The 50,553-nt window shown below is 36.7% G+C and overlaps 1 protein-coding gene across 4 annotated transcripts; it reads right to left on the bottom strand.

Annotated features, from left to right (window-relative positions):
- Positions 1–9,787: 9,787 nt before the first annotated feature.
- On the bottom strand, positions 9,788–46,174 carry VRK1 (VRK serine/threonine kinase 1). Of its 4 annotated transcripts, none has more exons than XM_061348916.1 (13): positions 46,018–46,174; positions 38,945–39,106; positions 37,411–37,466; positions 33,111–33,180; positions 32,626–32,713; positions 31,135–31,243; positions 30,902–30,994; positions 29,787–29,919; positions 28,376–28,496; positions 27,268–27,323; positions 25,876–26,075; positions 21,535–21,643; positions 9,788–11,069 (listed from the first exon to the last, which is right to left on the bottom strand). In XM_061348916.1, exons 2-13 carry the CDS (start codon positions 39,099–39,101, stop codon positions 10,987–10,989), a joined length of 1,275 nt encoding a protein of 424 aa, XP_061204900.1. In that variant the 5' UTR covers positions 39,102–39,106; positions 46,018–46,174; the 3' UTR covers positions 9,788–10,986. The 4 variants fall into 4 exon arrangements, with proteins under 4 accessions (XP_061204900.1, XP_061204901.1, XP_061204898.1 ...); XM_061348917.1 differs by having other exon boundaries at positions 25,897–26,075; XM_061348914.1 differs by lacking the exon at positions 9,788–11,069 and having other exon boundaries at positions 21,119–21,643; positions 25,897–26,075.
- Positions 46,175–50,553: the final 4,379 nt, after the last annotated feature.

The raw sequence follows: 50,553 nt of genomic DNA, 5'->3' as shown, positions 1-50,553 counted from the left end.
AGACTGTTTTCCATAATTGATTTTCACATGCAACTTGTTATGTGTACCTGTCTTTCAACAGGAAAATATCAATGATGAGGCACAATGATGCAGCTTGATCAGACACTTGGCTAATTCTCTACTGTTTGAATACAGAAGGGAATTTCTGAGTAAGGAGCATAGGACTCTGATCTTATGTCAGGACAGGTGTTCAGAGCTGCCCAACAACTACTTTTGCTTAGTACCTGAATTATTTACACCCAGCTCAGTAACAGATGATTATTAATGTATTACGGGCCATGAAAAAAAAAAAACTATTTCTTAGATAAAAATGAAATTTAAAATTTCCTTCTGAAAGCAAAGAAAAAAACCCTACTCTTGTTTTAACAAAAGGGTTGTACACTCTGCACGTTTAGTTAGCTTGTATCAGGCTCAAATGAGCGAAAATACTGGCACAGCAAAGTGGGTAGGAACACATAACTAAGGAGCAGCAAAAGGAAACAGGACTGTGCTACTGACCCCTTGTACCTATTAGATTGGCTTAGTTGTAATGTGAATCTACTATCTTGAGTGATATCTAGCCTATCTGTAGAAACGTGTGAGACAGGAATCAACTGAATGAATCTCATTCTCCAAGTATAAGACTTGACAGGTCTGAATGTGGGATTTAAATGCCTGAACAAGGAAGGAAAGAGATTTTAGTGATTAAAACTTTCTGCAGAACAAAAAAATTCCAACCTGAATCCACAGAGTGTAAAACATTAAGGACATCTTTTTATCTTTGGAAATTATTTTACAGTTAACTGAATAACAACTCTGAAAATAAAGCCTCTTTTTATTCTCTCTCCTTGATTTGCAATGGGAAGGATTTAAAGAACTATATTTGATCCATTAGGTTGAGGAACTCACAGTACTGTACATTGGTTTAGTGTACTAAATTTAGTTGACTCCTGTCACTTTCAATTACCCTTCTAAAAAGGACAGATAAAAAATAATGTCTCTCTTTATATCATTTGGTTTGCTGTTGATTAATTCTTCTCTTCTAGTGCTTGCTTATGTTTTGTGGGGTAGGGACAACAGAACAGCTTAAGGGGAGGAAAAGCCTTAATAAAAAGCTCTTTTTCTGAGTTTGAGATTGTAGAGTCTTCCCTTTTGTATTTATATCTCATCAATAAAATGTCAGGATTGTTGATAAGGACACAAAAGTCAGATAGAGAATGGACTGAATCTTAACGTTGGTCAAATATGCCAACTGTAAGAAATCCTGAATGTAAAAATAAGTTTCTACACATGCTAACCTCATCATTAACATGAAGCAGAACTAAATACAAGTTTTACATAATTAATCCCCTGATTTGTCCATTTTTGCCACAGCAAAGAACTGTAGAAGAATAGCATGCCCTAATTCTTAAAAGAACTGTGCTCCACATCAGGGGTACTCTCAGACATTTCAGAAATAGCTCAATTCCATTTGGTATCACTTATGTGTATGCCCTCTGTAAGCTATGTACAACTCTTAGCACCCCTCAGCCATTCAAAAGGAGGCATGAATTCTGGGGCGGGTCTTGAACTCAGCTGCTTCTTTGCAAAGGATATATAGTGAGAGGCAAAGGGTTCTTACTGTGATGTCTTCCAGCCATCAAATGGTAATCAAATACTTTGATGAGGACGAAGTGAAAAGATGAATGCATTTTAGTGATCTGTTTAAATTTCCAAAATAGCAATTGCTGAACTTGACTGCTCTCAAAAACCTTCCTCTGAAAACAGAAAGAAGCAGCAATGATTTACCCTGAGTTTCTGCTGAGTCTGAATGATCAAAGATATATCAAAGTTTTATTCCTCCATCTTTTTTTTTCTTTCAGTTTTTTGACTTGGCTGATACTCCACAAAGACAAAAAAAAAAAAATCCAACCAAAACAAAACAACCACCCCCCCAAAAAAAAACAAACAAACAAAAAACCCCCCCCAAACAACAAACAAACAAACAAAAAAAGCCCCCACACCCCCCAAAATATACCCAAAACACCAAAGCCAAAAACCCAGCACAGGCTTTTGGAGAGGAAGGAAGTGCTGCATTCAGAAATTCACTAATTCTTTCCAACCTTCCTGTTGGAAAAGCTAGAAAATTCTCCCTTGTTGGTGCTTCATTGTCAGGATTAATCTACCACTAAAATCTAATGTAAAAACTCAGCAGTGGTCATGTATGTTTCATTGATTTCTCCAGAGAAACACAAAGCATGAAATCCAAATTCTGTAATAAGACCTGGAAGAACTTCTGACAGGACTGAAAAAGTTTCTCTTGTATCCTACAATAGCGCTGGTGACAGTAAACTGGGTAGTAAAGTAGTATCAAAGTTGATGATTAGCAAGCATATATGAAATTGCCGGAGGTTGTGACTTCCTGGAGACAAGTGTCTGTGGAGCAGATATCCTGAAATCCCTCTTCCCCATCCATCCATCAGATGTTCCCTATCCTTTATCTTGCTGAATGTCTTCTTCAGACACTGGGATACCACCTGGAACTGGAGGAGAACATATCACTTCTGCACAATAGCTGGTACAAGCATAACTAAATGGCAATGCCTGTAAATTCTGCTATCAGGCATGTAGACATGCAAGTCTGATAGTTTCTTGTGGCTTAAGTAACTTGCCAGCAGATCATATACTAGAAACATGTCACTGCTTGTGATACAATGGCAGGTGTGTTCTTGCCCATAACTGGAATGCACTTAGTAAGGCAGAGTTTGAAATTTACCAGTTCAGACAAAGATACCTTCTTCAGGTTGTGACAAAGGCAACAAAAGAATGGAAATATCGTAGTAGACATTCACTATTTTCTTTATGAACAGTCTATTTGATTAATGCAGTTTCACAGTTAAAGCCCCACTTTATGAACAGGAGTCATTCTTACAGCAGAAAATGATGCAAGTCCCTTTGCCACCAGAGATTCAGATCCCTGTTTGGCTGCTGTTCTACTAGATGGATCAACTGTTGGGCAGATAATATCCCCTGGTACTGTTCTAAAGAACTCTTTGCAGTTAGACATAAAACTTTCAGTCTTAAGAAGTTAGCCACTTCCCATTGCTTGCTGCTGACCTACATGGGCTATCCATGCATTCAGGCAGGTTTCCACAGTAAAAAAGCTCCCAGTGGAATGCAACATGATCTACAAAAATCTTTGTCTGTCTTCTAACCTAGGTACTTGAGAACTCATGAGATAATAAGGGGTTTAGAATCTATGCTGTTTCTCCTTTGGGGATCATTAATACATTAAGAAACACAGAAACTCCTGAGAAACCATACCAAGACAATATGTATACATGAAAATTATTATGCACTACAAAGTAAAGGAATACTCTGGTGGTTGAACATCATTCATCTGGATGGAATCATTTTCTAGAAAAGTCACTTCTTTGGTACATTTTTTTTCATTCCTACCTTTCAGAAAAGCTAATAGGATTTTTGAAGGCAACACGATACTGTGGAAACACAGTGAACCATAGGCTTCTCTAATGAGTCTCATGCAGATGTGTCTGTAGGGGAGAAGTAGAGGGAAAATGGATGGAAGGGGGAGAAAAATGTCTATACATCTTGTAATCTGAGGAGATGCTATGGTGGAAAAGAGGAATAAAAGGAGAGAATTTAGAGGAGAGCAGAGAGCAAAGCCTCCTCCACTATTCGTGTCCCTTTTAAAGCTCCCTGTAATATCACAGCCCCTGCCAAGCTGTGAAACCCAGCTAGTGGATCCCCTAGTACCCATGTAGGACTCACATTTCTGGTCCCAGGGTTTTGAACATTGCAAGCACAGCTCTGATCACAACAGTGCATCAAATAGCAATTAACACTGCCTGCACTTAAAGGGGGAAGAAATCAGATTCAATAGGACTGAAAGAGACAGATGAAGGAAATACCTGAGATGGATGGCTCTGTTTTGTTTTTGCCACGCAGATATGATGAAGAGGAAGCAGCAAGCCAACTGCTGGTGTAGGAAAGGACCACACCTTGAATCTTCCACCCTAAGCAAGAAGCAGAGAGCCTGTCCAGAACAACAATGCATTTCCTTAGCTGTAAGCACAATGGTCTGCTGTACCCTGGCCTGCTCCAACGCCTGCCAGTGTTTCAGGTCTGCTATTACTCCCCTCATTTTCAGTGCTTTTCAGGGCAACGTAAATTTCAGTAAGGCTAATAATTAGCCTAATAAGGCTAAACAATTAGTCTAATAAACCTAATGTACTCACTGGAATAACCCAAGAATTCACTTGGAAGGCAGAAGGAAGAAGCATATTGACATGAAGTAAAGCAAAGTAGCTAATAAAATAATTCATTTTACCATAGGTACTCAACGACTCCCATTCTAGGGCAGTGGGTACTATGCAGATGGGTAAGAAAACAACCACCTCTTGAAAAAGCTTAAAACAAAGTTAACATGCAAAAACTGTGAAGAACATAGCAAAACCAGAATACATTTCAAAACATTTGTTTCTCCTGGAGTTCCTCATTACCCCCGTCACTGTACTCTTGGTTAATCAAGGAATGTCAAGTTCAGGCATAAGTTCTGTGGGATAGCTTAACAGTTACTGTGTTGCAGTGTGTAATTTCAGTCAAGAAGTACTCATTCCTCTTCTGCAATTTTGCTTCCATCAGTACTCTTAAAGGGTAATTCAGCAGTGTGCTAAATAGCCAGAAACACTGTCTTCACTGTGGGCAAGGGCTACATTTTTAGAGGAACATAAACTTGATTTTCAGATACTGGATACCTGCAGCTCTTACTGGCTTCAAACAGTATTTTGAGCACTACCATCTTAGAAAAGTCAGTCTATAAATTACTGATGAACAGCTGTCAATGATAGAAGGAAATAATTGTTAGACCACATCCAGATATTTTCAGCTGTTTTCTAAATATGACACTGTTTACTGTACACCTTCCACTATGGCCATCGCCAAGCATTATGAGAAGTGAGACAGGGATTACACGCTTGCTAGCACAGATCCACCCCTCACCATTCCAAAGGAAACAGCTCCATAATGAGGGATTAGTGAGGATGCAAGAATAAAGGCTCTTTTTTTATATATATATATAGATGTATCTGTTTTCAGAAAGGAATTCGGTTTATTAGTAAAACTGGTTTTGTTCTGGTTTAGCAGCAGATAGATAAAAATAGCTGGAGGGTTACTTACTTTCAAGTAGATCCAGTTTTCTACTCTTCTCCTGGCAGAAAAGGAAAGTACCTTCAGGTTTTCAAGGCACAGATCGTGTATTTCTTGTGGTATGAAGCAATTTCTTTTAACATTCAGCTGTGCAATTCACCAATTCCCAGAACTGCATGTTATAGTTTGCATTCTGAACAAAGCTAAGTACCTTCCCTTCCAGGGCTCTTTTGTCTTCTAAATGCACCCTCCTTGGTTGTATTTCATGTTATTGTGTTCTCGCTGCTTCTGTATAAATGAACATATTAATCCTTAATTTTCTAGGTTTCTTGCTCCATTTGCCAAGGAAGCATTCTTCTTCTCCAGAAGCTGCAGATGCAGGTTATGACTGTGCCAGCTTCCTCCTGTTTGGAGCCGTCTGGCAAAAGGAATTAGTTCAGGAAAGTTCATGAAAATGTATGTTTTGTTTTCACTTCTACTGTACTTCACAGCTGTCTCACTGTGTTCTCATCACTTTTCTTTCAAGTATACTGATGAAAACCCATCACAGCAGCTAAGGTCTGAAGGGTTGGAAAGGTGACCTTCCAAGACAAGGGGTAGAAATATGGGAGGTAACCTTTCATTAAATGACAGTTTCTCCACAACACTTTTACCCTTTGGGGTATCCCTGAGAAAATGCAAAACCTCAATTTTGGCTTGTTGCAGCACTCACAGTGGTGAAGAAAAAGCTGTCAGGATTCACCTGTCAGCAGCTTAGGCAGTTAGAGAACTTGAGGTCCATTTAAAATACATCAGGTATTTGTAAGTGGTATACCTAAATGCAAAGGCATTAAAATCTGGCATAGAAGCCTACATGGGCAGGATATGGTCCAGCCTGAAAGAAGGCAGGTTTTGGCTGGGATGAAACAGACAACAAGAAAGAACTACAAGTGCAATACTGCTGGTGATTCCGTATTTAAAAATATGGCTCATTCTGCATCCAGGCAAAACTCAGATCACAGAAACAGTATATTCCCTGCCACAAGGATGGAGCCAGGCTCTTCTCAGTGGCAAACAATGATAGGACAAGGGGCAATGGGTACAAACTGGAACACAAGAAGCTCCACTTAAACTTGAGAAGAAACTTCTTCTCAGTGAGGGTGACAGAACACTGGAGCAGGCTGCCCAGGGAGGTTGTGGAGTCTCCTTCTCTGGAGACATTCAAAACCCGCCTGGACACGTTCCTGTGTAACCTTATCTGGGTGTTCCTGCTCCGGCAGGGGGATTGGACTAGATGATCTTTTGAGGTCCCTTCCAATCTCTAACGTACTGTGATATATCCCTTTGGGAGAAAAGGAAAAATAAAAAAGAAATAGTAACACACACACACACACACACAAAACCCCCACCAAACCAAGCAACCAACCAACCAACAAACCCAGAAAAAAACCCACAAAAACTGAGCATCTCCCTCCACAAAAACAAAAAAAAAAAAAAATCACACACAACTCACAACTGTTGCTATAAAGGTATCACCCACAGAGAAAAAGAAAGCCTAAAATGAAGCAGCAAAGAATTCATGGAATCATGCTTTGAAATCTTCAGCTTCTGAATCTTGAAAATACAAGGGAAGAAAACTGAAATGCATGTGAGTTAGCACACAGCTGCATAAGGCTATCACTAAGATCCCAACTGGAACTGTAAGAATTTCCAAAGATGTTGATCTTACCACACCTCCTTTCTCCCTGCCTATAAGAAAAGGACATCATGAAACTATGTCCTCAGAGAACAAAAAGTTTCCTTCTCTCTTTGAGTACTGCATCATTGCAAAGAGCCCAGCACCCCACAATAGGACAAGAGGTGAAGGGACTGGCACTAACCACCACAGAGCTTTTACAATCAGTTTGAAATTGCAGTGCAGCTACAAGCAGTGGGATCTGACTCATGTTCAGTAAGTACCAGCTCTATGTTTTGTTTAACAATGGAACTGGTCCACTGTGAAAACTCTTAGATGTCCCAGTATATACAATGTTAAAAGCATACATACACAGGTTATTCAGACATAATCTGGGGTTCGTATGTCCTATAATGAAGCTACTGATACTAAGCTATCATCACCCACAAAGGGCACTGCAAACCATCAGCAACTGGTAGGCTATTAAAACTGCAGCAATATTAGAATTTGAAGTCTTCACAACAGTAAAGATTTTTTTTTTCTTTAAAGCAGAAAAGTCTGAGAAAGCCATTATTTGTCACAGGATTGTCCAAAGGCTGTTAATCTCCTGTCTACACCTTAAGAAAGAAAAGAGAAAAAAAATATCTAATTTTAACAAATACTACCAGGGATAAAAAATTCAGACTGATGCTATGTTAAAGTACTCGGGAGGCTGAAGTATCCAGCCGTGGTCTTCAGTAAAAAAGAAAATTATAGGGTCTATCAATTACAGAAGCGGTGTTCTGAGCCTATGTGCTGGCACGCTTACAGTTTTTTTAATGTCTGGCAGGATGTTTTACAAACTAAACTCAGCAAGATGACAATTCTACCAGAAGGTGCTTCAGATGGTTTTGCTAATAATTTTGATCAGCTGAAATGGAGAAAAACATCACTTCATTTATTTGGCTTTTCCAGAACCTGTCAAATCTGTGAACTATTAACTGCCCCCTTCTGCACCCCCCATCTCTCCCACCTTCTTCCAGAAAATACACTTCACTTTTTGGTTTTGTAGTGGGTTGTTGTTTTTTTCCTGCAAGTATACTGCATAATCTGCCTTTGTTCCCCAAACAAACTTTGGTCATTCTTTGTGTATTTCCTTTGCTAGAAGGAAGTGCCATTTCTAGAGAATATTCATTGGAGGCTGGTACTGCTACTGCTGCAAACATCTAAGTGCTAACCACCATATATTGGCTTTTGTTTTAATAGGCTTTTAACCAACTTTGTTAATGGACTGAATGCAATTTAGATATGGAACTTGGCTAAAATGTAGCTTCAATTGGCTATTAAAATTTAAGAGCCAACTAAGATAGCTAATTACAAAAAAGCTCCAGTGATAATGCTAAGCAGAATTAGTAATAGCAAATGACAGTCTGTCTAGTCTTATTCCCAAAGGGAAAGAAACTCTTAACTGAGAAGTCAACCAGACAACGTACAGAAAACCTAATTGCATTACTGGTATTATGGCATCCCAAATCTGGCAGCTCACTGGGACAAAACAGTGAGAAAAGTCTGTCAAACTATTCAAGAAAGCAACTGACCCCTTTCCTAATGCTAACTGCAACAGATAGCAGGAATTATATTATTTTACATTAAGTGACTGGGAAATATTATTGCTAAAAATATCAAATCAGCACCATTTAAAAAATATCTTCTACCCATCCTGAATTTGATTCTCTCTCTAGATATTTTAGATTAGGGGGAAAAATTATAAATAATCTGTCTACAAAATGTTCAAGTACTAAAGAAGCATTCTGTGCTTCATTATCAATATCCTCATTACACCATCAGCTGAAGTGCCGACTACCTCTCCTGTGAAGATTTATCATGTATGGTGGCCACTTTGAAACATAGGTAGCAGAATCTTTAACATTCCCTACTCAAGTGTTTCCCTGCTGTGCCTGTAAATGTCAGTCCAGTTTTTTCACGGCTGTGCGCACAGATTAGAAACAGCAGGAGAGCTTGGGAGTATGACTACAATACCAGTAAGGACACTTGTCTTCATGGCACTGCTCAAGTGATTCTTGGAATGCAGGATCCTGCTGTTTTCTAATATTTACACACAACTGGAGTCATCAAGAGCAGTAAATGCAGTCTAAAGGCAGCTTGCTTCTTTTGTGTTAGGGGCTTTACTTTCAAACAGGGATGTCAACAAAATTCTACTACACCCTCTGCCTCTTAGAAAGTGGTGCATTTCCCCATCACTGTTTTGCAAAATAGCAAACACATATGCATGTGCAAGCACAGACTGTGTTACACATACAGCAGTACTGCAGGTATTATCACAGCCATCCACTTGGATCATCCTGATTGTCCCAAAATTCAAACATCACTGCAGTCCGCAGCGAGCCAAAGGCATTCTTGCCCATGAAAACTGTAGCTTTGCAGAGTCTCCTGTGTGCAGTAACAAGACCCAAAACAACATTCAGTTAGAATGGAAAGCACCTTTTTTCTTCACAGAACCCCGTCAGTACAAAGGATAGTTCTGGGGTAGGAAGAGGTAGGAGTGGCTTAAGAAATCTGCACCTTAAAACATTCTTTTTAAATACATGGAAATGCCTGTTTGTTGCCTTTGGCTTTGGTAGTGTCAAAAGAAAGAAGAGTCCTTGAAAACTTGGAAAGTAAAGAAAGTAAGCAAGTTACTAAAAAAATTAAAATGTCCAACAATTGAAGTACAAAAGAACGACATTAATTTTGAGTATGCAAGACAAGCAAGAGAATACAGTATGCTTTCCTGACAACAGTTCTTCCGAATAGTGCCACATACTGTTTGAACAGAATGATTAAATGAAATCATTAAAATGATAGTTTGATTTGAGGAGTCTTAAATATAACAGAGGCTTTAGCAGTCCTATTTTTACATCTGAAACAAAGGGAATGCCAAGCTTACAGTCATCAGCCACACTTTGCAAATACCCAGGAAAATGAGTCTGCACAGCAGTCAGAATAGAAAGGAGGAGGCATGACACCTTTTAAGTATGTTATTCCAGTTTTATTTCAAAACAACCGATTCCCTTGTTTTCAAAACATGGCCTCATCATTCATTCAACATTTTATGCTACAACATACTTATTTCAGTCAGTAGCTACTCAGACCTTATACAATCAAGCAAGCAGAGCACTTGACATCCACACAAATACACCACCCATTGGCTCATATGGATTTCTTTCAGTTTGCTAAACTTCATAAAACACTCTTCCTGACAACAATGATGTTCATGTCCTAATTATGCATATTTTTGCAGTATTTAAATGAAAAGAAATGGTATCCCATTGATATTAAACACTGCATTTTTTGACTCAAGTCTGAAGACTCAAAACTGAGCAAAAGTACTTTTAAGAAAGGTTTTGGAAGATGACGTGCTTCTCAACTATTAAAGGTAAATCATTATTTTGTTATGAGAAGCACAAGTCAAGCTTTTATTGGAACTAGATACTCTACAAAGTTATTAATAATTATAACTCTTCTAGCCTTTTCACTAATATAAAAAGAAAACTTGAGAGGGGCATTGAGAATGGGCACTGGTTTCTGATGGTTCTTCTCCTCGCCCTGGGCCCTGCCTAAAATCCTGGTCTCTCCAGAGAAACTCTGAATAACTGGAAAGTTATATAAACAGAAATACCTTGCAAAAAAATTCATTACCTGTCCTCCAAAGAACTGTTTAAATGCATAACAAGCTAAAATGGAATGATGAGATTTTCGTCTTATGTTTTCATTTTTTAGTCAAATTCAAGACAGACTTAAGAAATGTCTCTACAATTTTGGACTTCATCTCAGTGTACATCTAAGTAACCTCCAATAAGACTTTATTCAAAATCAGAAGAAATCAGATGCAATACTGCTGTTCCTTCTAAAATACCTGTAAGGAAACTAAGTAAGGCTTTATTTCTACATTATAAAGCAGAAAAAAAAGCACTTTTAGTTTGCCTTTAAGATACTCTCATATATAAAAAACAAAAATGCATCCTCACTTCAAAGTTGGAAAATTTTGCATTAGTATTTAACTATACATAAATTATGTACATATTTTAATAAAATATTTATTCTTCAAAACCAGGTACAAACAGTAGTCGTGTTTTTCCAGGACTCATCACTTAAAAAGGAAAAAGTCTCCAGTGCTATCGTAGCTGACAAAAGCCCAGAAGTGATTAACTTATTATTCCATCTGTTTACTTCTGGACTCTCTTTCTGGTTGCTGTACCTTTCTTGGATTTTGGTGAGGTCATATTCCGGGTTCGGGTACCTACCGCATCTGGAATTCAAACAAAAAAAAGGCAAGCCTTTCTATAAAAGTATCAGAAATGGATCACAGGAAATGCTTGTAGACTTTAAGAGGATAGATCAACTCATTTAGTTTTGATTGGGGGCATAGGGGACACATCACATGGACTCACAAAAATCTGCCATAAAATCATTTGCCATGACACTAATTTCCCCAGAAAAACATATTGTACAATTTCACTTGTCAACCACTACATTACATACAGTTGATCCAATTTAATAGCCCACCTCCACCAAGAGATGAAGAATCTGATACTCTTCAAAACCTAAGCTCCTCCTTCCTTCCCACGCACCAAGTATGATCCCTCCCAGTATGAAGCCATTTTTGGTATTCATTGGACCTTTTCCTAAACTGATCCAGATCCATAACCTGGCAAAGAACTTCTTCCGGTCTAGTATTCTCATAGTGTTAGTGGGTTGCAGCATCTTAAGGGCATTCTGAATGTAGCCGATACAAGAGGAGGTGGAAGGAACACAGATGTCAAGCTGTTAAATCAGCTCACCTATCAGCACAACTTTATCTACAGATTTGAAGCTATTATTTGACTAGTTTATTAACAAAGGTAATGAACAGTACATGTAAATAAGATTCCTAACAAACCTGGAAGACAGGTTATTCAAACAGACCGTACTTAAATGCATTAATAAGAACCTCCCCTGCACTTTGATGCTTCCCTGCCCATTAGCAGGGAAGAGTAAACAAAAAACAACAAAGCAATCCACAACAGCTCATTTCTGTAACTCACATTCAACTGTAGTAACTTTAAGAAAAAAGTATCACATATAACAAAAAAAATCTACCATTTTCATAAATGCAGTAACAATTAAATGTTTTTCATTTCCTACTCGTGGTATTTTTTTTTAATTATTGATATTTAATCCTAACTTCCTTCTCAAAGTCAGTATGCCTAACTACTTAAGTTATTGATTGTAAAACTATATGTGACTGCACAGTTCCTGTCAACTTTGTAATGTATATTACTGACAAAGAAAAAGAGGTAAAACCGAGTTTCATGGAAGTCTATAAAAAAGCTGCTTGCACAAGACAACATTCTTTGAGCAGTGTAACCGATTGTTCAAGCACAATGAGTGAGTTTTGGAGAAAACAAGGAGGCAGAGAAGACTGCAAAAAAAAACAAATAGTCTCGAGTCTACTCAACAGCTAAACCACATCAAGAAAAACAACAAAGTATTGCAAACAGTTTTGCTTTCATGTTTGTTTAATTTTACATAAGTTAATTTGCTCAAAAACTGTTGTTTTGAAATTAAAAATATCAAAATTTACCTTGAAGAATTTTTCTATTCTTGAAAATGAAATGGAGAGTGAAAAAATACTCATTCCTTTTTTATCCCAAAGCACTTGCTGCTTTCAACATAAAAACATAAATGGATTTTGTTGGACAATATATCTTTAATAACGCACTTTAGGACAGCTTTGGTGTTAGTCTCTCATTGAGCACAGTAGCTTTATCAATGGAAGATCTGTTCTTGCAAAACACACACACCCCAACACTTTCCATCAGCACCACACCCCCCACACCCCCCCACAACTGCTTTTTAAAAACCAAATCCACTCTGGTACCCTTACAAGTACTGGAAGCTAAAAGCTATACAAGCAGTTACCATAAAATAAAGTAGTAACTTAACTATGTAAATCATTCCTTCTTTCAGCTAAAATCTGGTTTATGTTAAAGAATTAGTGTCTAATTTTCAAAGTCATGAAGTATTTCAGCTACTGTAATTGTGGAATCGAGCAAAAGGCAAGTCATCTGAATTTTCAAATTGGACAGCCACAGTGGTATGTAAGCCAAGTTATTCTATAAACTGCATGAACTGTACCAGTTTACCCCTCTCCATCCCTTCTAAGATTTTCCCCTGGAATTTTTTGATTGCAACTGAAACCAGAAAATTAGCAGTTTTCTCTTAAAAAAAAAAAAGCAATAACCTGATCTTTTTCCCTTTCATTAATCTTCACAGGTTTTGAATGAGGTAACTGATTTTTTTCTTCTCCAATCATATACTGTATAATCAAATGCTGCGATGACAGGCAAAATTCATGCGTTATTATCAGAAATTGTCAATATGAAAATGATCACGTTCAGTAGGAAACTACTACAGGTATTTGGTTAGGAAAAAAAAAAAAAAAACTGAGTCACCAGATTTGCATGTCTGTATTTCAGGAATCTAGTATTTTATAGTCATCATGGCCAATACAAGAAATTAAAGCTTACTATTTCCTAGTTCAGCGAGAGTTTACCCATTTCTTGTTGCCTATGCTGGAAAGCCAAAAAGGAGAAGAAATCTACACTGCCTCTGATTTTTCCTTTATCTTTATTGCATCAATGAGTTCCTTTTTAAGGTTTTTCTAAACAAACCATCATCATGAAGAATCTGTGATTCATAACAAAAAAAGGAAAAAAATCCTTGTCATGGTTTTTTATTCCTCATTTCAAACTTAAGCAGCAGAAATAGTCTCTTAAACTATCTAAGTTAATTATGTGAAACTCAGAATAACTGCTCTCAACCCATGTTTAGTTTCAAAGTTTGCAGCTATTTCAGAACTGAAGGTCTTTCAGCTTTTTCAAAATTAGTTAGCCTGGTAACATATAACCCATGAACTTTTCTTGTGGGAGAAATGTCAATTCCATTTCTGAAAACAGGAGAAGTCCTGTGTGGGCAACACCAAATGAAGACACAAAGCAAGCTATTACAAGCAAAGGAGAGGGTTTTTATAAAGCAGACTAAACCGAATTAGGTTGCAACAGCAATTTAAATGAGGAAGAATTATATAGGCAAAAATAAACCAGATGGTGTCACTGCACAACTTGTTTCGAGACTGGGACAAAGTTCAGCAAAGGCATAAAGAGTCCTACAGGCTCTAGAGAAATTATAAGTTAATTGTGATATCTCATCCCCTTCATTTTATCCCCATATTATAAAGCAATTTTACAAACCCAGCAGCACTGTGTATAGTTTTGGGCTCTATGCTTCAAGAAAGTTTTGAGAAAAATGGCGTGGTAATCATGATCATTTAATTTTAGCTTAACTGAAGAAAGGTAAAAATGATGAGAAATGTGATGTGCAAAAATATATGTATCTGCAAAAAGTTGCTGCACAAAATGAAAGCAATATTCATGTCTGCAGTAGACAGGACAACTAATAAAGTTAAGGGAAATTCGTATTAGCTACTAAAAATATTCCTTTATCAAGTCCTTTTTAGTAGCAATGATAGTTAAATATTATAAGTGGTATTGACCAGGGATGTTTTAGAAGCTTAATCATCAAGATTTTAAGAGAAAATACGGTATGTATCAAGATGAACATTGATGTCCATAGACTGGTGTATAGTTTCCCTTCTCACCTTGTTTTCCAATTCTACACATACCATTTGAGAAACATGCATATGTCTTGTAAGAGAATATCATAGGCTAGAATATTTGAAAACAGAACCACATACAGATTTTAGACTGTAGGCAAGCATCAGGTCAGTGAAAAACATCTAGCAGCAGGCATGCTGGATGTTAGCAACTGCATCACTTGCATATATTATATTTCCGCCTGGCAAAGACTGGGTATATGCCAGCCTCTGTATAATGGCTGAAGAGTATTTGCAATTCTAGTCTATGCAAGCTCGTAAACTAGACCTCTAGTAATCATCATTAAAAAACACAGCTAGCATTTCACCCTCAAAAGCAGCACATGTAGTTGAGTAAGCTGATCAGACTTTGAAAGGTTTCCTTTCTTAACAAAAAAAAAAAAATCAAATGTGTGTAGACAACATGTGCATAATCTCTCACACACACACTGCTGTATGTTTATCTCTTTAAGAAGCAAAGGTCCTTAAAACTGGAGTGCTGGACCACATGGTGGAGAGTTCTCAAGGGGTTTCCGAAAAAGATGTTCTCAGATTGGTCTCCACATAGATGGAACTTAATCATCATTTCTGTGTAGACACCTGTGCCACAGCAGGTTATGACAGAACTGACACTTCTTTGACACTGGCAACTTCATTCCACATATACTGAATTGCCAAAGTTAAGCCAAGAATTGATGAAGTAGGAATGAGAGGGCTACTGACTTAGCACAACTCTCCCTAGTCAACCAGATACAATCTTCCACATGCCACTATGGCAGACCTCAGTGCATTAAAGTAATCCAAGAATAAGTTTTGTTACTAACTTAAGTAAGTAACTGTTGGCTTGTCATTTCCAAAGCAGACAAGTTTAGGTCTGTCAGTTCTTCAAAATTCTTTCACTGACCATAGTATGACTTTTGTCTTGCAAAATGTGCTTCAGTCATATTTCATCTGTCTTTGACTGTATCACATAACCACATCATTTGTTGGATGGATCCCCAGGAAACATTATTGCTTCAACTGCACCTTTAAAGGGTTCCACAATAATCAAAGTGGTAAAGAAAAGCAAGAGAACAGAACTGATATAATTGCTATTTACATATGGTGAATAAGGAAAAAAAAACCCACCAACATTGGAAGCAAAAAGACTGCACTCTGTGTCCAGCAGCAAGCATAAAATGGGATCTGAAGCCAGGCTGTGCAGCATTTAATGAGAGTTAAGCATCACACTTACCTACAGTCCTCAAATCAGTTTGGGCAGTTTGAATATGGTGCAAAGGAAGAACTACTTTTCCTTTAAGATGGTGGAATAAGGAAGAGTATGCAGTGCTCTGACAAGCCCTTTCTCAACTCAGCCAGGGAACACTGTACGGCTGACAAAATCTTGTAGTGCAATGCCTCTCAAACAACAATTTTCCAGTACTTTAAAGGCTGCTGAAGCAACCACAAGGCAACAAAACAGTAGTTTTTGTTAGTTGTCTTGTTCTCTTTTCTGTATAAAAAGAAGTATGATTCAGAAAAAAAGAACAGAGAGACCAGAAGAATGCAAACTGGGGACAGACTTTTTAGCAGGGCCCGTTCCAATATGAGGGATAACGGTTTTATACTAAAAGAGGGGAGATTCAGGCTGGACATAAGTTAAAAATTCTTTACAATGAGAGTGGTAAAATACTGGAACAAGTTGCCCAGAGAGGTAGTGGGTGCGCCATCCTTGGAGACATTCAAGGCCAGGCTGGATGTGGTTCTGGGCAACCTTATCTAGCTCAAGATGCCCCTACACATTGCAGGGGACTTGGAACAGATGACTGCTGTGATTTAAGCCCCTTTGGATAGTTTGGGTCAGGTGTCCCATTTCTGCTTCCTCACAGGTTCTTGTGCCCCTCCTCACTGGCAAAGCATGAGACTGGGAAGTCCTTGATCAAAGTAGGCACTGCTTAGCAACAACTAAAACATTGGTGTGTTACCAGCACTGTTCTCAGACTAAAGCTGAAACACAGCACTGCATCACCTACTAGGAATGAGGAAAGTAACTGGTACAGCTGAACCGATGATAATGACCTTTGAAGGTCCCTTCCAACACGAACTATTCTATGATTAAATATGGACTTGAATTCCAGGAAATACATGTTTGTGAGGTGGGGATGAGAGAGAAGAAAGTTAGTTTGTAGAGTTATGGGATGGGGGTTTTCTTTAAGTACTCTGTTCTTCCAAGTTGTCTGCTTCCTGCAACAAATAAAGCTGATACATTTCCATATTATCATATGGAAAAACATCAGGATACAGGAAGGTACTATTTGATGATTTTACGCCTGTGTATTTCCCCAAGATAACATCAAATCTGTGAATGTGCCTTTAAAAATTTTAATATAAAATTGTTCCAGATAAAACTAACAGATTTATTTCTATTTGTAAAAATTGCTTTACTGAAGACATTCCAAAACACAGTTGCACATACACATATAAATCAGCAGTCACATGCAGCATGTGCTTAAAAATAGCCCTCCTTTCAACCACACAGTGATTTGCAGGAGCAACAAAGTTTAACTCAAATATATTACTTGCAATCTTGAAAAAGGTTAGTTCCCTGTAAAAATTTGAGTCACTGCAGTAACAATTTTTCTTTATTTCCCGTAGAAAAATTTCACTTGCAAATTTTATGAGTTTGAATTGCAACACTTGTTCAGAAAACTGCAATACATCTTCAGGTCACAGGGAAAAAAAAATTAACAAAAAAACCCCAACCAAACCAAGAAAAAAGCAGACATCACTTTTATGCTTAAGTGATTTAGTTCTACATATGAAGTCATTATACAAAAGCTTACCACATGGAAAACTGTCTTCAGAAGGTTTTTTGTTTTAAATTAATACTTTTTATAAGTTAATAAAAAGTAGCAGTAATAACAACAAGAAGTGTAATGAGGAATTTAAATGTATTTACATTTTAAGTGTGTAAGTGCTAGAAGGGGTCTGAAGAGGTTGTACAGAATAAGCTTAAAATATAAGGGGAAAATACATAGGAAACAGTGTCCAAGCAGATACAGGAGTAAACAGGAACACTCCCATACTTTACATTTTGGACATTAATTTTGTGTTTTTATTGTTACAAGAGGTACATGTTCAAGGTGCCTCTTAGTGAATGACACTTGCAAATTGTCAAGGAAAACCACTATTCAGGAAGAACCACAAAGATAGATTTGTTTTATATCCAATTTATTTTTAACATTTTTACCCATAATTTAAAGATCCTTCTACTTAAAAATCACTTCCTGCCACACCTCTTCTAACTTAAATAGCTTTTGAAGGTCCTCAAACAATTTTGGGGCCAGACATAAAAAGACAGTTCACTTTATATTGTGTTTGAATAAACACAATGCAAACCACAGAAGTGAGTTTGTCAACATTTCTGACAATTGAACATTTCTCTGCTCTAAAACCTGAATCTTTGTGTTAGTTTCTACATAAAACATACAAGTATATGATTTTAACTTCTAAACCCAGATAATGTACTCTTATACTAGAACATTTAATTTGCAGCATTCCCAAGACAAGTAAGGGAAGACTAGGAATGGCAGAGAAAGGGACAGACCTTTTCACAACGAGTCACAGACAGATACACCATTTTAAGACAAATATCCACTTACTCCTGGAGTCTGTTACAGATACTAGTCATTACCAAATCCTTCACAAGAAGGAACACATGAATAACAGTCAGCTGGAACTATTGTAAGGTACAGGTTTTGCTGAAAATACATGTTTGTATTGGGATGTAAAATTAAGAGGTAAAAATCTACCTATAATGTGGGCATTAGTGTGGAGTAGCAAGACAAGTAACAAGTGGCAGCATAAAGAAGGTCAAAAAAAAAAAAAGTATTATCTGCTTTCTCCTAAAGCTTGATGACAAGGCCAATAATTCTCTAAATATAAAAATGAGCCTAAGTGTAGATTTAATCCAACATTAAGTAATAAATCTTGCCTGAATAACGAAAAAAAAGATTTCTAATACAATAACCCAGATACTGATTTATGCAAAGCCATGCAATGTAAATAAACATAAAGCTAATTACCTATTAATTGAGAAATGTATTAAACCTCCATTTTGGAAGCCTTCTAACCAATCAATCAGTATGACTGTTTTAATATCAGAGATGTTCACACAAGTTTTTATACTGCAAGAGTACCTGAAGACCCCAGTTAAGGCCTTACCATGCTAGATGCTATCCAGCAATAGACATGCACAATTCCTACCCCTACCAGAACAGTCTATTAAAAAAATATATTAAAAAAAAAATACAGTGCTTTCATTGCCATGTCTTTTCTCTTTATACTGTCCCAATTAATAAAACTGTTTAAAAAAATTCACAACAGAAAATAAAAAGGGCTGGTAAAAAAAAAAAAAAAAAGAAACAAAATCTGTTGTACAAAAAATTCTGTATTTCTAGAACCCAATCTTCATCAACCCCAAGATTTGAGGAATTTGCCAGTGGTATGGGTTTTATCTCTACTGGTAGCTTTGCACTTAGGGTTATTTACAAATTCTATAAAACTCTTATTTTTCCAGCATTTATGCCATTTCCACCAAAGTTCCCTATACTGGCTGCCTAGTCCATGCAAACCGATTAAAACCAAGCATATTACTCCTATTAATATTATGCAGTACACCCCTGCAGAAGCGTTGGTGGATACGTAAAGTATATGCCAAAATTTGGTATTATGTTTTAACAGCATCATCACGTATAAGCCTGTATTATTTTACTATCATACATGAAGGCACATAATACTGAAAATGGAGCTGTAAGAGAGTGTGAAAAAAAATCTTTCATTTAAAATAGAAATTGTCACTTTTCCCTTGGTGGAGAGACACCACCATCCATATTACCTTAAAAAGGATACCTCTTAAATGTCCACCTTTCAGGAAAGCATATGGGTTTCAGTTATCACGGGTGAAAAAAAAAAATAAAAGAGGAAACTGGTAACAAGCTAATTTAAATAAAAAACAGTTTAAGAATTGCACACAATTTTGTGCATCTTATTTTGGAAGTACAACACAGCTTGTTTCTTGAGGGCTTTCTGAAATCCTGTTTCTAAAAAGAAGAGTCTAACACTCTTGCTTGACAGCTCCAGAAGCACTGATGTCTGACATGACTGAAAGAGATGGCCTTTAATGAACTCATCTGAAGTGGCTGCTCTATGCTGAGAACAACCAGGGGAAGCAGCAAGAATTTCAAGATTCCCACCCTTTCTCAGCACTATTCTTTATTCCTCCTCCCCTAAGCCTGGGGGCTCCAAAACCTCTGCAGCAGTAGATTTAACTACTGGTGGAGTCCCTGTAGCCACTGTGCATCCTGCTATACTCAAAGTGCTGCACAGAGGATCAGGAACTTTTTGGGACAACTAATTTTTTAGGCAAGACTAAAACTGCATAGTCAGATGTGGTTAATGATGTTCAAGTGAACAGGAAGAGGTAAACACGATTCTTCATGTCACTGCTTTAAGTCCAAATACTCATGAGATGTTGTTTAAACACCTGAAGAGTAAACCATCCAGACATATTTCTCCCCTTTAGAAACCAATAAAATAGCACTTCGGGAACTATTAAAATGTTCCTGTATGCCAAAATTTTGATTTCTACAATTAACAGGTATCAAGAAAAATACCCATTTTACTGGACAGTATACTTCAGGATATAGTTTTAGTCACAGGACTAATCATATATGAAGAAACAAGTCTACAGTAAATAGAATTAGTCAGAACTGGAAATGCAGTTTTAAGTGTTTCTAAATATTAAGCTTTTCTCAGTTGATCAAAAACATCAAAAATCACAAGATTATGAAACAGTCACCCTTTCCTTCAACACAGGTTCATGAATCATGTAATAAGTGGTAAAGTTTTTAACTCCAAATTTGAAGAGAACCAAATTAGTACGAACATGTATCACTTTTCACCTGAAATCAGTTGATAACACTCCCCTCACTTAGTCTTCATTAAAACGGATAGTATGAAAAGGTGAAATTAGAACCATTTTGCCTGAAACTCTATAGAATTTACAAGAGAAGGCTTAAATTCATGTGTCTCACTCATTTTAACCACTGGCTGTTGAATATACATATAGCCTCCCAGATACCTTTACTTAGTCTGAAAAACCTTAGCATTTAGAAAAAAATGATGCTACCACTTGGATTGCAATTCCTTGATTCATTTTTCATCTCCATCTATGAGAATTTTAATTTAGAATCCCAGGAAAAAAGAACTATAATATGTAATATAAAATTAAAGTACATTCTGCTCAAGTGTATCAAATCACAATCACAAAATACTCAGCTGTATCAATTTTTTTTGTTATAAGGTCTTAAATGAAATCTGAAATGCTAAAACTATGAATAAACATCAGCATCATATCAAGTAATTTTATTTCCTTGAAAGAAAGTATAATCTAATTAACCCTTTTACAGACAAAAACAGACCAGAAAATTCATGAGTTTAAGTCAACAACTCAAATGGCATTCCAGTAAGACAAATAATCACCGATTTTAATGATCAGAATTCCGTGACTTAAACAGCTGCAAATGAACATAGCAGTGTTACCTCCTGGAATAACATTAGCTTAGTTACTTGGACTTCATACCACCCTGTTTGAGTAAATATAATAGCATAAATCTATAACTTACCGGTAATATCACTGTCTTTGAAATGTTATATTTTCCCATTCTGCCATACTCCATCAAACCTTTTTTAAAAAAGCAGGTTTACTTCGAGGTAGATTCCAGTGATACCGCTTTATTATTTTTAGGCTACTTGAACAAAGACAACATCTGGTCTTTTACTGAAAAGTCTGAATTAAAAGTTCCGTAGAAAAAATATCTTTGTAATTACTTGAATCTGTTCTGCACACAACAGTAAATGGTAAACAATCTCCCCATAAGATCCTCTATTTCCCCAGAACATACCATTAGTTTGCTCATCCTATTTCCTCCTTCTCTTCCACTAGGAAGGGGAGTGAGTGGCTGCGTGGGAGTTTGGTCCTTACCCAGGGTTAACCTGCCACACCAGTACATGTGACTGAGGAAACAACCTTTTGACTTACTAGAAGAAGTAGGTTTCTTTTTTTCTGGGCTGCCTGTAACTTCCGTATCTGCTTCAGTGTCCTCACTGGCTGAAGCTGCTGTCTTTTTTTCTGCTGCTTTTCTCTTTTTCTAAAGAAAAAAAACAAGGAAAAAAAAAAAAACGAAGAAAAAAAAAACTGAACTCAAGAGCAGAAAAGACCACACAAAGTAGAAAGTATCTCACCCTCGCAAGGTATTCCCTAATTTTAAGCATTAATTCTTCACATGATAAAATGTCTTCAGTTGTAAGAAAATGTATTCATATATTAATGCAATACTAGTACTAGGCAACAGAATATTTAAAAGTTCAGTTCCCCATCTGCAGATCACATTAGGAGTTGAAATCTGAATGTATGAAAACACAAGTTTTTATGATCAAAACCTATTCTTTTTATTTACACCGAACAACTGTCACAGACGGAGCAGTCTGAAAAATCAACATAAAAACCATTTTACCCAAAGTTGATGTTAATTGCTTTTTTTAAAGCATTTTTTAAAAGCTTTTTTTAAAAAGCAATTACACCTCATTAAATTCAAGTTTATCTGATCCTTGCTTCATAAGGCTTTGCACACCTTAAAAGTAGCTAACACCAACTGACAGTACATTATTTTTTTCTGATAGCAGCTATGGGTTCTCTTCCAAAGAGAGGTATTTGGGAAATCTGAACTCTATTCAAGGTACATTATCTCCAAACCTCTAAATGGACAGAACTGTTATTATCTGTGTATTACAATTAATCTCACTATTGCAAAATATTCTTAAGGTAGTTATGGAAACATTATTTTTTTAAAGCCACATAATTTTTTTGCAAAGGATGAGTTGACCTGTATCTGTATCCAACATAGATGAATGCTGGAAGAGTTTACCCTTACTATTTTCTTTCTTTTTTTTTTTTTTTTTAATTGTGTAAGACTAGAGCTTTACTAATACAGCTTTAAAAGTGGCTACAACTTCACATAGCTCATGAGAGAAGGGGAGAGTGCATTACATCCTTCCTTTCCAAAGTGTTGCTTCATGATTACCATCTAAACCCTGCTGGGCTGAACAGATTGGTTCGATAATTACATACAATAACTGCAGTGGGCAGGTAACCCTCAGCTGGCACAGGGCAGCTCCCCTGTGAGAACTTCCATATGCAAACTGCACTGATGGAGTGCATTAGGTACATCTTTCCTGCCGGTGCACAGGCCTGATTACCGCCAGCCAAGACTCCAAGGTTAGCATGTCAGCAGATTTGTGATGCATTAGGCAGGAATAAACACAGACACTTTTGTTCATTCTGACCAAAATTAAGGAGGACTATTTCAGCACTGTACTGCTTTTATAATCAGAGATAATGCATTGTCCCAATTGTACTAAAAAACATTTTAAATGCTCATCAAAAACAGATATCCAATACTTGCTGCACAAAAGCAAAATACATTTATCTTGCTTCCAAGATTATTTAATAAAAAGTAGTTTCTTAATCTTGATGCACATGAATTACACAGAAGCAGAAATCAGGCAGCATTCACCTGACAAAAGCAACACCTGCACATCTGAAGCTGAACATTAGAAGGGTCCACAAATCACTACGATCCATACTTTTCCAATTTAGTTTGCTCCTAATATTTCCCAGGAACTCTTCAGGACTAAAGGAAAGATGTGGTCCTTGTCCTGAATAATTTCATCAAGAGCTGCAAATATTTCCTTCAACACATGGTAAGGCTATCTTCTTGTTTTGCTAGAACTATTATAAAAAAAAACACACACATAAACCATGCGTGTACCATACGGGCTGGGGGTGAAGGGAGAGGGAAGAAAAAAAACCCACAATCTCCAGCAGAACTGTGGACTGTGTTTCATTTACTTATATGTCTGGGGAAACTTGAGTCATGACACAGGAAACAAAATGCTAACTTTCAATATAGCAGACATCTATGCTATTAGCCAGATACCAATAGCAGAAAATGACTGAGACTCCAGAACAACCATGCCTATGTTCAACATATAATACACATCATGGCTCAATTAGCTATATACAAGCTGAAAGCGCAGGAGACTCCTGAATTTTAAGAGTTTATTTACGCAGAAGCTACAAATACTGTCTCCTAGCTATGAAATAGCATAACTTCAGAACACCAAACAACACTGTTTTAAGAAAGTATTATGGTGGCTCACCCCAAAGGAACTGAAGAGTAGGTGTTTTAAGATATTAGAAGATCAGTATAGCCAAAATGCCATACTCTATAGAGGTCACTGTCTTCTCAAGGGTGGATGCCAGACTGCATTTTTCTTTTCCAAATTGGACATTAAGCATGCCAAAAAGAAATTCATCATATGCTAGAAGATACTGGCTTTCAGAGGCAAGATGCTACTGATCAATGGTAATTTATCTTTACAGAAAGCATTTTCTAGCAGTTTGGAATTTGGACCTTATTTTCAAAACAGTCATCACATTGAGCTTCCCATCACAGCTGAAAATACATAAAATTTTAACTAGCATTCTATGTTCTTCCTTTCTCCCTCTGTGTCCAGCCATTCTTAACTAGCGTAAATCATCGTCTCTCTGGGAAAAAAAACTAGTATCATGTGTTCCCAAGCATGTAGTCTGGGGAGGGAGACATCCTGTTTAAGAAAGACCCTCATTCCAGTCATTCTTGATGTGCAAAATACACCCATGGAAGGACTGACACCATATATTCTTCTACCCTAGACTATACCACAAATGTTACAAGGCTTAGAAAATCCATTGTGGATTGAAGAGTCATCTGTCCTGTATCTGGTCAAAATCAAGCAGGTTATGTCAACCTGATTTCAAGGAAAAAAAAACTTATTCTGTTCAGACACTCTAGCAGTATCTGGCATGAAGTAGTTAGCATGGTTCCTCAGAGGGTGAGGGGGTTTTCTGGTGTTTTTTTTGTTGGTGATGGTTTTGGTTTTTTATTTTAAAGAAAAGAAAGAAATCCCATGTTAAAAAAACTAAGTCATAATTGATGCTGGTAAGCAAGAACCTACACAAAAACTATTATCTCACCTTTTGGGAATGGTCTTGACTAATACTGGCTATCGAAATTAGATTTTTGAAATTTTATTCCACTGGAAATGTGCACCAGCAATCTCTGCTGGACAAGGACATTAAAGGTCACAGATGTTGGCTCTGCAGCAGGCCAACTTGTTCAGCAAAGAGACCAGTCAACCATTAAAAACAGATTGGGTTTTTTTCTCTTAATATACAGGTCGATCCACAGGAGTAACAGAAGAATTTATAGAATCATAGAATCGTTAGGGTTGGAAAGGACCTTAAAATCATCTAGTTCATTATGCTAATGAACCCTCCTTTTGGACAGATCTTTAGATCCAGTTCATCAAAAAATACTAGTATAGAGACAATGGCTGTATGCTTTTAGCCAAAGTATTATTTAATAGGAAAAAAAAAAAAAAAGCTGGACATGTATCCTCAGAAGACTTTAAAATCCTACAGCTTTTTTTCTCTTGTGCTTTTTCCTCATCTTTAACACACTGCTGATCAAGTCAGTAAACAGGCAGAATTGCCATACTATTGTCCTATATTACAATTTTCAGTTCTCTGGTTCATGCTAAAGGAACCAACAAACTGTTATTAACAGTTATTAACAAATGTAAATAAACATGCTAAAGGAACCAACAAACTGTTATTAACAAATGTAAATAAACAAGTAATAAATACATTTTTGTGTACAGGATAATATTTATGGTTCCATTATTTGACCATTTGTGTTATTATTAAACTGTTTTAAAACACACTTTCCTTAAGGCTTAAAAAAGTTCTTACACTGTACTCAAATGGAAGTCCAAACCTAGAGTTTAAGGCTTCTTAAATACAAGGAATAAAATACCCCCAGACTACCAGTATAGTTAAGACTCATAAATAACGTATTAGACTACGGTGAATTCAATATGTGAATTCCACTTGGCATAAAGATGCATACTTAAAACTAAACTTTGAACTAGTTATGAAAATATGAAATGAAACCTAAACTTATTTTACCTTACATGCATTTTGATCCACCTGGAGTTTTAGCAGTTTAAGGAAAATATGTAAATTAACAGAATGGTAATCTGATCAAATGTCATTACAACTGTGCATCCTGCTATCCAAGGTATATTATGAAAGTACGCCTACAAATATCATTCTATATTAAGTTTTAATAACAATTAGTGAAGTTGAATTAGAGAAATTATGTATTAAGAGTTGAACTTAAACATTTCAATACATGCCTGTTCTCTACTTGACGCAGTTATTACCCTTACTTCCAATACTACTATAACTATTTGGGTCAAAAATGCATTAAAAGCAGACATAATTTTTTAAAGTAATAACCTTTTGCGTGGGTTTTGTTTGCAATTCTCCATTCTCTGACAAGCCAAAGTCAAGTACTCCATCATCTTTTTGCCCAATGGCCTTAAGCCCTTGCAGAAGTATTTCTCGGAATTGCTGATAAACAGGTTTCTCTTCATAGCTCAGTAGTTTCACCTTTTCCATGTATTTGGCTATTTCATCTAAAGAAATGGTACCTCCAATTAATCTCTATTTGAAAACATCATAATTATTCACTTTTACCACAAAAGAGTCAGAAATTATGCATGCACTACTTATGCTATTTTTTGAAATGGCTATTTAAAACTCATAATTATGACTTACTACAACATATTTCAGAAAAAAATTATACCAAGGTTCATTACTCAGTGATGACAGCATCACTGTTTTCTTACATGTTCATTGCAATGAAGAAAAGTCAGTTGTAAAAAATGTAACAGGCCAATCTTCACCAAGGAATGATTTTTTGCATGGTATTTCTTATATCTGTATTTATAAATGTTGAAAAGGAAACTCAGTGTTACCTCAGAACTTCATCAGTTCAAGACTGAAACACACATTAAAAAAAAAAATAAAAAAGAAACATTTGACCCCTGCAAGAAAAAAAAAGAGTGAAAACTCTTATGATCTTCTGATCACCAGGGGTAGCTGCAAGTAACTAAATATTTAAGATCCCAAGAAAGTGTATTTCTAATAGTCAAGCTTAAAAAAAAAAAAAAGACAAAACAAAAACTACTCAGCAAATTGACAGTGAAAAATAGAAACAATCTATACTATATTTCAAGTTTGCTTTACTTCATATTTTGAATCTCAAATGCTATTGTGAAAAATAAATTTACACATCTCATGTTTGCAAATACTTAACATTGTCTTTAGTCAGAAGAAACACAGTGTCTGCAGTTTATGTAACTACAGCCAAGAGGAAGAGCCTAAACTTCTCTTAATCAGCAATCTAATTCCTGACACACTGTTGCTTTGATAAAAGCAGGAAGAAAAATAGGTACAAACTTAAGTAAACACGGAGGACTTAATAAAGCAACAGATTAGAGTACAATGCCCAAGACAACCCTCTCAGGAGGTGACATACTGATGACAGTATGACAACTCCTCACCTTCTGCAGCAAATGAATCGATCTGGTTTTATTTGAATGCAGAATAGCATGGCCTTCCCTTGTATGCATCGAACATGCCCCACCGTAATACAAATTTCAGAGCTTCCAGCCACTGTCTGAAGTTGTCTACAATTTGGTGATGGGACCCAAACCAATTGATGGATTTTATTATTTTAAAGAAAAAGGACACTATACCATATTATTAGAGAATGTTTACCATGCTACATAACAAAGTATTTTAATTAAAAATAGCTCTTCTTACTTGGTTTGTTTTTGCCAGGAAAGCATTTGTCCATCAAAACTGAGATATCTCTACAGCTGAAAAACAAAATTATTCAAAATCAGGGTTTCTTTCAAAGTTTGGATCTTGCCATGTTCTGATCAACTTCCCAGGTACCTAGCTTGGGCCACTATCAAAGACGGAAAACACTAATAGACAAACCTTTGGTATGACTTAGTACAGCCATTTATAGGGCTGCAGTATATTTTGAGATGCTGATGAATGCCAGGCAGGCTATGTGAAATATGGTCAAGTTCTGCTCAACAGCTTTTGATTCTTATAAAAGGATGCAAGTAGAAGACTGAAGGAAAAGAACTGGTCCGGTTTAAAACCTCACATACCAATGCTCTCACCTTTTCCTGCTAGAAGACTCTTTCTCTAACTGATATTATTCACAGCAGATCGCCTGCCAAAATAAAAACTAGGGGGAAGGGGAGGGAGCAGAGCTGCACTAACATTGATGGAGGCCAAAGTGTTACAAGTAGAGATAAGGAAGCCAGATACAAACACTTCTTAGAGACAAATACTGCTTTGCTGGGACAGCTTTCTTCATATTAAATATCTGACAAAGAGTTGAGTGGGGTTGGGGGGGAAGATGAAGAAATGTAACAGCAAGGGAAAAGGACAAAAAAAAAAATTAAAATTCCCACATTAATAGCCATTTAGATGAAAAGATGTTCAAAGACACTGAAGATGCACCTTTAGCTCGCATGTCTGCCACTGACTTCAGAGTGTGGCGTTACAAATGCTACTCATATCCCAAGCTTCTCTTTCTGTAAATTGGGACTAATGGTTACCAGCATATTTCTAAGAGTGCTTTTTGCCTTAACCATAGCAGTATTCTAAAGCAACAATACTGTGGTGGACAAATAAGTATCCTGCATGCAAAAGAAGACAGTGGAACAGTGCAAGTAAAGTATAATTATAAGCCAAGGATCCATGAGACATGATGAAGGGAAACTGAGGCTATACAAAGCAACAGCCTACTCACAAAAAAGGAATATACTGCAAATACAAAGCATTTCTACAATAAGACATTTTTATTCCTGTTTTTAATTTCAAGTGAGAAAGAAAACTAGTAGCTTCTCACCCAATTTTTGAGTCTCTGACAAAATCCGGATCTTTCAAATTATCCTCCCATGGTAAATGGCCACTAATCCAATGAATCATACAGTAACCCAAGATCTCCAGATCACCACGTCTTGATGGTGCTAAGGAACCATAAGAACAGCTAATAAAGCATACACAGTTTAACAGTAGTTAAAATTTGTAAATACGTTAAGACAACAGAAAGCCGGTGCTAACAGTGCAACAGGACTGCATCCATTACTTCGTTATTCATTTTAGCATGAAAACAAGGAAGGAAAAAAATATTGTTCCTGCATCTGGAAGGATACCTTCAAGTCTTTTATCAATCTCTATCTTCTGTTCAAGATATGACATGCTGCAGTTATCCCAATTTGGCAAGCTCTTTAAGTACTCAGATTGTGGAAAAAAGAGAGTGAGTCAGTGAAGTGACTGACTTTCTGTTCAGAACAGTTTTTACTTTCCTTCTTCTGCAAAAAAAGTAATAGTGCTGAAATGCCACCTCCTGAAAAAAGCATTCCACAATGCAGAAATATTTTATGTGGCTTGAAAACTGAATAGAAGACAATATCCCTAAGCCTTACAAAAAAAAAAAAAAAAAAAAAAACAACACCCCAACCAAACAACAAAACCAAAACGACCCACATGTACATTGACTACAGACTATACCAGAAGTCCAAATAAGCAAATCAGGTCATCATTGTTTATCTTCAGGTTTAAACATAGGTGCAAGTTTTCATCCTGAAGTAAATAATAATTTTCAAAGACTATTATTTTTGCAGGACACGCTTTTATGTTAATAAAACAAAATTTAAGAATGAAGAAAATAGAATTGGTGTTCACTACAAATCCTCAATGTTTAAATCAGACATAGGCCTGTCCTTTCCATGTTCAACCTTTTCTCAAATCTTGGCTTTTGATGTTCAGTGACTACAGGCATAATTTTGAAATAATATTCCGTAATTAAATGAATTTTTTTTTAAAAATCTAAATATTAAGCTATCAACAAAATAAAGAATATTGTGTATCTTTGCCAAATATGAAGAAACAGTGTTCACTTTGACAACAAACTATTATCTCCTGAAAACAGGGCTGGTTTTTCTACCTGGATCTTGTAGGCACTATTCCATTCCTACTTAGTTTATAAAAAGCAATATACTAAACTTCTTAACAGTCTTGAGAAATTAAGGAACTCCATTTAAGAAAGTTACATTAAAAATACAGTAGATACCAAAGTAAAAGCCAGTAAATGCAAAAAAGAGAAAATGCCAGCATCATCCATAGAAAAGAAAAAAATATTTTTATAGATTCAGAAACCTGGGTGTTTACAAAACCCAATGAAGCGCATAGAGTCTTCTGTATTTATAAAAAGTATGCACAAGTGCCTATCTTTGAGAACAGTTTTAGGCCCTTACCTACACCCTTGTGTGCATCAATACTGGTATATTCAATAGTTCCATCATGACACCTTTTGGGATCTTCTTTATATACTTTGTGAACTCCTTCAGGACAGTATCGGTAGGCAAGTCCATAATCCACCAAGTACACCTAGTAATTTCCACAAAACTCCAAGATTAAAAAAACTATAAATACAAAAAAGATTGCATATAACAAACGTAACTCCCAACCATTCTCTTAATTTCTAAAATAACATTAAAAATGGTGATGTTTTCAACTTCAAACAACCCTTTCTCAGTGCTTTATTGAGATTACTACGTGTGATTTTAAAACGTGTCAGGTTCTGTTGTTTTCCACATAGTCTGATCTGGAGGTCATTTTGTGCTGATGCAAAGGACAAGTACAGTAAAATAGTCAGTTACAGCCAGTAAGACTAAACGTAAAAAAAAAAAAAAAAAAAAAAAGTTCCGTTATAAATACACTCACTGCCCTACTCTCTTTAAAGTCAACTGTCCCGTTTGAATACTACTTCATACTATTATTGCTCACTAACACCAGTTACTTCAAGAGAACTGAGATTATTTTACTTATTTCATAAGCTTAAACATATGAGCAAGACCACATACATAATTCTGAAACTCTAATATGCATTGATTGACTAGTAAAGAGAGTTAAATATGCAGCAAAATGAGACTCCCATAAATCAAGTGGAACAATCAACACTTTAAACACCAATTTTTCCAAGTAGCAGAACACTTATCTGATGGATTTCTTGAACAAAGGAATGAGGTAACAAAGCAGACAGGCAAACATAATTTACCAGTGTGCTATATAATTTTAAGCTTCTACCTACAAATACTTATTTGTGAGTCAATTTTCTTTTAATCTTGAGAATTTCTCTAGAATATTATTTAGGCCAAACAGTCAATTTGATAAGTGTCCAGCAAAAGGAATTAAAAAAAAAAAAGAAAAAAGAAAAGAATATTAACTAGATATAAATGTCAAGCAGAAATAATATTACCATATATATTCTTAAAAATGAGCTTCTGCTAGATTTCACATGTTCAAAGCACTGCCATGTGCTGTCAAATAGACGGTTTAAAACATGGGGAATAAAATGCATTAGAAATACCTGATTAGGGTTCTTGTAACTCAGGAGAAGGTTTGAGGCCTTGATGTCTCCATGCACATATTCATGCTCATGGACGTATTCCAGGATATCAAGCTAATGAAACAAGAGCCATATAAATGCAGTACCCAGCTCCACCCAGCAGAGGACCTGTACTCAGCACACAACTGTGATTTAACTGAAAGACTTGCACAGGGAAGACTGTAAAAATAAAAATACATTTTTTTTAAACTTACTATTCTCAAGCCTAGCTGCAGCACAGTTTTATGGGAAAATTGCTTTCCATTCTCTTCATACATCTTCTGAAGATCTCTGCCAAATCGGTCTATTATCATAAATCGATAACTAAATTCAAGGAGGAGGAAAAAAAACCCAGCAAAGTTACTGAACTGTACTTAGCAAAGTGTTTTATTTATGTGTCAATTGCACAAATTACTGATTGAAAACATACCTCTCAAAAGATAAACTGCAGGTAAACAGGAAATATATATGTTGTACATCAATTCTTCTTAATATAAACTCATCAAAAGTTCATCTATCAAAAGAATTGTTCTTTCTTTCTGGCTAGTTATGTAATACAGTAACAAGTACCCGCAGATGAACATATCTGTATTGTAATTCACTGCAGGTAAACCCAAACATTAATTACTTACAGAAATATATCTTTTTTACTTTATAAATGACTGACTTAACATGGTGACTTGAAACCTGTTGCAACCTTTTTTAAAGCTGTTATTAAAACCAAAAATCTCTCACTTGCCAAAGGTGTTCTTTGTTATTATAGCCAAATAGGTTCTCTTAATGTAAGAGCTCAAAATGGCTATATTAAAGAAACTTTTTGCATTAAACATTGCAAAGAAAAGTTTATTTGAGGGTGGGTGGAAATCATTGTCATATTTACTTTCGCCTCTCAAAAGTAATGTTTGTACATTAAGTGAAAGTTGAGAACCAACTGAAACAATGATACTTCTGACATACAAGGAAATACATACCAACTGCCCTATATAGTGGTCTGCACAAGGAAGCCTGAGCTACTATAACCAGCCAGAGAACTGCTCAAACTCCTTTGCAGTACAGCCATTTAGAGAAAGCCCACTAAGAAACAAGGTCTGTTATATAAAAAGACATAACATACAACACTAAGCCACAAAAACCCTTCATGACACAGAACAGTAGTAAAATCTATACCTAGACTTAAAACATATTTAACATGAGACTAGCAATTATTCTAGCTCACATATTAAGTCAGAAAGACTATTATTAAGAAAAAAAAAAATCCAAAACCCAACAGATTTAGGGAGAACGCTAAGTCCTTTATATGTGTGAGTGAAAATACTCATTTAAGGAGTACACCATATTAGAAGAAAAGCTTTAAAGATACTCATATTATTAAAGGACTTAAACATCAGAAGTTGATTTTATTTTAATTCAAAAATGAAAACCTTCTTAACTACAGTTAAGTATCAGTATATGACAGCAGTGCTTGAGACAAATGAAAACTAAATCACAAAGAATGTAATAGACACAAATACAAGTAACAAACAGAACACAGATAAAACCTATCTATTCATCTGTTCCTTAAACATCCCATTATAAACACAAAACTTCATAGCAGAAACAAACAACATGAAGATAGGTGGAAAATACATCATATAAAGTAAATTAGGGTGAAAGGGATGTAATTGTGGATGAAATAAATCCAAGTATATGCCAAAAGATGTATTCACCTGTTTCCATTTTTTTCATGCAAGCCAGAACCCCAGTATCTTGGTACACCTAAATACTGCAGTTTATGGGATTTAGTCCACTCCTGAACTGAAAATACAAATAAAGGTAAGTTTATGAAACTGTATCAGTAGAGACCTGCATAAAAAGGGAGTACTTGCAGTGCTTACAGTTCCTGCGTAAAGTGTGAGCTGCTTATTTCATGGGAACTTGTATGCAAAGTGTACTGGAAAGGTAATCACATATCCATTGTAGGGACAGGGACACAACTAAAGTTTCAATTTAGGCAACACTATCAACACAACCTTAAAGAACATCTTATCAAAAAAACCTAATTTTACTATAAGTCTGAATTAGATTTCAGTAATTTAAAAATAATTTTTAAAATTACCTAAAATTATTTTCTTAAAAGTTTGACCTTATTCCTGTAGGCACTATTTTCCTAAATGATTGTAGCTCTTTAAAAACATTTTAATAGACTGCTTACTTTCATCTGGCTTAGCAGCTCGCATGTAGAACTTTAACTCAGTAAAAAGAGGTCCATTCTGGCTGGGTTCCTTTAAGACAATTTAAAATTAGTTAAAACCTCCTGTATTAGTGCCTAACAATTATTAAAAGCTCACAAAACGCACAATTCACCCTATAAAGAAGTATTCTCCCTCAAGCACTCTACCCAATACTGATAGATTCAATAAATATGTTCTTTTTATAAAAGAAGGTTGGCTCTAAAAAATTATCTTTATTATAAATTGCTTAAAATTAAGGGTATCAAAGAATCCTCTCCCATAACAAAAGATTAAAGAATACAAATGAACTGAAATATATAAAAATATTACTAATAATTGGCAGCAAAAGTTAGCAGAGAACATTAATCATTATCTCAGATTTTCCACATTAAAGCTGGATTGCATCAGTTGCAATAACCATTACCAAGCCTAAAATAACAGCTGAAATTAACTGATGCAAAAAATCTTGACAAAAGTTAAATTCATGTCTACAATAAGGTATTTTATTCCCTTTATACACTAGTTATCAAGATAAAATTTAGAGAGGATCTCCCAGTTTATCTTAAACTAAATTACAACTATACCTACTTTGACTTCAGAATCTACCTTGTCTTGAAGCCAACATATTTCAGTTTCATTCCCTAGAGACAAATCTATGATAACCACCTACTGCAGCTAAAGTGAAAGAGAAATTTCTTTGAAAACAAAACACAAACCCACACAACTAATTAATTCAAACTCTTGCAATTTCTAAGTGATTGATTTTGAGACAAGCTTAAGCAATTTATTTTAGTCTAATTACTCATATGTCCAAATCAATACTATCTCGGTGAAAATACCTGTTCTGGAATACCCTACACTTTAAAAAAACTAACAAAAAAAAAAAAAAGTATGTGATTCCTGGCAAAGGAATCCAGAAAGAATACAATCACATGGTAATAGCAAAAGTTCCAAGATATACAATACTAATCTTTAATGGTTTTAACTGTAACTTTTAAATGCAGATGTACTGATCCAGGAAACTGCTAAAGGCCAGAGAGTACCGCTCAGCTAATAGAGATTTACTGTGGTCTGACATTAATGAAACTGTGTAAAGAGATCAAACGCACTGAAGCCGATGGACTTTAGTGTGTTCCTGATGCATTGCCTCAAGAGGCAGAGTAAGAAGGCTGGTCAGAATGAGAACAGATACAAGCTTAGACACCACTCCTCGGCCTGGACACTCGATCACAAAGCTACCATCTATCTCCACCTCACTTTCACCAGCATCAGTGTCCTGATAAACAGTGGAGCAAAGACAACAGTTTTTGGCCCCTCCTTGTGGGACCAATATTCAGCAGAAAACACAACAAACAAAACAACTAGACCTACTGATCAATGCACATGAACTTTGGTTCATGCATATTTATTTTCAATTAGTTCATTTACCCACTACACGCAATTTAGCCATACAGGCATTGTATATACAAAGGAGAAGGGTTAAATAGCTCAATTCTTATACTGCAGTTACCTTGAACAAATTCTCCTTTGGCCTATTCATTTGTTTCTGTGTAGCATAATCCGTTAATACTCTAACTTAATTTGAAAATATTTTTATTCAATTTACATAGTTTTGAACAATGTTTTCTAACTAAAAATTGTAGGTGCTAAGAATTTTAAAAATATTTATCTTTAAATAAATTATTCCACAAAAAATCATGTCTCAGTGCTTCTTTCTCTAGTCTGCAAATGCTGAAAATCTGGTCTCTTTTCATACTTGAGGGGACTGATAAATGATTTAGCCGCAAAACAGATCTTCATGTTGACTACGAAGCTGTTTTCTCATAATACCGTTAATTCTACATACAGATAAATGCATACACTATCTTAAAAAGGCTCATATAATGATGTCCAATATTTGCCATACTAGTCATCTTACAGACAGAAAGTTTTCAAACACAAATTTCTACAACTTTATGTCCAGAGTCATTCTAAACACATGATTTGCAAAACTGAAATTAAAGTCTAATTAGAAAAGATATACTGAAAGAGATAATGGAGTACACATTGAAAACCCAACAAATTTCTTCTAGTAGTATTTAAAGAATTCTGATCTTTTTCAGTCAGCAATTTAATGAAGTGTTATTAAACTCTGCATCTACTCTTGAACAGTGACATCTGAAAGGTCCACATGTTAAATAGTATTTATTTTTTTAATAAAAACTGTGATTCATTTTGTACTGCTCAGACACCAATACTATGAGGATATGTCAAAGACTAAGCCAATTTCCATCCCGCTTTAATAGCTTAATTTGAAGACCATTACTATAGAAGCACATATTTTGTTAAACACTAATAATTGTTCAAAGCTATTAGCCACTTCGCTGCAGCTGATAGATCAACTAACAATCACCAGGCATCAGAAAATATCCTCTTATGCATAGCTGTGTAGCACTAGACTGTAGAGGCATAACATGTTATGGGTCATTTGTGAGGGCAGCACAAAGACCGGGGCTACCTTTTAATGCCATAAAGGCAAAATTGTTTAAGACAAATTAAAAGCGAGTAGTCATCTAGGAGATCAGTAATGGAGGTATTTACAAATTGCTGCAATAAAGTGAATGCAGCATGAAAGCAACCCAAAAGTTATTGTGTCTCTTCTTATATTCAGAGCCCAAAGCGGAGAAGAAGAGAAGCAGATGGACAGGTTTCAAACTCCAGGAAGGAGGAGGATAGCAATTATGCACAGCATAAAATAATGCAGAACTGATGATTTTCCAAGCAAGTCAAACTGGATTCTTCCATGAATGCTAAATGGTGCACTGCTTCCTGATCAGTCCAAACTCAGCAAGAGCCTGTAATCAAGAGCCAGTACCTCTCACAAGCAGGCCACTACTGATACTGGAACATTCCTTATCTGCCTCCAAAACAGGCCACAGCTCCTGCATAATAGCCACCTCTCCACAAGTTGGACATAAAAAAGCAGGCTGCCCACCACGTCACGTCTGCAGGCTGGGGCTCCTGGTCTACGTGGTTCCTTCCCACAAACACCTAAAGGCAGCAGCAGCATGCTGCTGTTCAAAGTGCAGCAGTTTACCATTTGCATGGTAAATAAATAGTGTTTTTTTCAGTGACAAAATTTCACAAAGAGGATCCTCACCAATACTACCCTGGGGTGTCTGAACAGTATCAAAACCAACACTCTAGAATTTCCCTGTAGTCAGCAGATGTAAATATCAAGATAAAAGGCATATACTAACTGAAAGGTATTTTAGTCTAAATTAACCTGATCTTTCTGTTTCAGGAACACATGCTAAAAGTACTAACATATTTACATAAGGGCCAACTACTGTAGTAAAGGGTTTCAGTTTCACCATATAGGTAAATAACTAGAAGACTAAAACACTGCAGTTCTGAACTGTGCTGAAGAATTTTTTTCTTATTTTTATTTTTTTTTAACATTGTGAAATTCTTCTACAGTTTTCTGGTATTTGCTTTTGTCTCTGGAATAGAAGTACCACCAGGATAATGAATTACTTGGATCTACTATGGGTATTCACATATTCCCAGTTTTTTTTACCAAGACTTTACCAGGGAATCACATGTAATAGTAAAATGTATACAAAATAATCTAGCAAAATTTAACAAAGCATACTTTATACGTTAGGAAGAGAACATTATAGCCAAATCAAGTTAAATAAGTTTTTTTTATTATAAGATTCAAAGCATAGGAAAATTTCAACTAATAAAAGAATTTGTCAAATGGGCCATCAACAACACTTTTTCTTCTCTCTAATCATTAGGTTAAAATTTTGTGTCAATGTCATTTTAATTCAATCAAAATTAGAATATGTATGTGGTTTATGATAAAACATTTAAAGGATTTCTCATCTGTGGGGACCTCAGGGATCAAAGTTTTGCTGTTTCTACTTCCAAGCTTACCAACTTCCAGCAGCAAACAACAGTACACATAGTCTCACTGTTGAATCACAGAAACTCTCTAAAAACTAGCCAGATTCCATTAATTTTGTGATGTTCAGGCTGTTTACAGTAAGCACCAAATGAAACAGAATCTGATACATTTCATGAACCTTTTACAACTCTGCTGATGTTCCGTTATACCCCCTCATCCATAGGAGTCTCAATTGTCAGCAGCATCCCTCTATATCACCACATTTACTTTTATTTTAAACAGCACTAAGCAATTGTATTATTTTCAGTCAGAAAATACTTTAAATTATACGTGCTATTCCAGAACGAACATTTTCAAGTTGTGAAGTAAAAATTCAAATGCTCTCTTACCACTTTTGCAATGTAAGGTGCATCACTGCCAACTGGCTTTGAAGAATTAGCATCAGCTATTAAAAAGGAAGCATTTATTAGTAGTATGAGAGGAAACTGTCAGAAAATATAAACTTATTTGCTATGCAGCATGGCCAAAAACCCAACAAGGCAATTAAGTATTGACATGAGCACGTATCAGTACCTTAGACTTTGGTAAGAGAAATAATTCTATATGGCAAGTCTGCTCTACAGGGATATGGTCTTGTATTCTCAATTCTGTTTGAGTAGAACACGCAGTTTATTAAATAAAGTTCATTTTTTGTTATTCAATAATTCCCCTAGTTAACAGCATTTCTATCTTTTTGTAGGACTGTGATGAACGCACATAATTATGGGCATAAAGACAGAGAACGCATTCTCTCTCCTATTTTACTATATCACATATCTTAAAGTGACTTTCTGTTGCTACTAAGCTGTTGATATTTGTGACAGGAGACACAGGTATGAAGGATATCAAGTTGGGCAAGCACAAAGTACAGGAACAGTCAGGGGCACAGCTTTGTGCAAATGATGGGAAAGCAGAGAGCAAGCTTTGTTTTTAACAAAGCAGGAATTCTTAATATGAAGAACCACACAATTTGAGTGAGCTAGAACTCCAGTCTCAGTAAATTTAGTAGCTCATTGAGCAAGGCTGAGCAAGTAGTAGAGCGCTTTGGCAAGAAGCCACTCACTGACCCTGTTTTTTTTCCTAATCCACTTACGCTGGAGTCTGTTCATTATGAAAGCAAGAAGGATCATTAATTTATATTTTTTCAACTCAGTATGAATTGAGTGCAACTTTTTCACCAAGAGGAGGAAGACCATAAGAGCACAGCAAAAGAACGCCTTATTACCATGATCACATTAGCTTTCATCCTTCAAAATTGTTTGGAAAGTGACTAGGGCAATCAAGTATTTTTAATTCCCTGAGGTATCTGCAAGAGATCTCTTATCTATTCAAATAACAAAATAACAAGGATACTAAGTATGGAACACTATATACTAAAAGAAATTTTCCTTGAATTCACACAAAAAAAAAAAGGGCATTACAAAGCAGGATCTGTGCTAACGCTTTAAACTGTCCAAGACTTCAATTTGTTTTGAATACTGATTACATTTAAAAAAAAAAAAGTGTATGACATGTCAGAAATTCACAAGGCAATCAAAGCAGCACCAAAGTCAAAATCAGCCAAAATACTGGCTGACCAGTAGCCTTCAGAGAATACACTTAGTTTCAGTTCAGAATTTGTGATAGAAGGACACTTATGCAAAAATACCTTCCTTTAACCACACACACCAAAAAAAAAATCAAATTTAAATAAATACTAAACTATCCTTTCACTGCTAAAAAGTAATACATTAGAGGTTGGTTTAAAAAAAACATTGTGAACCAAGTTAAGATCACTTGGAGACACTCTGTATTTCTCACTTAGGGTCAACTTTTCAGTGCTTTGAGTAAGCATAAACATCTTGCTCTCCATTTCAAAGCATTATCAAAGATAACTACACTTACCAAGGTATATGCGTCCAAAGCCTCCTTGCCCTATAGGGACACCTAATTTCCATTCTTTTCTTGACGTATCTGTTAGAACCTCTCCCAGACCAAACAATTCAGCAAGTTTCCTTTTTGCAGGGGCTCTTTTTCCAGCAGTTGCTTTCTTATATGGCATTTTCACTGGAGCAAGATGCGGGAAGGGAATGAAAAACAAACAAAAGAAAGCATAGGTTACATTCTGACCAGGCTTAGTTTATGTAGAAATCCATTGCAAGTAAAAAAAAAAAAAAAAAGGCATAAGTAGTTTAAGTTTGAATTTGTTTCTACGAAGATACTTTACAAGAAATACAATAAGTAGATTCATCAGCACGAATTCTAAGTGAAAACCAGCTAATTTTTCCAGGAGGCGTTAAAAATATTTTGGCGTCAAAACTCTTCACAAAAGAAACCTATTAGAAGACCCTCTGTGATACATCCTAGAAAAATCTCAGAATGTATCATACTTAATCAATCACAACCAATCATAGATCTGAATTTGGAAAAGTAAACTAATGAAATAAAGCTCATTAGTTTCCCTGGAGAGAAACTTGCATATTCAAGAAGTGTCATATAGTCCAAGCCTTCAGTAACAGCATGCGGAATTCCTATTTGTTCTAAAAAATACCCAAAACATTAAGCTATTTAAACAGTTATTTTTTTCTCCTAAATATCTACATGCAACAAAAACAAAAGCCCGCTTACTGTTCACAAGGCATCATTTGGTAGATAATCATCAAACTAGCACATAACTAGCTATTTTGAGACTGTGACCTCCCAACGTCAGGTCTCAGATAAGTATTATTTCCAGAATAACTTAACGGCCCACTGGACCCAAATGTGCACCTTTCCGCAGAACAGGCCTCATTGTGAGCAAATAAATGCTTTGATATTTTAGCAGAGTCATATTTTGATTCAGTAAAATAACTTATTGAATATACAGCCATGGTATGGCAAAAAGTGCACTAGACCTCTTCACCTGAAAAGCCTTCATGATTTGTTTTACAAATAACTGATCTTTCCCTCTAACTTATAAGAGTCATAAAAACAGTGCCACAGTTATTTTGTAAAAGATACCATTCTTAAGGGTGGTATTTTACTATTATTATTTTATTTTGCTTGAGAAAGGAGGAAAGAATATTAATACACAATACAGGAAGTTTCTGGATAGCAAAATCTCTTCCACATTAGTCTAGCTACTCGATACAATAACGCTAAGATAAATGCAGGTACTTAACATCAGTTTTTCTCTTTCAGTTATAATGTTCCTCTAAGACTTTTTTTTATTTCCCAGATAGAAAACCAAGTAAGTATACAGCTGTTTCAAAACTGCTCCCCCCTCTGTAAGCCTCTTTTTCTGGCTGGGTAGCATTTTTGGGAAATTTTCTTTGCCAAATAATATCTGTCACCCAACATCTGAAGAGAGCAGCCCATACCCATTTCTCTACTTACTAAATGCAAGAGGGACTGTCAAAGTTTCCTGAAAAGTATATTCTGTCCACTAATATTCATATCTGCAGCTATGACTGACTAAACCCCTAGGGGTGGAATGTGATTGAATAAAATCTGACTTGGTGAAGACTGGCAGTGGTGATGTGCCCGAGAAGCTCACTTAAGCTCAACAAGGGGACCATGGTGTGGAGCACAGTTCTGTAGATCAAACGGTGGTGTAAATGTCTTCCTGAGTTAGCCAGGCCAGCGCAGGAGAGTGAATACAAGGTTCAGCTTAACTTAAGAGTATAAAACCTAAACAACTAGCAGAATTTAAAAAAAAAATGTATATGCTTGAGCTCACTTCAACCTGATTATTCCTTCCCAGTGACTGGTGATGCCAGCATCGTGACAGTGAGCATATTATAGACAAGTAATGGGAATCACATTAGTATTGTGACACATCTGGGTACTGCGATTGTTGTGCTTTGCCAAGTAACTTAAAATTTGTTTCAGTATATTTTGTATCACCCTCCAAAAATCAGAAATCCCATATAGCATTAACTATGTCCAAGCAGGTAATTTTAATATTAAATATTATGCTCTGGTCCTGGGCTCACCCGAGACAGTTATTTTTCTCCTTCCTAGCAGCTGGTGCAGTGCTGTGTTTCAGATTTAGTCCAAGAACAATGCTGATAACACACCAATGTTTTAGTTGTTGTTAAGTAGTGCTCACCCTGATCAAGGACTTTATAGTCTCTTACGTTCTGCCAGTGAGCAGGGACACAGGAAGCTGGGAGGAGCAAAGACAGGAGACCTGACCCAAACTAGTCAAAGGGGTATTCCACACTATGGTACCTCATGTCCAGTATATAAACTGTCGGGAGTCACCCACAGGGGGCAGATCACTGCTTGGGTCAGGCTGGGTATTGGTTGGTTGGTGGTGAGCAATTGTACTGTGCATCACTTCTGGTTATTGGCTGGGTTTTCTTCCTTCCCTTTATAGTTTTATATTCTCTCGCCTTGTTACTTTCCCTATCATTAGTAGTAGTCATAGTAGCAGTAGTTTTATATTATAGTTTAGTTATTGCACCATGGGATTTATATTCTTTCGATTCTCCTCCCCATGGGACCCAGAGCAGGGGAGAAGGGTGGAGAGTAAGTGAGCAGCTGTGTGGTTCTGAGTTACTAGCTGGGTTTAAACCATGACAGCTCTCCATATATGGAGGATCTAAAAGAACCTGATCAGAAAGTACTAGGCTCCAGCAGCAAGCAGTCTGCAGACACCAGTCATTCAATATAGGAATAAAAGCAGAAGAGAAGTTACATGATTCCACGCCAAATAAAAGTTCTACTTTTTCAGAGTCCTTATTAATCTAAGAAGTATCTCTGTGTCATAGAACCACATATGAATACCTACTGTGGTTAAATAAGTAACTTCAACATCACAGGGAGAGACTGCCATGCATCAACATACACGGCACAAGCTTTCTCATTATCACAAAACAGGATGTTTTCATTCTGCATTACTTTCCCATATTTCCACTTCTACACAGTAACATTCTTCCCTATAACCAAGATACAATTTTTACATTTCAAACTTAAATTTTAAGACTAACTTTACTCAAAACTTCAAGAAAATTCTCTCTCTACACCTCTGCAGCTTTTTGGGTTTGGGTTTTTTTTTGGTTGGTTGGTTGGTTTGGGGGTTTTTTTGCTAGTTTGTTTGTTCATTTGGGGTTTTTTTAATCTTTAAGGTGATACATACTGTAATCTCTTAGAGGAAGGTTCTTCCTCCAGACTTTCTACAGGAGAAACGTAAGACTTCAAAGCACTAAATGTAATTCCATATAGCTCAACCAAGACCATACCAGTGAGAACGCAATGGTGTCAAAGCACCAGAGAGAACAAGTGGTAGGAATAGCTATCTGTGTTGGTATCACTTACAAGAGCAGGCCAAAAAGATCACAGCAGACCTTTAAGCAGCTTCTCAGGATGCTCTGCTCAGGAAAAGAAGTAAAACAAACAACTGAATGGAAACAGTTGAAGTAGTAATGGGAAAATAGACCAGAAGCCTGGATCTCCAAGACTGACTCAGAAGAAAGCATGAAATTCAGCCGGGTTGCCTAATGGCTCAAACATAAGACAAGATCACACTCACTGTCATCTATACACATGTACACAAAATAAGTATGCTGTCTTCAAGCTATGAACAATATAAGAGACGTGAAGAGGGCTTGAAGGACTGTATCCCTTGACCTCTGAGCTATTACAAACAATTTGAGGGAGACTTGGTCAGATGCACTTAGGTCCTTGAATGCTGGACAGACTGCTGCCCAGCAAAAGCAAAATTTGTAGCCTCTTTTTCAATAAAGCCAGCAAGCCAGTGAAATAAAACTATTGATATGCTTCACATCTTTGACATTCACAGCGAGTCTCTTAATAGCAGCCTCACTTAAAAGGGCATTAAGTTTACTTAACATAGCTCTTCAAGAGTATCGAAGGAGAAGCTAGGATTCCTTCACACCCCCCCCCCCCCTTCCTTTTTTCTTTAATGTGCTTTATGCCTGAAGGCATTTAGGAAAAAAAAAATTAATGACAACTTCCCTTTACCCATAAAAGCAAAATTTTTAAATGGACATAAGTTTGAACGTCCCCAGCTGGGAACCCTGCCCTTAACAAATACACGAGATACACATACATGGTTTCTTGGCTGTCTATATTCATATCCATCTGTTAAGATGGCACCATGCCGACTTACAAGTTGGTCAAACTATCAGTAGGCCATAGGTGCCAAACACTGATCGCTTTCAATGGGCAGCAAGCACAATACTAAGCACTCACTCTCTTACAAAAAAGCTGTCATCCATGGAAATATTTAAGCAATGGCTGCACATGCTTTCACATTAATTTGGATAAATCTATTCAAGGTTCTTCTATTGCTTAAAACCAAAATTACTTGAGACTGCAAAAATTCCTACATGAAAATTCTAGAAAGGGGAAGAAAATGACATTTTAGTGCAAATTCTACCATTCTATGTGCTTTTCAACTTACAATACTGCAAACATTCATGGTTTGTCAGAAAACTTATGAACCAGCAAACATGATGTAGAGCTGCCTACTGTACAATGAACAACTGCAATAGTCATCTACTTCTCCCTAAAATCACCTTTAAAAATTCACAAAAACACATAAACACAAAAATAAATCACCTTTAACTTCCTTGCATCTCAATTACCTCTCCCTATGAGTAAAGGGAAATATTTTCTATCCCATAGGTATTGTGAAGCTTAATTCATTAGTGCCTGCAAGCATGCTAAAGTCCTTGGAAACAGAGTGCCATAGATGTGAAGTATTGTACTATCATTCAAGTATCAAACAGACCTGACCCTACTTAGCTAAGGTATCTGACAAGAACAATTTTCAAGGTGTGTGCTTGTAAACAGCAGCATTTTATGTGGCTACAATAGGCTCAAAACAAAGATTTTCCTACTAACAAGTATGAATATTCCAAGTCTATTTGTCTAAACTCTCCAAAAAGTCTCTTAGATACCACAAAAGCTATTTCTTCTGCTTCTCCCTAATAAAAAAAACTTGGAAAAAAGTGAATACAGTGTACTTGAGATATGCAGACAAATCTGCAACAACAGTGCTATTAATGGTGTTATCCTTACCAATGCAACCGTTGCTACTCTAGAGATACTTGAATAAATATGAATAGCCACTTCTCAATTTTTGTTGGCATTCATTCTCAATAAACTCTGAAATTAATAAGGAAGTATTTCTACTGTGTGGCAAGTCAAGCTGGTTCATTCCCTATTCTCAAGTTTTATTCCCTGGAAACTATCATTTTTATGGTTGTTTATTTCACTAGGGCCTGTTTCCATACTCAACACAGAGAAGGCATGCTGGTGACCTGTGCTCCTCTACATGAATAGTTAGTCTCAGCAAGACATGAAATCTACATGTCATTAATACTGTTCATCAGTCATAGCAAAACACCCAAGTCTGCCTGCAAAAAAAACAATAAAGATAAGCAGAAAAAAAACCTTTTTGCTCAAGGAGTTGGAGGAAAATAACACAACACTAAAACCTCTAAATATTGTGGTCCCTCCTTTGAAACACTGAATATTCTGTGATTTTGTGACAGGTCCATCACTGTATTACATTTTTTAATAGTGCTGTAATCTCACTTCCGGGTGATTAAGACATCTGTCAAATAATGGTACTTACGGATTAAGAGGCGCTAAGGTTCTTTCCCTTTTTAGACAAAATGAATAAATGTACAATGGTGGACCACAATTAATGAGAAGCATTTCATCACAGTAGTGCCACACTGGACAAAGGGAATGCTTTTATAAATACACTGAGATGACTTAAAAAATTCAGAATGTAGCTTGTTCAGAGTTAGGGAACAGAGGAATTACAGTGTTGCTAACTTTAAAATGCTTTCTCAAGAAAGTGTTTTCTTCTTCTGAGCAGTATTTCAGGTTCTCCTGAAAATCCTGAGCATCACTCAGATAATCATGCGATAAAGAACACAATAAGCTTCATAAAATACCAAATCAGCTGTCATCTCAAATCACCTCACCACCAAGCCAGCAACAAGTATCAATGCAAGTAAGACATGCCTGGCTTTTTTGATAATTTGCACACTATAAAAATCAACACTTTTGAAATTCATTAGGAATCCTATCTCATTTGGGGATTATCCCCATGAATTAAGTGGACAGCTTATTCCTACTGAGGAAGGCACAAGTCTCTTTACAAAGTAATAGCTACAGGAAGCTTCACAACAGCTTTTACATTTTTGTTAATGCCAATGGATTCCATATGAATTAATAAAAGCCTTTAGCACAATTTGAAAACCAAAGAAAACACCAGGACTCATCTTGCCTGCAGCTACTTAAGTTTTAAACAAGGAAGGCAAATGGTGAGAAATAGGAAGTGAAGAAAACCCACAACCACTGACAGACCAGCTTAGCCCAGATCTTGCACAACAGGCCTGTTCTGATCCTAAAATTTCAAGTTTTTATTTGTGATTTGTCAGGTTTTATTTAAGGGGAAAAAAAAAATATAAAAGAAAGTTTACTTTAAGGCAAAACTCCGGAATACCTCCCAGGTGTGGTGATATGTTTTGTCAGCCAACACCGGGATGCTCCTGAAGGAGACAAACATAAGTGGCTCCGAGTTTAGCCTCTACCACCCACCATAGCGCTTAAAAAAAACCTCGGCCACTGTCAGCAAAGGCAGTTTTAGAGCCATCAGCCCGTGGAGGGGGAGAGTGTCCCATGATGAAACTGAGGGAGCTCTGACCCACCTGCCCTCATTCTCCCTCTCCCTGCAGCCCAGGGAGCTGCCTGCCGTGCCGTGGGCGGAAATGGGGGAAGAGCAGGGGAGGTATCTTCCGTACCCCGGTAGTAGACGAGACAGAGGAACAAAGCCGACTGGGCCGCGGCTGTATCAAAGTCTTCCTCAGCGAGGGCAGGGGGAAAAACCTGCCGAACCCGCCTGAAGGGCCGAGAACGCATGGCACGCCGAAGGGGAGGCAAAATAGCACCCCAAAATTTACCCCCTAAAAACCAAAACCTACACCCTAAAGACAGACGCCGGCTTCAAGTACCTCCTCCGTGCCAGAACCGACCGCCGCTCCTTCCGCCCCGTCCGAAATTCCCGCACTGCGAGAAGCCCCGAGGCCGCCCGCCTGCCCCCGCGCTCACCTCCCACCATCGCCCGCGCCCATTGGAGCTCCGCGCCACAGCCTCCCGCCCTCGTCCCGCCTTACGCGTGGTGCCTGCTGGGAAGTGTAGTCTTGACTGTCCGTGGTACCCGCTAGCCGCGTGCTCAAGATGGCCCAAGACCTCACGTAATTTACTGGGGAGCTGTAAGAAATCTCGGTGTTTTAAGCCGAAATAAGTTTGGCAAACCCTTAGTCAGGCTGATGCTATGTGGTGATAGCCCCTGTTTGAGAGACAGGGCAAGACACAGGCTGCCAAATTCCAGAGGGATGCAGGGGTTCTCCATCTTGTATAACTGATGGCCCAGGCCAAAATCAAGGACTCCAGCCACCCCAGCACGGGAGCCTGCGGTTTCACACTAAATCATTGCATACCAGTACATACCTCATGACGTTAGCTACTTTCCTACCTACCTGTCTGAATCTTTCTGATTTTATCTACTACAGCCTTGAACAGTTGTGCACTGGAGCTTTTCCCTACTCCAGAGAAGCTTATCTACACTTTGACAAAATCTGTATTTAGCCCTGACATTTTTCAATAGGTTCTGTAATACTTAAATTGCTTTGCATGCTTTTCAAAAATAATAATCGAAAAGTTTTATAAAAAAGGGCCCATGCCTTCGAAGGCTCTGAGTGCAGTGTTTGAGGTGTGACCTGAGCACAGTGTTTGAGGTGTGACCTCACCAGTGCCAAGTACCAGGGGATGACCAAAAGCATAGAATGGGTTACTCATTGTTATCCTTTACTATAATGTGTAGTAAGAACATTCTTGGAATGTGCTGACTACAACTTTAAAATACACTTTAAAAATTATTTTAGATTTTATAAGTATGTTTAATTCTTCTGCAAAGAAAGGGCTTTATATCTTTACTTAAAAGATCTCTAATCTTAAATGAAATGGGCAATCAAATCCATATATGTCCTACAGATACAGCTCTTAAGAAGAGTTCAAGTGCTACTTTTAAATAGCAGTAAATACACAGTAGATACTGTACTATAGTAAATATGTAGTTAGATACTTCTAATTTATCAGTGGGTCAAAAACGATGATATTTAGAATGTGGCTTGAAAAGAATGTCTTAAGGTATAGTGATCAAACTACAGTATAAATTCTACTAACCAGCATCTCATCAGATTATCCAGATTAATCTTGAAAGTTTTCAGAAGACTGGCGAATCTCCAGAGCAAATGAAGAATAGCCATTTTTCAGGAGAGCTGTGTAATCATCAGTTCCAGAGGACATAGAATCATAGACTCATTGAACAGTTAGGGTTGGATCATCTAGTTTCAACCCCGCTGCAGTGGACAGGGACACCTCACATTAGACCATGTCACTCAAGGCTCTGTCCAGCCTGGCCTTGAACACTGCCAGGGATGGAGCATTCGCAGCTTCCTTAGGCAACCGATTCCAGTGCCTCATCACCCTTACAGTACAGAACTTCTTCCTTATATCCAGTTAAACTTCCCCTGTTTAAGTTTTAACCCATTACCCCTTGTCCTATCACTACAGTCCCTAATGAAGAGTCCCTCTCCAGCATCGCTGTAGCCCCCCTTCAGATACTAGAAGGCTGCTATGAGGTCTCCATGCAGCCTTCTCTTCTCCAGGCTGAAGAGCCCCAACTTTCTCAGCCCATCTTCATATGGGAGGTGCTCCAGTCCCCTCATCATCGTTGTGGCCCTCCTCTGGACTTGTTCCAATAGTTCCATGTCCTCTTTATGTTGAGGACACCAGAACTGTACGCAGTACTTCAAGTGAGGTCTCACAAGGGCAGAGTAGAGGGGCAGGATCACCTCCTTCAACCTGCTGGTCACACTCTTTTTGATGCAGCCCTGGATACGGTTGGCTTTCTGGGCTACAGGTGCACACTGCTGGCTCATGTTCAGTTTCTCATTGACCAACACCCCCAAGTCCTTCTCCACAGGGCTGCTCTGAATCTCTTCTCTGCCCAACCTGTAGCTGTGCCTGGGATTGCTCCAACCCATGCAAGCTACATCCTCATTACTAGGAGAATATAAAGAATGTTCCTCAAAAGACTCAAAATAGGACAAAGAACATTCAAATCCTCCTAACCCCCCCCCCAAAAAAAAACCCAAAAAAAACAAAACAACAGAAAAACCCAACCCACAAATAAAAAAGAGAAGAATAAAAAGGTGAAATGTTCCGAATGATTTAGCCTCACAATTTAATTCTACAGTAAGACAACTCAACGTCTTCAGGAATTATTAGGCAAGGTCAGAAATGTAGCTGAAATCACTTGAGTGGGTTCAGTGCTTTCTCACAAGGCTGGGTAGACTGAAACACAAGAATGCATGAATGTGAGGGTTCCAGTAGAAATATCAAATAAGAAAATGCCAAATGTCAGCAGGTAGTGAGATAGTGTGTTATACTTGTTAGGCTCATTTCTGCTTTAGCTTAGTTTTTTCAGTCTGTGATTTGTGAACTAAAGGTCTGCAAGATATCCGAAGGGAGTATTTGAGCAAAAGACGCACACATACTTTTCCACTTACAGATGCAAGTAAGCAAGCTTCAGTCTAGAAATATAGAAGTTTGGATGTCAAAAGTTATTAAATGACACAGTGGTAATTTTACATAATGTTCTTCACATTTCTACTTTTCCAAAAATTATAGAATTAAATAGCTCAGAACTCCAGCATGTATTCCATTCCTGCAGTCTATTTAGTTTTTCTACTTTGCAAAATAAGAAAAGCCCTTACACATTTCACAATGTTTTTCCTTTGACATACTCCACATATTTGCTTTAAAAAGCAAAAATTAAAAAAAAAAATCCACAATTACAAAATTAATGGGGAGACTGGGCCACCACAGATGCTTGATAGAAGCGTACATGTGTTACACTTGGCTGTCCTAACTGGGGTTTGAGGACCACAGGTGGAATTGGAGATTAGAGTTTACTTTTCCTAGAAATCTTCATGGCGTTTGCTTCAAATTCCTGTCTTCTTGAAGTGCTAAACCAAAAAAAAAAAAAGCTTTGTTACAAACCTGGTGGTTGCAATTCACAAATAGTTTGAGAAAGAGCAGTGGTATGATCACGTTCGAAGAAGCAGTTCTTGACTCAGTAGCCTTGCATTAGCATCCGCCCACAGTGTACTTGCTGTGGTGTACTAAGAATTATGCTTAGCATCATATCTATGGATTATCCTGCAGTGTAAGTTTACTGACACTAGGGAGAAAATGTGGTTACTGCAAACTTGTTTTTTTCCCCTCTCATTCACATTTCACACTATTTTCCTCAGTGGAAAGATGTGTATAAATTAAATAAAGGTTGTGGGATTTCCCTCTAATGTGCTTTTATTAAACTTTAAAAGGGTAATCACTGTTCTCTAACAATAGCAATATGGCAGTCTGGAGTTGTCTTTGTTCATCCTTTAATATACAGTCTAAGAGTATTTAAAATTATCTGCCCAGTAACCTCATAGCTTGTATTTTAGAAGACCAGTGTAAAATCCCAGCTGAGTGCTGTTAAGAAGTAGCTAGGAACAAAATTGGTTTTGCCATGTGTTTATGATCTTTCCAGGTGTCTTTACAAGATAGATAGACTAATTTTTGCATGTTCTAGGTAGGAATATAAATTTTTGTTTATTAATTCCATTAACATGCAGTGAATAAGAAACCAGAGAGAGTCAACCATTATTTTAAATATTCTATGTATTTGATGAGACAGTTTTTTTGCTCAGTACAGTTATTACACATCTCTCTAAAAATACTACACATGAGATAAGTTTTCCTCACCAAAGGAAGGTACAATATTGTTTCATGGTAAGATCAAGTTCTTAAAGAACTTAATAAACAACCAGTATTATTCAGCAATTAAATATTTGCCCCTTATTGCAGATGAAGAATCAGACACAGAGATGCTGAGTGAAACTTATTTAGCTTGAAATGACAAAGGAAATTTGTACTAAATGTCAAAATAAGACCTGGATTTCTTGACTCCCAATTCTATATTATGAATTTTTAAAAGCATTATTAATTGCACTATTCAAAACACATTAAATTCAAAATTAAGATGCCAAAACATGTCTTTCTAAATCTTGCAGCTCTTTAAGAATTTTAAAAATATCCTCTGTATTCATTCCCCAAGTTAAGCACCTAAGTAGTTAAATGAAGGAATGGAATATGAGGAAGAAGAGGTCTAAACTCCACAGAGTACAGAATAATTTAATGGAAAGGGGATGGAATTTCAGGAGAACTAATGAAAATGCTGTGGAAGAAAAGCTAGTCTCAGATCTACTGAAAGTTTCACTTTTTTCCTGGAAGTTTTGTGGTGCTGACAGACAAGTGATTTGAAGCTGCTAAAGGGGATAGTTTTAAATAACTTGAAGCTTCTAACACTAGAGTTTCTTTGAAGTGCATTAAATTAATTCAAGTTAAAGGGTTTTCATGAGTTTCTAAAGGGTTTG

Source organism: Neopsephotus bourkii, unplaced genomic scaffold (assembly GCF_033783945.1).
Source record: "Neopsephotus bourkii isolate Nb327-2 ecotype Australia unplaced genomic scaffold, CSIRO-AGI_Nbou_v1 NB_372, whole genome shotgun sequence".
NCBI classification, from domain to species: domain Eukaryota; kingdom Metazoa; phylum Chordata; class Aves; order Psittaciformes; family Psittacidae; genus Neopsephotus; species Neopsephotus bourkii.
Note: the sequence above shows the minus strand (reverse complement) of the source record. Positions and strands in the feature narration are given on the sequence as shown.

What these genes read in the sequence shown, in the direction of transcription:
- VRK1 (XM_061348914.1), bottom strand. Translation starts at nt 39,101, where the DNA reads ATGCCATATAAGAAAGCAACTGCTGGAAAAAGAGCCCCTGCAAAAAGG. An exon ending in CACCTTACATTGCAAAAGTG is followed by an intron (nt 33,181 to 37,410) that starts GTAAGAGAGCAT and finishes ATTGTCTTAAAG; the next exon opens with GAACCCAGCCAGAATGGACC. An exon ending in AAACAAAACCCACGCAAAAG is followed by an intron (nt 21,644 to 25,896) that starts GTTATTACTTTA and finishes TTTTTTCTTTAG; the next exon opens with AAAAAGAGAAAAGCAGCAGA.